The sequence below is a fragment of the Rousettus aegyptiacus genome, unplaced genomic scaffold, assembly GCF_014176215.1.
Source record: "Rousettus aegyptiacus isolate mRouAeg1 unplaced genomic scaffold, mRouAeg1.p scaffold_m13_p_11, whole genome shotgun sequence".
NCBI classification, from domain to species: domain Eukaryota; kingdom Metazoa; phylum Chordata; class Mammalia; order Chiroptera; family Pteropodidae; genus Rousettus; species Rousettus aegyptiacus.
In genome coordinates this window covers 54839084-54911172 of record NW_023416286.1, presented here as the reverse complement: position 1 = coordinate 54911172, position 72089 = coordinate 54839084, and the positions used below count along the sequence as shown (strand labels likewise).

Sequence of the window (72089 nt, the reverse complement as noted above, 5' to 3'; positions counted from 1 at the left end):
CTTTTTTTCCAAAATTACCCATTTCTATCTAGAAGCTGGGCCTGCAAGGCCTCTGAAGTTGTATTTGACACTGCCTAGGCTAGTCTTGAGTCTCAAAACTCCACTGGCCACAGTTAAACATGCACCTGCCTGACTCTGATCTATCACCTGGGAATTCAATCCTTCTGCCTTGCCTGGTACCTAGAATGTAGAAGGAACTCAACACATACTCTTTGGATAAGCGGGAAAAAAGGATTATGGTCAAATATGCAATGTTTCCAATAAAATTCTTTCATGGCTAAATACTAAACAGTGAAAAATAATAGATGTGAGAGTAATTACAACAATGTCATTTATGGCATGCTAAGCATGATGCTAAGCTTTATATTAATTTAATCCCTATAACAACTCTAGCAGGTAAGTATTATGTTTTCATTTTATAGATGAGTTTGGAGAATAGTGAGAAAGGTAATAGTATTGTTGCAGATGAGCTCACACATTGCAGATTACAGAATAATTCAATAACTATAATTCTGTTTCCTCCTTTGCCATTAGACCTTATTGATGAAGGAGCAAATGACCACAGTCACTACCCGGGCAAGCTTTTTTCTCAAAATATTGGCCATTTGGCCACTAATTTTTGGCCTTACCACTTTGGGTAACATGGCTATTTTAGGTATTTCATGATTTTAAATTACAAACCCTTAAATTAATTTCAAAATTAATTTAGTTTACCCAGAAACATTCCTGTTTCTTAACATGTTTTCTTGTTCAAATTCAACCATTTCACGCTGATTTACTGCTGAACTTGGATGAATCAACTGTTCTTTTGGAGTAAAAATTTTGCCTCTTGTTTCTTAAACGATGCCCTTGAGTGCCCTATGAGACATAAATAGCCAAAATGCATCCTGAAATCCTGGAATGGTATTTAGATGTAGGAGGCAAGACTATTCTAGAATAACTTCAATGGAGATATCTCTTTTTCTCTTATTTTCTCTCTACGTTACATATTTGGAAGCACCAATCCCATTAGGAATAAAAAAGTCAATAACACTGAGAACAGTTGTGGTCACAATAACTCTAGGGTACAATTCTTCAAGAACTTCCACTGCATGTCAAAACACAAGGCAGTAGTATATACTAAAGTATCTGAACTCACTTCATGTTTTCCAGAAATACATAAATAGAAAATCCTTTTCCTCCTAATTTTAAATTAGAAATTATTAAAGTTAAAAAAAAAACAGCTCAAGCTTACATTCTGACATTAATTTCATGTAGATTTTTAGTGCTTTATAAAAATTACCCTTAACTATGGATCTGTAAAGGAAATTCACTAACAAATGTTCTCGGTAAGGTCAGAGACATTAGGTTTCTAGAAACGTGTTTCAAATGGTTGTCTCAGGCAATGGCACACCTTTTAATTACACTGAACTTATGATAAGTCAACATTTCCAGGTTTATCTGAATTGTGTGTTCCCTTGATCACTGTCATCATGCTAAAGGCAATCATTGACCTTGAAAGAAGAGAGTTAATCAGAAAAAGCAATTCAGCAATTGACCATCTCATTAAATAAGTGAGGTGAGAGAAGAAGAGAGACAGAAAATGTGTGAGAGGCAGACAGAGAGAGAGAAAGACAGAGACAGAGAGACAGAGAGAGACAGAGAGATATCATGGTTTAAAGATGCAAAGCTAATGATTCTGCATAAGTAATTCCTGTGTTTTATGTCTCTTTAAGATGGGATGGGTGTGTACTGAGCCATCTATATTTTCTTTTTGCCCTTCCTTGGACTGTGTTTAGTAACTGTATCTGTGACCATATCTTTGTTGTGTGGAATAAAACGGCATATATGGAAATGAAACTTGCGAGCTTTGTGCCTCATGCCTATTGGACAGCAAGTGAGTGATGAATTGATTTATCCCTAATTCCATTGCGATCATGCTCCAGAGAAGTGTGTGTTGGTTGTGCCACAACTCAGAAACTCATGATATGACTTTCCCTGTTTTTTAAAATCCTTTTATTAAAACAACAACTACAACAACATTCTTCTTTAGTTTCTCTTTGATGAGAAAATCACCCTTAATGTAGAAAGAGAATTGTCTTGCTTTATTTTTTTGAGGAACAAATGATTTTTTCCCTATCTCTTCTCAATACTGAGAAGTACTCCTTGTTGTTAAAACTGAGGACTATACAAATGGGTCCTTAAATAACATTTAAAGTACTGTCTTTGGAAAGTGCATCTCCCTGCATGTACTGAGGGGACAGGCGGTGGAGGCATAGATTACCTGCACGCCACAGGTGATGTTTGCTTCCCCACATACTGTTCCCACATACTGTCCATTAAAAAGTGCCTGTGAGTCCCTCTCAGTCCTGACCTCGCTTTTCTGACAATGCATCGAGAGGAGAGACTTGTAAGAATTCTTGCCAAGTAAGCTACTGGATGAATGTAAAGTGGTATATGAATATGTAATAGCAGCCATTATTCGTTGATGCCCTGTCTTTAGAAAGAATCATTTCATTCACCGTGGAGAGAATGAGGGGCAATTTGAAATGGCCCGAGGTAAGTGGCATTTCATATATTGCCAATCAAATTAACCTTGAACCTTTCTCTGCCACTTAGAATTCTTATTCTTTTTTTTTCTTTCTCCATCACAGAAAATTAAGATGATGTGTAAAAACCACTTTTTGCTCTGCAATATTGCACTTTATCCTCCTTTCCCTCCCTAGGGAGGAGAGAGATGAACAGTTCTGTGTGTCAATCAAACTGATTGAGACTTAGAGCAGGGAAAAGTGAGACTCTATCACCAAGTCCAGAAGACAGTATAATATGCCAGCTTCAACATAGTAATTGCTTTTCTTCCCTTTCCTTCCCTCCAGAGTTTGATCTGAAAATGTAGCCTGTTCTGAGCTAGGAAGCATGATCCTAGATCAGAGCTGCTGAACATAATCATGAAATTCTACAGTACCGTGGATCTGGGGCTATTTTGTCTCCTGATTATCATACAGAAAGTTTGAATCTTTGCTGGAGACTAGATCTCTTTGGAGCTCATGGTTGATTTTCTCTTTATCTGAGCAGAAAGCAGCCATTGAGTGAATGTATGCAGTAGTAGACTATTTGATCCCCACATTTTGTAAATGAACATTTAATAATCGTGTGTATTTTCAGTAAAATTGTAGGTATGCTCACATACTCACACAATGAACATATACATTTTCCTTTCTCAAGCTGATCTCCCTAGATATAATAGTCATATCAAAAATCTACCCTTTTTAGACAGGACAAGTCTTACCTCTAAACCATTATTCTACTGGTTTGAATTACTGTTTTATCTCAATCATACACTCTAAGTTCCAACCCCTATACCTTCATTTATGCTCTTCCCACTGGACAGCCCTCTGTCTCAACATCTCTACCATTATCTAACCTCATTATATAACATCAAAACCCAATTTTAACACTATCTACTACACATTTTTTTTGTTTGTTTGTTTTGTCACTCCTCCACCCCTGGAGTGATTTTTTTCTTCTTTTGAAACTTAATAACACATTGTCTCTATCTAATAGCAGTTATTAAATCATATTCTGTACTATAACTTTATGGTTTCTGTTTTCCTTATTATTCTAAATTCTAAGATCTGTAAGACAAGAACCATCTTTGATTATTTATACATATCTCACATTGTGGCAGAGGATTTAAAAAGGATTACAAAAAGTTTACAACCTAATTTTATAAATTAGGTAGATGAGAAAAATGAGACCAAAGAATTTTCCTTCTAACTTGACAGTATCTAGCCCTTCAAACACAGGGATGGGGACTTTGTGAGCCTCCAGATGGAGCTATTCTCTGTTGCTGAAGTGCAGTGGAACTACTGGCCAACGACCAGAATTTTCTCAAGTACACTAGGGTTTGGGGCAATGTATTTTGTCACATACATTCAACCTAACATATACTATTTCTAAGCGAATCAATGTAATAAAAATGGAATAATGTACTTTTACCTCTAGGATCAGCATCTTGTGAGGTTAAATGCAGTGGGATCAGTAAAACAAAGTGAGACAATGAGTCTTGAGCTTGGTATTGGATAAAGTGATATACTGATTGGCAAATAAGAGCCAATTCTTATTTAGGGAATAGTTTGGGCAAATATGTAAAGGCAGAACAAAAAAAAGTGTGTGTGTGTGTGTGTGTGTGTGTGTGTGTGTGTGTGTGTGTGTCTTACCTGAATTAGAAGGGTCAGATTGGAGGTTGCTGAGAAACTATATACTTACTTCATACTCTGAACAATACTGAGGAATATCGGAATGAGGACGGTGGATGAGATGGTTTTAACATTATATGTGAATTTATGTCATTGTTTTTTTCCTCTTAATACTAATCTACTAAACATTAGGATGACCAAATAGTTTGTTTTCTAAATTGATGCATTTTTTTAGGGCAAAAAGTGGCACTGTTATTACTCAGGAGAGCGGGCATGCTCCCAAGCAAGCCAGGATATGGTAATTTCCAACCAATAATGACTGACCTGCATGTGCACCAATCAGTAGACCAATGTGATACAGAATTTTCTCTTATAATGAAAATATTTTAGGTTTATCTTTAATTGCTTCTGGAAAAATCTGATTTAAAAAATATAGCCTCTCAGAATCACATCTGCTCAATATCTTTCATTTCACACATCAGGCACACACGGTCACTTTCTTTAGTGTTTTCTAGATACCTGTGGGAATGTCGAATGACCTCACTGAGTTTTTGCATATTTCCTCTGTGACTTTTTTCTTTCTCTGAATAGTAGTTGTGTGATCGTTTATCTGTTGTCCTGGTTCTTCATATTTCCACTTCAGAAAAGTTGTATTATGACAAACATTTTTTTTTTTTTTAATTTATGGCCATGCTGTTGATGACTTTCTTTGGCCACTTAAAATTCAGTAAGGCTTGAGGTGAGATTGATTCAACTAACCAAGAGGCTGAATGTGAGAGAGCTTATTTTCACTGTCAATAAGGAAAATTAGTAACAGTTGCATATTAGAGTCTATTTGCTAGTTTGTATATAGAATACACTGCTGTAAGAGTGGCAATTCGAATGGCAGGTATGTCTGATGAAAAAAAAGTAAAGTTTCCCCCCAAAACTCTGTCCACACTGACAAAGAGAAATATAGAGTTATTTATCTGGAAAATCCAGGTTGAAAACTTTTACTTCTGAGGACAAGAATTATACTGTCTTGAATCACCCGTATTGATAGTGAACATTTACTAAATCCCCTGAATTATTGCCTAAATCTTTATTTCATTTATCTAGTGTAGAAAATAATGCAGATGTGCTTTATAATCTAACGTTTGGCAGTGTGAATAATGCTACTTAAAGGATTTCCAGTCTCTTAAAATTTTACCCCCATTTTAGGAGCAAAGAGTAGGAAAGGTAGTAGTCAAAAATCTAAAAATGCAGTTTGGAAACTAAGAATATGACACTATTTTTTTTTTGTCAGAAAAAATGTTTATCTTAACATTTGAGAGTCAGCTAGGAACAACCCGAGTTCAGGAACTCAGTGTTTTTTTGTTGTCACTGTTGCTTAGGAAAGGGGAGCCAGCTGAATCTATGTCTGATATGCATAATAGTCCACATGTAAATAGCATATTAGTTGTTTTACAGTATATAATAACCTGTAAATGGATACCGATTTACTATAAAAACAATTATCCTTATATGACATGTCTCAATAGGTTTATTGTGGTTGCTTCAGATCAAGGATCAAATCTGTTTGCATAAGAGATAGATATGGTTTGCCTATTTAGGCTATTACTGCCCAACTGTGAGCTTTCTTGACTGCTGAACGCTGGCTGATACTAGAGACTTTAGAAATATGTCAGAAGAAGCAGGGATATGGGTTCTGACAGTATGTCCTCTTACCAGTGGCAAAGACAAGGGCTGGCAGGAAGAATCCTTCCTTTTATGTAATTATATCTGGGGAGCTCCAACAAAGCATAATAATTTTTGTGCTCTCATTTTTAAAAGCCAAATGCTCTGAACATTTCATGCTCAGTTCATAATCAGTTTTAACATTTTCCATTACTCAGAGGAAATGGGAAGCCTGGATTTTAGATACAAACAATCTAAAATTGTTATTCATTTTTTTATATGTTGCTGTTGATTCTTAGTTAATATTGTGCAAAACAAATTGGAGGCTGTGGTAAGGAGAGTGGAAGTAGTCTAGGGGATGATGACAACTCAAAGAATATGAAAGGGAAAAGTTTCTGTCTTCAACTGGAAGAAAAATTGGTGAGGGCTTTTATTTAGGCAGGAACATAGTCACCTCTCGATTCCCATGCCACCTCGAATTTCATCCTGTGTCAGGTTTAGACAAAGACAAACATCAGAATGGTGACGATTTAATTCCACTCACCTAATCTGCTTGAAAAATTTAAATATGCTACTTATTTTTCTCTGAACAATTTTCTCTTTTGTAAAAGTTATAAAGGAATTAAGTACTTCTTATTTTGTGTCTTACTTCTTCAGTTTTACATAACTCTTTGCTAAAATCATTATAATAAAAAAATAGATTTTAAAGCAAGGAAAGAAACTTTAGAATCTGGTTTCTCATTCTCTCAATAAATATTTACCATTTTTTTTTTTTAAAATGCACCTAACTCCTGTAATGAGATAAGAGGAAAAATTTAGGACCAGTTTTTCAAGGATCTTAGCATCTAGTAAGGGAGAAAATTGTGCAAGAAATGTTTGTCATTATAATAGAGATATAAAATGCTACAAGAGAGTTACAGATCCAACCTTGTATAATTTTACATACTACTTCTACCCAGGTGGGCCAGGAGAGGTTTGAGGGGAAGGAGGCATTTCATCTGGGATATATTCAAAAAATGTATTTAAAATTTAGACACTTGGAAATGGGTCAGTTATTTAATACCTATCTATTAGTTATCAATTACCACTAGCTATTATAATTAGTTATCTATTACTGAATAACTAATTACTCCAAAAATTTAATGACTTAAAACAACAAACATTTGTTATTTCCCACAGTTTCTGTAGTTTAGGAATTGGGAATAACTTAGCTGGGAGTTCTGTTCAGGGTCTTCTTGAGGTTGCAGTTGAGCTATTGGCCAGGACCGTGTTCAACCTGAAGGCTTGACAGGGGCTGGAAGGTCTGCTTCCAAGATGGCTCATCCTCTGGCTGTTGGCAGGAAGCCTCAGTTTCTCACAGTGTTGATTTATCCATAGGATTACCTAAGGGTCCTAGAACTTGGCTTCCCCCAGAGCCAGCAATTTGAGACACACAGAGACAAAGACACAGACACACAGATACATAGACACACAGACAAGCACAGAGTGAGTGAGAGAGAGAGAGAGAGAGAGAGAGAGAGAGAGAGAGAGAGAGAGAGAGGACCTTTTTATGATCTAGTTTTGAAGATCATTATCATCACTTCTGCTTCATTCTATTTGTTAGAAGTGAGCCACTAATCCATCCCATATTCAAAGAAAGGAAAATTAGGTTCCACTTCTCAAAGGAAGGAATATAAAATACTTGGAGATATGTGCAGAGCACTTGATAATCCAGTTTGAAGAGCTTTAAATTAAGATTATAGTAGGGGAAAAAGACAAGAAATATTGAGGGAAGGGATTTAGACACTATAGGGCAGGACTGAGAATTGTGGAAAGCTTTTCAGCAGGGTAGAGGCATAATTACAGCTGCGTTTTAGGGAGATTAGTCTAGTAGTGGTGAGGATGGAAGCTGAGAATGTGGAGAGAGCAAGAGAGGGGAAGGAACAGTTAGGAGACCATTCCAGTCATTCAGGGGGATGAACCTGGGAGAGGATAGTTGGAGCATGGTTTCAAAACAAATATTGCCCTTCTTCTTTTAATTTCCACGTTGTACAAATAACTGTAAAGAATAATCCATTTTTATGTGTCTGATCCAACTGTTAATAGAATCTGCCTGTGTTTTAGATACTGTTCTTTATGGAGCTTTTACTGGGCTAGTAAATTGAACTGTAAGCTTGATGCACAGTAGCAATTCTTTCTGTGCTGACCAAGTATAGTTTGTCCTGAAGATGGCAATTGCACTTAATGCCCACAGGGCACATTCCTAATTGAGTCTATCTCTTAACTATAGGGATAGCCTGATCTTATTGCTAGACTAAACCCATCCTAAATTGAAATTCTTCATTGCAAAATTACTACCCCTTTCTCTCTGTTACCAATATCTCCATTACCAAGTATTATGTTATTCTTCCATGAGTACTTAAGTGTTCATTTACCCAACTTGTATATTCATGTGCTTCAATTTGTGAAATACAAGCTGCCTAGGCTTTTTGATGATGTCCATTCTCATCACACAGACAACCAAGGGCACTAAAAAGCCAGGGACATGGCCAGAGTCAGAATTCCAATATTAATGCTTTGAGTTACTCCATTGTTCTTTAGGAAATCCAACAATTCCAGACTATAGGAAGCTTTCTCTCTCTCTCTCTCTCTCTCTCTCTCTGGATTTATCTGAATTTATGAATCTCCAAGAATTTAGCATTTAATTATTTTCCTAATTGTGGGTCAAGCACTAATTTAATTTTTTAACTCAATTGCATGCTCACAGAATGCATAAACCAGTATTTTGTGCATTCTTTTAACTGGGAGTGGATGGTTTGGTTTGTGCTGAATACATTGTGGGTGTTTACTGAACTTAATTGAATAATACTACTTAGACGAGCAAGGTTTGTAATTCATAGCACCTGCCCAACCCTTTCTTTATCTTGGCTGTATTTTGACTCTAAGTAATAACTAGATGAAAAACTCAACTGACCTTTAATTTATTCACTGTCTGTTTACATGTATATCAATTTAAATGGCGTTAATATGCTGTTTTGCAAATATCTATAATTCTGAATATTTAATTGTTTCTCTGTATTGTTAATTACTAATGTTACCTAGGAGGTAATGCAATGTAATTTGTTGCCCATTAAGTAGAACTTCCAGTAATATCTTAGATGGTTCTTGGATGTGTATAAAGGTTTAGCAGTGGAAAAAAACCCTTTGTTCATACAGCTTTTCTGTTACTGCTCATCACTAGTGGAGTATTCCGAAGCCCTCAAAATAGCAGTAGATAGATACAAACTGGAGGAGAGGGAATTATGATCTTGGAAATTCTTTCTGCCTAGGTCATTATATAGGTAAGTCATACAATTTGTAGGAAACCACAAATAGTAGTTATGTTCTGAGGGGATCAGAGAGTCTTTTAGCACAACCTTTCATTTTACATGTGAAAAGAGATGACTTGCAGAGGTGTGGAGTAGTTTCTTGAGGGTACTATGCACTAACAGATCACCCATGACTTAAACCAACTTTTCTGGATCCTGTATTCTATCCGATAAAATAAACAAAAGAAGCCTTCATTTCTCAAAAAATCCCTCCAACTTCCTTCTCTCCAAATCTAACAATTTAATATCAACTGAATCCAAGATGAGAAAATGTTCCTTGCTAGTTTTCTGTTTTCATTTCGAAGCATTTCTTTCATCTTCCAAGGAATCAACTTGCATAGAAGTGGTAGAATAGACACGGACATACAGGTGCCCTCTTCTTCCTTCGTGCTCTGTTTTTTACTTTTTACACTTAAAGTAGTGACTATCAATGACCATTTACTAAGTAATCTTACTCAGAATGAATTGTCTGCACTAACACAGAATGGAATAATGAACACAAACACTTAAATTACAACCAGAAATATGGGAATTTCTTTCAGGTATAAACATATAAAATATATTTTCAAAATGTAAGTATTTTGGAGTGTGCTGGTGCCATAACAATGCTGGTTTTAAAAATAATTCTAGAGGTAGTGCGAATACTTTTATAGAGAATTCAGGTTTTCAGAATGTTCTCTAAGAAGGAGAAGGAGAAAGAGGGGAAAAGGGAGGAAGAGGAGGAGGAGAGGAAGGAAGGAGGAAAATAGTTGAAGGAGGAGATGGAACTGGAGAAAAGAGAAAGAAGAAGGAGGAGAAGGAGAAGGAGAGAGGAAGACAGGAGGGAGAGGTGGGGAAGGGGAAGAGAAAGGGGAAAAGGAGGAAAAAAAAGAGTGCGTGATTGGTGCAAAGGTGGCAAACAAGTGTTTTTCTGCATACTAAGCCACAAGTGGATGAGCGCATTGTTAGTGTTATTAAAGTCAATTATAAATAATAAATATGAGCCTTCAATTTATCTTAAAATAAGACATGTTATTCTACCATGAATTTTATGGAGACCACAGTGATAGAAAGCATATCTTAGAAGGTGGGCAGCAAATTTTGGACTAGAGAAGGTTAGGCATTTTAGTCCTTCTGGACCTAAATAGGCTTGGTGGATGATGACAATTTGGTGTGATGTTGATTAGATCCTGGGACAATTTCCCCAGGCACATGGAAGCTCTTTATTAGATTTCTGATATTTTAAGTCACAACACTTAGAAGTACTTTTGAGGAAGCCATGTTGTCAAATCCTATTGTCAACTGGTTATATATTTCTGGGGCAAAGCTAAAATCAATTCAACTTTCAGAGATTGGAAAAATACATACAATATTGGGAAAATATTCAACAACTAGTAAATTTCATTTTAATGTATTCAATATTTATTTATTAAGTTTAAAGGGATGACATTGACTAATAAAATTACATGTTTCAAATGTACAATTCAATAACATATCATATGTATATTGCATTGTGTGTTCACCATCCAAAGTTAAGTTTCCTTCTGTCACCATTTAAATACCATTTTTTTTTTTTTTATCATGAAAAGTATCATGTGGTTGTATGAGAAAAATTTGCAAAAGGCTTTGAAATTTAATGGGTGTCTTGATCTTCTCATCCATCTGAGTTATCTCTGCCTATATTTGCCTTTGACTATAATTCTTTATAACCTTGTGGAGCTGAAAGTTAACTTTTAAAAAACTGATAATCCAGATAAAAATTCTTTTCCAGAGAAATGCAAATTGTATTTGGTGTATGTAGTACAATTGATTATTGTCCCTGTGGATACTGTCAGTTTAGCACTACCTGTAAATTCATTGCAGAATTTCTTTTTATATATATTTATTTATTATATTGCTTATTATATATTATATATCTTTTAATTTTTTTAGTAGTATGATTTTTTTTTATAAATTCTGAATACAAGGTCTTTGTCAAAAGTATGATATGCAGGCATTTTTTCTTAGTTTGTGGCTTGTCATTTCATTTTCTTAATGGTGTTGTTTGAAGCATGAATGATTTTAATTTGGATAAAGTCCAATTTATCATTTGGTTGGTGTCACATCTGAGAATGATTTACTTATCCCAAAAGTGATAAAAGTATAAAACTTTTTTATCACTTTTATTTAGGTTTATGACCCATTTTGAGTTATTTTTTTTGCGTATGGTATGAAGTAAGGGTATAAATTTATTGTGTGTCACATGGATATGTAATTGACCCAGCACTATTTTTGAAAAACTATTCTATCCCCATTGAATTAGGTTGGAATCTTTGTCAAACATCAGGTGACCATAAATGCAAGGGTCTATTTCTTGATTCTCATTTCTGTTCCATTGATCTATCTGCACATCTTTATTTGAAATACATTTTTATGTTAACTTTTAGTCAGAATTGGGTTATTACCAATTAAGATTTGTAACACTTTTCATCTTGAATAAGCACAAACATCTTTTGTATGTTGTTTTCCTATTTAATACCCCAAAAAAAGCTTTCTAGAACTCTCCTCCCTCAGCACTCATACTCTCTAACATTTTCTCACTTTCCTGTTAAACACACACACACACACACACTCACACACACACTAAAAAAAGAAAGAGAAATGTTTTCCATTGAAAAGCATTCTGATTTGGGTTTAGCTGAATAATGAAGGGTTGATCTTGCAGTTTGGGGAATGCCCTGACCAGTTAAATTAGCTGATATCTTGTTGGGACATCTTAGGTGGTTGAAGATTGAGATTAAAACTTTTGGGGCCATTGTTAGATTTTCTTTTTACATTGCTCATACAATTTTAAAAAATGTGCTTACATTTTCGCCCAGGCTTTGAATAATTCCCTCAAAACAAATTTCCAGAAATTGAAATACCAAATCTAAGGAGAGCAAACATTTTATTGCATCAATGTGAAAATAAATATTTATTTTTCTGGCTCAAATCAGCCAGTATGTACAATATACTATAAAGGATAAAGAGATAGCTATGGATATTGAAAAGCATAATGCAATTGACATTGTACATATAAATTATATGATACACAAAATCTAATATAGGACCATAATGTAATAAAGTTGATGTAATAAACATTTTAGTGTCTTGATACTTCTTTTCACATTGCTTTCCATACCAAGGTACATTCTGATATGTGGGATGAATTTTAGCTGATAACAGTAAGGCTTGCAGTTATTTCATCCACTTTTTGTTATCCTCATTCAAGGACGTGCATACTCAACAAATATTCATTGAATGGACATTAGGTTTTGAGTATGCTTCAGAAGGTTGGAGATACAGTTGTGAATACATCCAAGCTCCTGCACTTATGGAATTAACATTCTAGCAGGGAAAAAAGATAACAGCAACAAATATATATATATAATAGTGTTAAGGGCTGTGAGGATATCCAAAGCAGGGTAAGGCATACAGAGTGATAGAATAGAGGCTACAAATGGATGTTTTAGAGAGGGTTGCCATTTGAGCATTTGAGTAAAGACTTAAGAGGGTGACTATCTGGGTGAAGAACATTGTAGTTGAGCAGCGTAGGCCAATAGTAGGATGTGAGCTTACAGAGATAGATGGTAGGTGGATCATGTATGTAGTTATAGGTCAAGAATTTAGATTTTATTTTGAGAGAAATAGCTACAGAGGATTAGGTGGGCTAAATAGTGACATAATCTTATTTGAACTTTAAAAAATTGCTCTAGGCACTGTGTATCATTTTGTCTGAAGGTGGACAAAAGTAGAAGAAGGAAATCCAGTTAGGAGGCTATTTCATGGTTTAGGTGAAAGGAGCTGGCATCTTGGACCAGGATGGTAGAAGTGATAAGAAACGTTGAATTTCAGTTAGATCTTGCAGGGAGAGTCAACAAGATTTGCTGAGGGGTTGGCTGTGAGGTATGAGAATAAAATAGGGGGTTTTGGCTTGAGCAACTGTGGGGGTGATGGCACCACTTCCTGAGATGTGAAAGATGGAGGAGGAACATACTTGGAAGCAAAGGTGAAGACGTAAGGAACTCTATTTTGAATGTGACAAGTTTGGGATCCTGATTATCTCCTGAAGAAAAAAAAAATCAAGTATAATAATGTGCATGGGGGTGTCAATGTTTTATCTATTTTGAGAATTATTCAGTGGTGGGATTTCATTCTTAAAAAATTATCCAAAATTTACTTCGTCTTAGTTTACAAGTTATTACTCTTCATCCTGTCAAATTTGACTCATTTGTTATTAGACGTTTCACTTTAATAGTATGCTAGCTGCTTGTTTAAAAAACTACAAATCTGGTTTTCTTCAGTCAGAAATTTTCATGAGGAATATGTAGACTCGAGATATGTTGACTATCCACCACAATCCTCTTTATTATCTGGGAAAACAATAATCTGGAATCAATAATAGATATTCATGGCTTTTATTGATTTTTCCTCAGGCTTTGCTTTTTTAGGTTTTAGTTTTGGACTGAACTGCATGAGCTTTACGAATATAAACCCAAAGCTATATTCAAACAGGCTAAGGAATGCTGCCAGGTGGAAATGTAAATTTTTTTTTAATGTGTGTTAAAAAAAAGATGCTTTTTGTTGTCTTTAAATTAGTTTCTTAAAGAGCATATACTACTTTGAGCGAGTTGGTTAACTTTCTTCTCCTTGAGAAGAAAAAAAGCCTTGCATGGTGTTAGCCTTTTATTATCTTGGGCTGTGAGTGCCCTGAAAAGACATGTAATGACCCTACGAACTAATTATTACTGAAAGAAGGACCACAGGTCCATATTCTAAAAGCAATGTTACTATTTTGATTACTTCTTCTCTAATATTTAATTGCTCCACAAAAAAAAAATAATCAAAAAACATTTCACATACTAGACTGTTCCCTTTATAGCTCATTTAGGTGGATGCTTTGCTTCGCCCTGAGCGAGGTGTTGCATAAGTACATTGTTGACATTTTCCTTTGAGCATGGTGAATTATATTTACATCCACCTTTAAAGTTTTCTAGGCTGAAATGTTGTGAGCATGAGTGAGGAGTAGAACTTTTTGGCTTCTGGTAAGCTCATTTGTTTTTATGATTCACAATAATACTTTAAGGAGACTCTTGGTCCTGCCTGCAGTTATGCCTTGGCTCATCTTCTCAGGGATAAGGAATGGTTTTCCCATCAAGCATAAATCCTTGTTAAGCTCCATAGTTTTCAAAAGAGCTGTCAGCTTTACCCCCAGTATGACTGGTAAGGCATATAGGTTTGGGCCTAAAGAACAACACAGATTGACTGACTGACTGTCTTGATACAGGTATCATACAATATTTTTAAGAAACTCAGTTGGGGGGATCTTTGAAAACTATGCAGTCCATCTATTCCTTCTGATATCTAAAATCCAACAGGTTAAGTCATATCAGCAGAGAGCTGGGTGTCCAGACCTCCTAGTACTAGCCATCTGCAGAATTGCTTTACTATAATTTTGGTACGATAATTTTAGCCTATAATGATGACTAAAATAAAAGAGAGCCATTTGAAACTTACAATTATGTCAACTGTAAGAATGTAGTTGAATATCTTGCTTAATATAGCACAAAGCCTTTTCCATGTCCCCTATGATCTATTCAGCTCTCCACTGCCAAAATTGTTCTCTAATTTCTCAGGAGATGGAACAGATTCCAGGCTACAATCTGCCCTCATCCAAATACCTCCAGTTCTCTAATTCTATTAACTTAAAAATTATTTTCCTCAGATATTCTCTCTTCCATTACTTATTAACATAGACTTTTCTCCTATTTTGTCACTCTACTTGGGAAGTGGAGTGGTAATTTGTTTCTTTTCTTCACTCCTAATATACACATAAGAAAGACTGTATTTTTTCAGTTATCAAAATGTCCTGGCTAAATTGGTAAATTAATTTTTTTTGTTTTAATTTTTCATGTCTGATTAATGATTGAGATAATTTTTTTCAAATATTTATACATCCATTACATGTCCTCATTTATGAATGTCATGTTTGTGGACCACTTATCTATTGGGATCTAAGTGTCTTATCATATTCATGTCATATCATATTATAATCAAATCATATATCGAGGAACTTATGCTTGGTGAAACATAATTACATATATTTTTAACTTTGTTGCTTATCATCTGATAAGCTTGTATTTTGAGAAATAGAAGGTTTACATTTTCACGCAGTCAAATCAATCTATCTTTTCCTTTGTAATTTCTTCCATTGCTTTTATGCTAGTTATCTTTTCATGCGAATTTAAAAAAATTTACTCAAGGGTTTAGACATGGTGGTATATAATTTTACGATGTTTGTTCCATAAATAAACCTAGTATATTGCTTAGAGCACAAAAAGTATGCAATAAATATTTGTTGATGTATTGATAAATTATATTTGATTAATCTATGGAGTTTACATTTCCTGCAAAGTCACACTGCAAATTTTTAATATTCCTTTGCATCAGCATTTCCTTTTGGGCAACATTAGCAAAAATCTGGTACTTTGTTTCATTCTTGGTTAAATAGAAGGAGAGCTCTTTATCATATCATTCAATTTCCTGGCTTGCCAAATATCACATCTCATTTGTGTCGAGGTTCTTGAGTCCAGTTTTACCACTGAAACACCTGGTAGGGAGATAGGAAAGGATTGAATTATAACATTCTTTCACATATTGTGAATAGATATTAATTTTTTTGTGCAGGACTGTGAGATTGTTGAGCCTAGTTAGTGTTAGAAGACTAGCTCCTGAAGAGAAGAGAAATCTTAAAGTTAAACAGAAGACTCAAGTCTTAACAGTGTATGATTCACCAGGTGGTGGTTATGGAGGCAGGGCAGGAAGGAGCCCATCACCAAGAATCCAGAAGTAGGGAAGTAGTTTGCAATGAAAAAAGATCATACCATTGTTCTTTTTTCTCACTTCCTTGTGTTAGTTAAATGTGAAGAAATGGCCATTTTACAGTAATTAGGGTCACTACTTATGACATATCTTAATAAGACATGTAGGTGGATTAAACTGATATACATATTTTGATAAATATATATAGATAACAAAATCAATACATTATTTCCCCTGCTACCAATTAGCTGATCATAATATTCTTTAAGTTTGAGAAAGGCCTCCGCTATAAACCAAGAAACGTTCCTATATCTTTCCCTCGGTTTCTCCATAGGTGTCTGATCCTGTGCCTCTAACCAGCTCCTCACTCTTGTTCAATGCTATAGCGAGAAAGGGTATTTTCTCCAGCTTAGTTTGCTGCCCCCAAAGGGGCTAATTCCCGTAAGAACCTTGTATCATGAATTTTGTCATTACTCTCTTCCTAACTTTTGAATAACTTCTTCCAGAGGCCACCCTAACTGGAACCTGGCCTTTAGTTCTCCTTTGCAGTCTTGAGGCCATTCTGCTGACTCCCAGTCCAGACCTTACCTTTTGTAAGGGAGGCAGGGTTTTCTCAATGTCTTATGGTTGTCCTGGGGCCTCAGAAACCTCTCCCTCAGGTAGCTTCTGCTCCATTGCTGTCCTGTAGCTCGGACTCACATTCACAACTGGGGGCTGGATGCAAATTTTTCAAGAGCAAAGAAGATATTCTGGATTTTTCATCTGGGTATTGGTTCGTCTGCCCTTTGCTCTAGTGTCCTATAGTGGCTAATTGCAAAAACAGTGATAGCTTCCAGTGCAGACCTGATCACGGCCCCTTCCTTGCTTATTCATTCCAAATGTCTGACCACTGTGAGGTGTCATCCACCTTCAGCTGGAGCAGCTGTTATCAATCAGAACCCAGCAAGATTTGCATTGGCAGACAGATCACAGACCCAGAGACCATATTCTCCTACATTTATTCTCTTGAAAATGAGTTTTGGGCAGTCCATATGGTGGATCAGATTTGCAGTGTGAAGAGTAGCATTTAGGGTTACTTTCTTAAACTGGAGGGATCTGGGATGTGGGCAGCTAGGGAGTGGCTGGAGCTGGAATGGAATGACTGGCTCTATTGTCCCAGTCCCAAGAATTACTCAGTGTCATTTTGTGAAATAAATGGATGTGAGCTTTTTTTTTTTTCAGTTTTAAAATTTTTACCTATTTTCTTTTCCAGCTTTCCTGAAGTATAATGGTTAAATAGAATCGTGTAAGTGTAGGTTGTGCAGTGTGATTGTTTTTAAGATACACAATGTAATGATTTGAAATACATATACTTTATGGAAAGAATACCACAGTCATATTAATTAGCACATCCATTATCTCACACAGTTACCTTTTTCTGGTAGTGAGAACACAAGATTTCCTCTCTTAACAAATTTCAAATATACAATACAGTATTATTAACTATAATCACCATGTAGAGCATTAGAGCCCCAGAACTTACTCATTGTATAACTGAAAGTTTGAGCTTCTGAATTTAAACTTTATCCCTTCCCTCAACCACTGGAAGACAGAGTTGTGGCTGTCAACACACAATTCTTAGGAGGCTTTTAATTTTCCTTTCCATTAGGCAAAGCTGGGAGGGAGGATTCGTGGTTTGTCAATCTCAGTCTGGGAATCCTAAATGTTGTAAAAATTTATCCCAAAAGGAAGCTCCACAAACAGTAGAGAATTGCTTACTGTCAAGGTTACTTATGAGATATAGAAGCAGTACAAGGACAGTTGACAATCAGTGACAGTATATCCAGACTATTGCAGTCCCAGATAGCTACAGAAAGCTGGACAACACAGTTCATAAAAAAGAGGAAACTTTCCTATTGCTTTGAGTTTCCAACCCTATGCTGAGTTAAATAGTGTTTTCCCAAAACTCAAGTCTATCTAGAACCTGTGAATGTGACCCAATTTGGAAAAAGAGTCTTTGAAGGTGTAATCAAGTTAAGATGAGGTCATCCTGGATTAAGGTGAGCACTAAAGCCAATATGACTGTTGTCCTTATAAGAAGAGGGAGATTTGGACATACAGACATAGATACACAGGGAGAATGCCAAGAATAATGCAGACAGAGACTGGAAGTGATGTATCTACAAGCCAAAGAATATCGAAGATTGTTGGGAACTGTCAGAAGCTGAAAGAAGCAGAGAATTCTTTTCTAGAAACATCAGAGGGAGTATGGTGATGCTGACAGCTTGCTTTCAGACTTTTGGTCTCTAGAACTGTGAAGAATACATTTCTGTTTTTTAAAGCCACTCGGTTTGTGGCAATTTGTTATGGCAGCCCTAGGAAATTAATACAGCCTTCCTCAGCAGATGTTCATCTGGAAAAATGTAGTTATTTAGTTAAACTGCAGATAATATAAACCATACATGCGTTTGGCACAATCAGCTCTAGGGTCGCACAGGTGGTGGCCCCTTGAGAGAAGGGCAGAATGCTGACAACGCCAGTTGAGTGATGTTTGTGATTATAACCTGGCCAGTTACTGTGGCCCATTCAAGGATATTGGGTATTCAAGGCCATGTGCAGTTATTTTGGCCTCATATTAGGGCAAATCAGGGAGGTTGCATTATACACTCCCCATGACACTTGTGTCCAAGTTAAGGGTTTCTCATGAGTAAGCCTGACTTTCTAAGCACTTCTGAAGTATTGCTAATCTGGACTTTTTCTCTGGTATCTCTCTTTTATATGCGTAGTTGAATATTAGTTCATTTTCCTTCTGTGATTGTTCCTTTTCCTCTCTCACACCCTAGCTAGAGTTTGCCTGCCTTTGTGTTTCCTGTCCCAGGAAAATTTTGTGGCAGGGCAGAAAGCAGAAACTGTCTACAGAACTTCTTGCTTTTGTTTTGTTTTGTTTTGTTTTGTTTTGTTTTGTTTTGTTTTGTTTCCAAAGGCTGAAGTACCAAAGGAAGAGAATGAGGGAATGTCTTAGAGAAAGCAGCGGAATGACTTGGGAAATATATGACCAGAGAAGAGTTTTCCCAGACTAAAAGAAGTTCCCAAAGCTGGTGGATGGGAAGGATGAGACAAGTGGTAGGCGCTTTCATGATTTCCTGGGGTAGCGCCCAGACGATGTGGTAAGTCTCCTAAGAGGAATGGCTTCCTGGTGCATCTTGGCAGAGAGAATTCATAAACACCTTCCTCAAACGTGCCACTGCCCCAGGCAGACACAGTAGCTGCAGAAGTCTATTGGAAAATCATACAGCAATAAAGGGAACATCTCAGCTGGATACCTGTGTAAGGCACCGAACTATGCATAGCCCTAGATTGGCGGGGGGGACGCTAACAATGACTGAGGTTTCCTGCAAGTATGGAAGGAGGCAGGCTCACATTTGCATTTAAATTTATTTATAAAAAGTGGCTATGTGTCATTTCTTGTACATTTGAGTTTGTGAAATGAAATCCATACCCTCTGGCCAGTATTTTTATTTTTCTAGTAGAAGTTCATACCTACCAAGAAGGCTCACTTCATTTGCAGTGTGCATAAGTTATAACAGATCCATTCTCCTATGAGCTCTTCTACATCCCTAGACTGTATCACTATGTGTCCAACAACTGACTCCGTTGCTCTCTTGATGTTGGAGGGCACTCTTTGAGGCCTTCCACACTTTTATTTATTGTTCACCACCCATCACCCACAAATCAATGGCCAAAGAGAGAACATAAAATGGGTACTTGACAAATCCCTACCATTGCTATACCTTTTAACCACTTAACTGGTTTACTTCAAAATAACATTTAAGCTGCACCTCATCCACATAGAAAACCATTTTGGCATTACACCCTAGTCTTTATCTTTATTTTATAATACTTTTGCTATCCTAGAGGACAGTCCGTCAGTGTCTCAGAAGGATTCTGAAGTCTGTAAAGGGAAGACCCAGTATACAAAGAGGTCAAGGTCATAGAATCATGTCTGGTTCTCTCCTTGGTAACTCAACTCCACCTGCCTATGCCAGTGGTTTTGGAAGTTTGTCTGAGACCCTTCAAGGTGAAAGGAGATCATATTTTTGGCCTATAAATTTCAACTACACTTTTTATTATTAGCTTTATCCTGCTTTTCCTGATACACCAAATTCTTGCCATTCATTTTGATTCTGGTGATTGGCTCGATGAGAGAGAACAAATAAGCGGTGCAAGAGGTACTGAACTCCCAATAACATAGCATGGACAGTTCAACAGGAAGAGTTGTTTTCATCGAAAGGATTAGGGGTCCTCAAGGGTCGCTCCCAAGTGGCTTACAGGAACCCAGACCGTGTTTTGCTATGTAATCATGCAGCTAGGCGGGGTGGGGGTGGTGACATTTAAACCAACACTTACTAATAGCAACTTCTTTTACTCTAGTCTTCATCGAGGGCATGCTACACAAAGACAATTTTGTTTTATTTTGTATTTTGTATTCTGAACGAATGCAATTGTTAGTATATCCAGAATCACTACATTTTGGATCTGATGCCTATTATGCACTAGATACTTTTCTAGGCCATGAAGAAGTATTAGTAAACAACATTAATGTTGCCTTAATCTCTTCCTCATGAATTATACATATTTGAACAATTTCTTACTTCCTGAGGCCACCTTATCCAGATTTGTCTTTTCCTTTTCCCTTTGTGAAGGCGAGTATAGCTCCTGAGACCCAGCCTGGGCCAGAGCCCACGGCCTTCCCCAGTTTCCAGAGGAAATGCTTAATAGACCCGAAAGTGTACTTTTTAAATGATAGTTAAAAGTATTCATAAGGCATGATTTTTGCTCTGGTTTTGGAATGAATCTAGAGTGTAAATAGTGCCGGTTAATTTATTTTTTGGAGAAGAATGCTTAAAATTGGGACAATGACTTTACAGAAGAATCCTCACTGAAAATTAACAAATGCTTCCTTCTGTTGAAGCTTGAGAGCCAAAAACTTTAATTCTGTTCTTCTCATTACGTCTGTTACCTTAGCACTTAGCTGATTTATGTAAATGCCTTTTGTTGTTTCTCATAATATCACAGAACTTTAAACCTAAAAAGAAAAAGGGAAAGAATAACAAGGGTACTTCTTGGTGAGATGGCGAGAACACCCAGCCTGCCTCCTCAACCTTCACCCAAATGAGATTTTTTTTTTCTTTTTAATAAAGGGTATGTACTTTCCCAGTCTTTCAACAGAAAAGAAAATATGGGTGCTCCCTTGGGTAAACTTTCTGTTAGGAAAGCAAATAACTGAAGGAGGCCTCCGATTCAAGAAAAGATATTGTAAATCTTTCCAAAAAGACCTGCCTTACTGGGGGAGAAAACTAAAATGTAAAATGTGAAATTTTGAGGTGAAGGAAAGCATTATTTGTCTCCTAAGTGTTCTCGCAGAAGCATCTGTCACATCTCAGTCTGTGTTTGGCAACTCTTCTCTTGTGTGTGAAACAGAGGTTCTAAATACCACTTGGGATGGTTGATAAGCTTATTTATGCCTCTTCTCCATCATTTTTAGGATCTAAATCCTGCCTGATAAGTCCATTTTACTTTTTCTCAACACCTATTTATTGAACAAATACTACGTTCCAGGCTAGTGTACTTGATAATTTCCAAGGCAAAGACTTTTCTGATTGTAATTTGTGGGCAGATGTAAAGCATATTCAAAATAATGCAGATGTTTATAACTGAATTGTTGAATCTGAGATAAGAGAGTAAGTAGTTAAGTATCAAATGAACACTTAGTTCAATTGCCTGCCAAAATCCTCAAATGAAGTATATAATAGATGTTAAGTACTAATACACACCAAAGACATAAGAGTGGATAAAATAGAGATAAAACAATTGATCATGGCATAATACACCTAACACTTTCCAAAGGAGCTAGTGGTCAATATTAATCTAGTATTGTGGTGGACATTTTCTAAAGCATCTGTTTTGTAGTGTGTGAAGAGGTCACAAATATTCTTATCTATAGTGAGTGTATCATGAGCATATAATTTGTGGGTGGTCACATGGAGACAATTTACTTTAAGATAAGTATAAAGTTTAAATATTGTTGAAAAAGTCATTTGTTGATTTCTTCATGTCTGTTCTTTAATTGTCTGAAGCCTTTAAAGGAGGAGATAGAGTGATAGATCATGGATATGAAGAAGATGAAGGTCACTGACAGCATTTATGGGCCATGGAAGCATTCCAGATTGTCTGAGGAACAATCTTTTCTTAGCCTTTTCTGCCCAGCTGTAGACTGGGCTCAGAAGATCTTGGGTCTTGAAACCATCCAATCCAGTGGGGTTCAGTCTTTATTCCTCCGCTAATGCTGATCACTGGGAAGTTCCCAATCTGCAGAAAGTCTTGAGAGGGCAGAGGTAGGTGAAGAATTTGGGAGTGTGTTCTCACTCTCCTTGTACCTCCTTACTTATCTCTGTTCTCAGAGATAAGCCTATAAAATTACTGGAAGCATCTGTTTTTTCCCTTTTCCTTATGAAATGATAGGCTGAGAGAGATTCTTACTATATGAGTCATATTGGCCATTGCTCTTTTGTTGAAAGATGATGACTTGATCAGCAGGCAACTATTGCTCAGTTTGGACTTCCTTTCTCATATTTATGATCATGTGAGTAAATTTAACCAACTAGTGTTCTTTTCTAAGAATGAATATATAATATTAAGTGCCTACGGGATGAAATGTGTGCTAAGTGACTTAAATGATGGGATCAAAATCTATGGACCAGAAACCACAACACTTACCTCTTTGTCTTCCTGCTGCTGTCTTTTCCAAGGCTTCTTGAGAGTAATAAGAGAGAGGTAGAATGATCTTGTCAGTGGAAAGTAGCTAAACTAGAAGTGACTGATGAGAAAGACCAGGGTCAGCAACTGCTTTATAGCAAGGAAATACTTTATTCAATTGAGGGTCTTCATTGAAATTTCAGAGTTTAAAAGCCCATTCCTATATTCTGTTACTCTATAGACTGCAGGATAACAACACATGGTTACATAATAAGAGAAAGATTGGTGTGGTGGAAAAACCCTAAGATTGGGAATTTAAAAATCTGGATTTTAATCTCTCTTTTGTCGCTTCCTGATTGGATATTCTTGGGCAAGTCATATTAACCAGATTTTAAGGTCAACCTAAGAATTTATTTTTACAACTCTGGATTCATTTTGAATAATGATGGTGAAAAACTCTAGACAGTCAGGAATCAAGATTAATTCTTTAAAATGCCGATGTATCTTTTATATCCATTATTTACCATCAGCTTCCCATTTTTTTTACAATCATAGAATAATATATTAATAAGAGCATGCCATGGTCTTAGAAAGAGTTAAAGTAAAACTTTTGGCATTTGACATAGATGCCTGACTAAATGATTTAATAATTTTCTTCTTTTAACACATGGAGCTAATTGTGCGTCTTCTTGAGAGAAAGTTTGTTTTCTTTAGCTAGGCTTCTGTGCTTAGCTTTAGCATTTCTGTCACCAGCAGCCCTACCACCACTATTTAGCAGAAACCCCAGCCATTGCACTCAACAAAGAAATGGCAAGCCTCCAAGAAATATATTTCCCACAAATACACAGCTGAGAACATTAAAAATTGGGTACGTCTGGTTTGTGTTTGGTTCACCTCTGAATGTCTCATGTATAACTTCCCAGTTGAATGAACCAGTGACAATTCAGCAAAATCACTCAAAAACTCCAGAGTTACCGGTCTGACATCTACCATTTCAGCCTTTGTCTCATGTGATAGCTTGAGTTTGATGACAGAGTACATCAAAGAATGGGGACCAGGTTGAGGACAGTTTGCACTGTCTTTAATCATTTGGTGAAAGCTCGGGAGGATTTGTTCAAATTCAGCTATGTAAAAATCCTCCACTTCAACACCTCATTCAGACAATATGAGAACCAGATGGGTTTCCACACGCTGCCTGATTGCTACTGTCTGATGTAGACAATTGGAATTCTGCACATCTGTGCCATGACATCAGGGAACGCTGCAGCCCCTTCATTTTGCTCAGTAGACCACACGAGAGCATTTATTTTCTAATTCATATAGGAATGAAAACCATCATTCAAAAGGCACCTTGTTCTAGCCATTTGTAAATTAATTTGTTAATGAAACATTACATCAGGGTAGCACTTTACAGTTTACAAAGTGCTTTCATTTCCTTATTTAATCCTTAAAATAACCTTGTGAAATAGGCAGGGCTGTTGAAAGAGGCTAAACAGTTGAGGAGAAAATCCAATATGCTACTATTCCTGTTTTTAAATGTTTGGTGTGAACTTATATATAGACTAACATTGAATTACAACAAAGTATAAAATATGTATGAGCCCCCTAGAACATATTTTTTTCTAAGGGGATTATTCTTCTCCATACATAATTTATGGAGCACTGGATTCTCAGACATTTCCATCGATGCATCCATAACTGTATCTTCACCACCCTGCCGCAAAGCCTGTGGCACCATTGTAGAACTAGAGCAATACTCAACTCTACGATTTGATTTAATCCCAAACTTGGTGAAACAAATACACTTTGTTTGCCTTTGCCTGACACTACTCATTTCTAATCCAATTTATTTCTTCCTCATCTCTATGGATTTTCTATTTGTCCAGCTGGAGCTCCTACTGAATGTATTTGAGATTATTCCTCTTTGTGGACTCATTTGTGGCATCAAATGACATTTTAAGTCACAATCAGCAGTGCCATCCATCCATTTATCCATTCACTCACCTACCTATCCACCATCCATTTTCTCACTTATTCAATATCCATCCATACATCTTTTCATCCTTCCATTTATCTAGTCTACATCTATTTACTCACCTCTTCATCTATCCATGCATATATCTATTTTTCCATTTACCTACTTCTGTCAGATGTAAAACATTTGGAGGAAAGGGCATGGTATACCAAGATTATGAATATATGTATATCTCCATCCATCCATATATCTATCTAGTAAAAAACACAAAATATCAGCCCTCATAAAACCTACATATCGAGAATAGGCTATGGCTCTCATTTGATTATGAAGTAATTAATAAGTTAGGCATCTTACTTCCCTGCATAGCATGATACATATATTTTCTAAAGTAGATTAGTTGTAGTGCCATTTCTACTTTCCAAGGTTTCTGTGAGGATTTAAGAGATAAAACACTGAACAGTATTGCTTAGAGTTCTCTGAAGAAAGATGCCAGTGGAGCAAAGAGCACCACAATTAATGCTCTCAGTAACTTACAATTATGGCCTTAAAGCAAAAACCAAAGCTGATAATTCAAGTCCAGAGTATTAAAATTCCATAATAATCCTCCAGAGAGAAAGAAATGGAAGCAAAGTTGTGCTCAAACTAATTTATTATAAATAAATTTTTTAAAATTATTTTTGGCTGTGATAGTTTTCCTGTGTCTATCCCTAAGAATGGAGATGGTTGGTCATTATGGGTTGACAGGAAGAAACTGAAGCAAGCTGCTGATTTACAAGTCACTTTTAAAAATAAGTTTTATAGCACAGGGAATTAGAGTAGTTTGTCTACTACTCACAGTCACTGTTGAAACTTGGATAGTTACAAATGCTGGGAAAAGGTGAGGAAATGAAGTAGCTTTTTAGGCTCAGGTTCAGGAAAGAAACCTACCCAGACTCTGGTTGTAATGTCTGATAGGAAATAGCATATTCCCTTGCTACTTGTGGAAATGTCACTTGATAATGAGTTTTGACCCAATTTCTTTCCTCATAGCAGTAGAATAATTTCAATCACTGGGGACACATTCTGAAACCTTTTAAAAAGTTATTCTCCTTGATTAAACAAAAATGGCCTCCTTAATCCGACCTAATCTTACACAGCATCCCATTCTCACTGTACATTTTATTCATGATTACAGTGGTCTTGACCCACAAAATATTAATCTTTAGATTTTCTTTTAGGGTTTTCCTGGAGTTTATTCTTGGATATGTTACATAGTCGTGAAAATTCTATTTGCATATTGTTTGTAGAACATTTATATATGTTCACTTAGATCTTGAGCTCCCCCTACCCCAAGGGTACTTACAAGTTAAAATGTGATCAATAGTATTCTTAAGGCTGTTATTTCCTGACTGAAATTTGTCGAAGTTTTTATTCACTCTTTCATTTTCATTTTTTTTTTGTCTTCTTCAAGTAGCAGAAGGGAAAATTGAACAGAAACACTGAGCATTCACACAGTAAGAACACTTAAAAATCATCACTGATTTGTGTTTTTTATAAGCTGTTTTTCGGAACGCCCAATGATGCTCATTTATGTAAAGGCTGCAAGGTCAAATTTTGAAAGCAGTCTCTAGTTTTAATTTGTATTCATTTAGAAAGAAGAATTTGAAAGGACAAAAGGATAACAAATGGGAAATATTATCAGAACCAGTGGGATAGAGTGCAAAATGATTGGATTTGAAGCAAGGTGAGAGTTTAATCCTGGTGACCTTATTACCTGTGTGGGTAGCCAAGTCTAAACCTCTGTGAGCTTCCTTTCTTATCTGTAAAATGAAAGTGACAATTAAATGGGCTGGAAAGACCACAGACATATTTCCCGGTTTACAGATAGATAAAGATGATCAATCAGATTGCTTTTACATTGGTTTGCTACCAAACCAGCAAAAAAAGCAGAGCAGAGGTTATACTTGATATTCAGGACACAAACAGTGGAACTGGATCTCCAGGGTGCCCTTCTTCCCCAGGGAAGCCTATGAAAATGAGAGGTCCCAGCTGCCTAGGTTGAGGAATGCCCCCTTTCACTTAGGCTAGTAGTGGGAGGGGGTCACTTCTGTAACGCTGGTCTTATCTCAGTTCTCTAGCTCTCTTCTCGACTGCTTTGCACTTTTTTCCCCCTACCTGCCTGGTGAATGTTGTTACCTAGAGTTTCCCCTGTGTCTTTTTTTTTTTTTTTTGCACATACCTCCCCTACCTTCCATGTGGTCTCCTCTGATCTGACATTATTTGGCAAGCGGCACTTCCATGGCTTCCACTGCCACCAACATCCAGAAAATACTTGAATTTATCTCTAGCACATACCTATAGTTTTGATGTCCTGCTAGACACCTATACTTGCCTATTTCAGAGGAAACCTGAATTCATTCAGCCCAAACTCAATTACTAAACTCAACACTCCTCAAACATAGTTTATTTTATTTATTTATTTTTATTGTTTTTTTTAGGTTCAACTGGAGAATAATCTGTATTTTTCAAATTAAAAAAAATATTTTAATTACAGTTGACATGCAATATTATATTAGTTTCAGGTATATATCACAGTGGTTAGATATTTATGTAACTTATAAAGTGATCCCCCAATAAGCCTAGTACCCACCTGGCATAGTTATTACAATATTATTGACTATATGCTCTATGTTGTACTTTAAATCCCTGTGACTATTTTGTAACTTTAAATTTGTATATCTTAATTCCTTGACCTTTTTCACTCATCCCTCTAACCTCCCTCCTGAGGGGGGTTTGTTCTCTGTATTTATGTTCTCTGTATTTATGAGTCTGTTTCTGTATGTTTATTTTGTTTTTTAGATTCCACATATGTGTGAACTCATATGGTAGTTGTCTTTGTCTGACTTATTTCACTTAGCATAATACCCTCTAGGTTCATCCGTGCTGTTACAAACAGTAAGATTTCATTCCTTTTTTTTTTTTTTTTTACCATTGAGTAATACTCCATTGCATAGAAAACATAATCTCTTTTAGTGGCTGGAACCATCTCCTTATTCTCACTGCTTTGTCCTGGTTCAGGCTACCTCTGTTTCCATACTTACTAGCTCCGACTCGAACTTTTCTTATTTTAAATGCTGCTGCCGTCATTTTGTGTACTATTCAAACGAAATTATATGCTTTTTAGTTGAAATGTTTCTATGACTCTGTACTACCCTAAGGATAAAATCCATTTTTTTTTTTTTTTTGGTAAAGTCTGTTATACCCTCCATAGTTGGATTGCTGCCTCCTGTCTTTGTCATTGCTGCCTCCTGTCTTTGTCATTGCTCCTGATGCCCTTATGTGCAACTTTATTCTGTCTCTGATCAATGAACTCAATTTAGAATTTTCTTTCTACTCCTGAGCATATCCCCTTTTCCCTGTCTTCTCTCTCTTCCTTAAGTGCTTTTCTCTCTTTTATCCCCAAGGTAAACTTCTTGTTTTCCAAACTCACTTCAGGATCTCTTTCTCATTTACTAGGCTCCATGTGACTGGAATTTGTGTTCCTGTAGCACTCTTGAAATACTTCTGTGAAAGCATTTGTGCCACTATTTTGTAAGTGCTAGTTAATTTCTCTCTCTCTCTCTTTCTCGTCCTGCAGTCTGGCACATAGTAGAAGCTAAATAATGCTTTAAAAAAGTGAATTTTTTTAATAAAATATTATTCTGAGACATTGCTTGCACTGTTTTGCAACTGTATTATTATAATATTTTTGTGTGTGTGATTAGGTTGTGTGCCCAACTACATTGAAAGTCCATATGAAAAATAATTATGGGTTGTAATACTTCATATGGTCTCATCATAAGCAAATTAGGCCCTCGAATTTTCTTTCAATTAATAAATAAGTGTTAGGTGACTGAGAAGGAAGCAAATAGATAATATCATGAGTCGACCCGAAGCTTCAGGGAGCCATTTTCAGTCTCTTCTCCCATTACTACTGCAAATGAAGTGACCTTAAAAAGAATTTTATCTCTGTTCTCCAGCCCATCTACTGCTTAAGCTGCAGTAGTAAAGACATTAGTAGATACAGTAACTAATGGGCTAAGATGGTCGACAATAAATGTAGGGGGAGGGGAAACAAAAGTACAGGCTAGTATAGGCTTTGGTTAACCCAGCATTGATTATAAAGAAAACTTTTGAAGCAATATTTCCAAAGAGGTGGTTGAGCACAAATAAAGGTCTTTCTGAGGTGTGTCAATCAGGCTTTATTGGGCTCAGTTTGACTGAGTTGTTAAGAGGACTCTGATGGTGAGAGAAAAGGCTGCCCATTGGGCTGAATTCTGCAGGAAGCTGTAGGAGCCATTACGCAGAGCACAGACAACACAGATAATTCACATGGTAGAAACTGTTTTTATAGATCTTTTCAAACACAATTAGGTGGGTCTGAAATAGAATTTTAAGCTCTCACAACACCTTGACATCGGAAAACCATGAATAAATAAAATTACAAAGTCAAAATGCAATTCAAAAGGAATCCATGTGATAATGCCTTTTTCAATAAACACTGCAGAAAGAAAACTCTATGATAAACCATATCATTTAAATTTTCTCCTCAGGGATTTTATATCCATATGCTCTTATGTGGAAAAATGGGATTTTACAAAAAGCTTTGCCACCATGACTCCTGAGTCCCTGGTAGGTGGACAATGGTGAGATGAGGCATGGAGGAGCTGCAGGGGAGGTGTGCTAGTCTGGCACTTCCTGGCACTGGCAAGGTTCTGCCACTCTCTAGTCCCTCAAGGGACTGTCAATTGCATAAGATTCTCTCTCCAGGGACTGTTCCTTTAGGTTAAGGTATATTTCTAGGAACTTCAAGTTAAATTATAAAACATTAGCAGGGCCGGGAGGAACATTAATCCAATTACAGGCATAATGACCTTAATGCAAATTTTCCTAAAATGCATTTTACGAAATATTAGTTCTGAGAAATATATGTAAACCAAGGGGTCTATGGTCAGATAAACTTGGCAAAAATTGGGTTAAACAGAAACGAATGCTGCTTTTCCTCCTCTTCTTCCTCCTCCTCCATCTCTTCATTCTTCTTCTTCTTCTTCTTTTTTTTTTTTTTTGTTCTATGAAATTCCCAAAGGCTTTAGTATATGCAGAGTAAATTTCCAAAAAGGGAATATAATCAAATTTCCAAAACTTACTTGAACTTGAAAAGCTTTTTATTTGTGTGTTCAGAGAAACACAGTTTGGAAAATTCTTTGTAAAAATTAGGTTGTCACACTAGGGACTTGAGAGAGATGTAGAAAACTAGGGTTCTGATTTTGAGTGGTGCAGGAGCTGCACACGTAGAAGCTGCAGAAGGTAGACCTGAATGTGTCTACAGCAAGAAGGCGCTGGGCATGTGGGAGGGGGCACATAGGAGAGTTTGGAGGGCAAAGAAGGTAAGCATTTTTTAGCTCCCAGTTTTACCTTCTGATGAAAGCCAGAGGAAGAGGCAGGTTGGAGGAAACAGAAGTTATATATTTGTTCTGGACTTCAGTTTCCAATGTGGTTTTAAACTCAACTCAGTAATTGCATGAGAAATCTAATCTGAGAAGACCTGTTTGAGGATGAGTTTGGACATTCTCCAAATCAACTGGCCCTCTTGGAGAGTTGATGGCGTTAAGTTTCTTGGTTTTTCTTAGGTCCAGCATGGCTTCAGCCAGTTCTCCTGCAATGGTTGGGTTCCTATCATTGCCTCTGGGATTATAGGCTGAGAAAGAGACAGGAAGGCAGCTTGACAAAGTGAAAAGTTTGTAAATTTGGGCTTTTGAGAGGAGAGGTTCTGAATCTCAGACACATGCTTAGTCTTAGCTCTGCCACTTATCTAAAAGATGACCTAAATTACTTTAACTCTCTTGCTTCAGTTCTTTTCGTTGGTGAAATGTGAACATATAAATTGAGTCTCAAGGCTTCATGTGTCAAATGAAAGCACTACATTAGATGACCTGTAAAGTTATTTATAGTTCTAATGTTCAAAGTTAGATTTTACATATTTATGTCTATATCATTGATATCTATATCTATATTTATGTATATAGCATATGCACACGTATATATGTATGTATATACATATAAATAAATAGTTCATCAAGCAATTTTTTAGTAATGAAGATATGTCTAAAATAATTTATTTGCTCTGATGAGTATAATATTTTCTTCTGCTTACATCTCAGGTATGTTTTTTGATGACTATAACAAAAACATAGACTCTCAGAAGAAAGTACTTTATATATTTGAGGTAACATCTATTAAAATGATTTAATTAGGCATGGAACTTTTAGGATTTAAATGTCTAAATTTTAAGCTTATTCTTTGACTAATGTATAGTTTGATAATAACATTCTGAGTTATGATTCCTGAAGTTCCTGATAGAAAACATTTGATTATTGTTTAGTTGTTTCACTGACCTTAACAAGTAAGGTTATATATAACAATAAAATTATATATCCATATATATATGAATACATATAATAATGGTTGTGTGCCTTGGTAATTAATTTTTATGTTAGCATGACAATATTTTTGGAGGGTTCCAATTATTTACAAATGCTATCTCATTTACAAATAAACTTACAAGGTAAAGAAGGGGATATTTGCCTATTTCTATTTTGCTAAATGTAAGAGCGGGGGGTATGTAGCAGCAGTTCTCACAGTTAGAGATAGGACTTAGAATTAAGCCAAACTCAGCATAGTTCTAGCTTCTTAATCTTTGATTGGCCAACCCATGAGTAAAGACTTAGTGCTCTATATTAATAATGAAGATGATGATTATAATAATGATAATAATAATGCTTGATTTTCTTATTTTAAGCAATTCAACCTGCTCACTCCAAGCTCTCCATCCATTCTTTTAAAAATACAAAGCTGAGAACCAAATTTAGGATTCAGGCTGACTCTTCTCTCTCTTTTATTCCCAATTACCAGATACTATTGTGTAAGTCTTAGAAATGCTTGTTAGATTCACCCTCTCCTCTCTCACTGCTATATTTCCAGTAATTACTTTCATCACACTATACATGGATTGTAGAAACAGCTTTCTCATTCGCATCTCTGCTTTCAGCTTCATTCCCTTCCATTTCCCCCACACACCATTACTAAAATAACATTCCAAAGACATCCCTTTCATTTTGTCACTCCTCTAAAGAACCTGTAGCCTCTTGCATTCAGCCTTCTGTCTGATTTTTGAGGCTTTCCATGTTTGGATCTTGTTTTAGTCAGCCTGGGATACCATAACAGAATACTATAGACTGGGCATCTAAAACAACAGAAATTTATTTCTCACAGTTCTAGAGTCTGGGAAGTCCAAGATCAAGGTGCCAGCAAGGTAGGATTTATTCTGAGATCTCTTCTTTTGGTTTGTAGGCAGTGCTATCTCTCTGAGTGCTCACATAACCTCTCTGTGAGAAGACAGCAAGCTCTACAGGGGTCTCTTCTTATGAAAGCATTTATCCTATCAGACCAGGACCCCGCCCTCATTAACTAATTAACCCTAATTACCTCCTAAAGACTCCATCTCCAAATACCACCACATTGGAACTTAGGAATTCAACGTGTGAATTTTAGGAAGACACAAACATTCGGTCCACACCAGGGCTTCTTCAGTCTCCTCATTCTCATTCCTGTTACTCCTGGGTATGTACCCTTATCTCTAGTTTTCTCACTACCAGCACCCATTGCCCATACCAGGAATTTTTACCTGTATGCTGCTGCATCTGCTGCCCACAAATCCCCTCACCCCCAAATCCTACTTCTCTCTTCCAGAACTTTCTTCTTTCCTTGTACTTCGAGGTACACTTCAAATTGCACCTGCTCCAAAGAACACTTTCTGATCTTCTCCAATTCTTACTAACACCCTCTTTCTATGAACTTGTACTATAGTCACACCATAATTTAGCAATTAATTATTTTCTAATTTTTTATAATATTTGTGAAATATTTTACTGTGATTAATACTCTACAGGGTATTTTCATATTCATAGTCTCATGCGATTCTCCCAAAAACCCCATGAAGTAGAAATTATTGTAATTTCTATTTTATACATAAGAAGATTGAAGCTCAGTGAGATAAAACGACTTACCAGCTAGTTATAGAGCTAGGAAGTCAGGATTCTCATAGCGTATTCTCATTCTAAGTTTCACAGTGCAACAACTCATTCCTTACTCCATTTTATGAATTTTTATGTGAGTTTTCTTCTTTCTCATCTATTCTAATTTAGATTATCATGTGTTTTATGTATCTTTGTAGGCTAAATTTAATTCTTGGGGGAGAAAGAAACAAATACAACAAATTTTCTTGAAGAAATTTAGTTTATTTCAATTGAGTTTCTCCGTACTAAATCATAAATTAGGCAATCCTATAATAAACAATAGTTTCTCCATCTAATAAATGAAGACACTGACAGAAACAAGGACTTAATTTCTGCATTCTATCTACTGGATTAGGCAAGTTCTCTTTATTTATTTATTTTTTTCCAAGTAAAAAGTGTTAATGAAAAGCTCTTGGCAAAGATAACATGTTTATTCAACAAAATGGCATATCATTTTTGTTTTGTTGTGATTGCAATGCATACATCTAACTTTTCCAGTCCCAATCTCAGACTATTTTGGCCCCCCACACAGAAGATGAACTCCGAGGTTACAGTCGTTAGGTGGGGTGAGGGAGCGTGAAATAATTTAATAGTGGAAACCCACCGATCACACCTGACACTAATCCGTCCAGACATAAGTGCAAAGAAACCACTTACAAATTCTTTTAGAGTGATACCAAATCAGAAACATGTAATGTGCACTGAAAAAGCCAAGTTAAGAATCAAACTCAGACATGTAGAGGTGTGATATCTACAACAAGAGCCAAGTTAGAAAAGGGTTAGCCCTTTTAATGGCCAAATTAAACAAGACACAATTGAGGGTAACTCATCCCTCTAGGCACCTATAAACCTACACGTGGGAACTTTTGAAAATGAAGTTAGCACCGATTGTGTCTTATTTTGCTTGGCAGTTTAATGGGCTAACCCTTTAGGAATTTGGCTCTGACTGGAGATATCACACTTTTATGTGTCTGACCTTCCCCCTCAACTTTTCTTTTTTTGTGTGTATGTATTGAATTTAAAAAATCAGATATGGTGTTACATTGTTAGGTTTAATAAGAGTGAAAGATAAAAACAAAATATGAAAAAGAACAGAATGTGTTGAAATAATAATGTAATTAGACTACCAAGGACACACAGCTTTCTTTCTGGTCTACTTTACTATTAAGGGCCGAGTTGCATAGTCTTGGTTAAAGTTAACTATGAAGCTACCTGGGGGAATTCTCAAACTCAACATCATTAACTTATTGCCTATACATTCAGGAGCAGGCATACTTAAAAGGGACGGCTGAGTATGTGAACAAAAGAAGGCATGTGTTGAGAGTTTCGCAGTAGACAGATAATGTAGTTAAGTCCAAAGATGGCTTCAGTCCAATTTCTTCAGTGTTGGAAGCTAATAGAGTATGTGTTGTTACTGAAGAGCTGGAAGTTCCTGGGGCTATATGCATAGGTGGGAAAGAGGTTGTTGAGAACCTGATGAAAAAATTGCTTTTAAGGGTATTTTCCTACTAAGATGTTCTGTGTCATACCTGTCAGCAAACTTCCCCTGCTTTGAAGCTGTAAATTTAAACAGCTATTTGCCAATGCAGTGCTGGCTGCATAGATTATCAGGGAAAAAATTTGTGACATTTGATTAACTCTAAATTTTTATTGCAATGCAATAAAAAAAAAAAAGCATCTCTACTGAAATTCCTTAAACACTCAGTTCTGAGCCACAATCCCAAGTGATTCCATATTGAGAAATATTTGTACAGAAAACTGTATTTTGGGGCCAATAGCCAAGTAATGATACTTCATCATTCCTTTAACAAGGCATTCAGTTGAAAAGAACATAAAATTTAATAAGTTAATATATATGTATATACACACACACATATATGTGTATATATATTTATTCCTATGTTTTCTGGATTTAGATTCTCTAAGTTTCTATTTTCCCTTTTAACATTTATATTCCTCAGCATTGCAAAGCCTATATGATAAACAGCTTCAACTACTTTTCATGATCTGATTTAAGGTATTATCCTGGGGTTGATTATGACACAAAACTGGTGAAATGATATTTTCTACTGTCAGACATTAGGCAAGATTGGATGCACTGAGCTCAGAAGAGGGCATTAAAAATACTTCAGTTTTAATCCTTGTTCAGCTCTCTGACTGTTGCGCAGCTAAGGATAATTCTCTTAAAAATTTGTTGGCACATTTTATTTGGCAGTTAGTGCTGAGGTAAATGTTGGCAAATGAACAAACAGCTTCTGTTCCAGCTTCCCTATGATTCTCTTCCAGGTCAATCCCAGGATTCTGGTGTAATTTGAAAAGTTTCTGCTGGTTGCCACCATTTCTGGTCAAGGAGACCTCTGGGAGGCCCACTTGGAACTGTAACTGCTCGATTAAACTCATGTTCATTGGATGATGATCTTGGCAATCTATTTTCCTCTGTGCAAATTTTCTGGTTACATCCATCTACACTAAATTTTTTAGACAAAGACAACATTTTATGATTTCACCAGCTGTTGCTGTTGTTGTTGTTGTTGTTGTTGTTGTTGTTGTGTGTGTGTGTGTGTGTGTGTGTGTGTGCTAAGCATCTATTCTATTAGTCTTGGTCTATATTCTTCTAGACTCACTTCTAAAAATTAAAGGCCCCTTTGAAGTGACTCATTCTATTAAATTCGTAAACCTTTCTCTTTCTACACCCCTCTCTCCCACAATTTTCCTAGTGTTACTAATGGTCTTCGTAAATTTGTAATTGATTTCTCTTCATAAAAAAACTGGTAGTGTGCACTTATAGGGAATGATAGTATATTAGAAAGACTCTGTGTAAAGAGATGAAAAATTAAAGAAAACTTTATGCATTCGTCTTATATTAATTATACAGCTGCATGGTACACAGTAGAGGCATATTTACATTTATATTTTCAAGTAATCTAGGTATTATATGAGATTGATTGGAATGCGGCTTATTTAAGTGAACATTGTGACTGAACCTATGTGTGAAAGAATTTCCTAGGAGAAATGAATCCATTGCTTGAATTTGAGAAAAACACACTCAATTTATCAGAGACTGAGTAGAAAGAACATTTTCCAAGGAGGGGCAAGATGGCAAAAAATAGTGAAGTAAAAGCTTAATAGGACTAAATCAAGTGTGCATTCACGGCTTAGAAACTGTGACTAACAGACTTGAGCTAAGATAATATATTCGATGTTTTGAAAAATGGGGAGTTAGATAATGATGTTATAAAGGTGCTCTTATGGAATACCTTTAAAGACGATGGCCAGAAAGTTAGTTTGATCATATAAAATTGTTGAGAGATTGATTTTTAAACTCTTATGCTCAAATGGATCTTCTGGAGTGGAATGTTTCGCTTTTGATTTGCTGGTCAGATTACCTTAAATAAGAACCCCAAATATGAAAGACGATCTATGACATCTTAAAGAAAGGCAGTCGATGTACTCAGTGCTTAGCACAGTGTATATGTTTGCTCAATAAATAAGTAATGTTCAGATGAATGAGAGATCCAGAGCAAGTTTACCTCCTGGGCATGAGCATTTGTTGCACACACTTATAGTTGATTGGCAATTCCTCTTTCGCTGAATAATTACTACTCTTTAGGTTTTGAAATCTCTTAATCAATTTATAGAAACTCAGAAACTTTTCTAAATAGAAACACTCCATCTGAACAGTGGTAAACAAGATGTTAAAGTCTGCATAATGGATAACAAATTATGCATAGGAACTGTGTGCAGTGACTTAGAAAGAAAAAAATTGATGATTTTTAACCCACTCCTGCTTTTTAAATTGTTTTGGCATATGAGAATCAGAGTCACTCATGCATGCAGATTTTAGCATACCAGAAGACTGCTACTTGGCTGCTCAGATCCCTTTTGGTATACCTCTATACTGCAGAAAAGACTCCAATAGCAAAACACAAGCAAATGTTGTGTTTGAAATGACTGAAAGTGGTTTTGAAATTTTTCACTGAAGTCAGTGTCATGGGTTACGGACTTTAACCAAGACTGCAATGAACCATAAAATCATCTACAGAACCCAGCAGATTGTTCATAAGTGATGTTGGATACCATCAAAGATTACAAAGTGATATTTGACAGTAAAGACTTTTGCAGTATCATTTGTTTGGGTCCTTAAAACTGAACATGTATATTATAAATGTTTCTTTTCCTTTGTTTTATTGCTTTCCCATACTTTTATGAGTTCAGAAGAAAAACTTCAGAAAATACAGTGATAAGTCAGTAAATTTTCTGCAGAGTTTGATGGGATACTTAAGCTTTCTTAAATAAAGAATTGTTTCTTGCTACAGACATGGCTATTCTTCCAATTATGAATGGAAGGAGACTGCTAACAATAGCACAACACTGATAATACCAAAAACAAAGAAAATAGCTAAAGATGATATTTTACAGATGCAGCAACTAAGACTGGTGAAAGATAAATAACAAAGTCAAGGTCACAATGCTACTGCTATTAAGTGACAAAGCCATAATCTGATTCCAGGTTGTCTAGCTCTAAACCACTATGTGGAATTTATTAAACACATTTTTAATGAGTTCCCAATTATCTCTTAGTACATGTATGAAACTGTTCATCTTGGTGGTTGAGTCATTACAATATAAGACAAAAGCCTGCCCTTAAGAAGCTTATACTCTTGTCTGGGAGATAAGAAATGTTTAAACAAAAACTAACCAAAATAAAAGGCAGAAAACAAGATGTGAAGACTTAACAGGAACTCCATATAGGAAAGTGGAAGAGAGAGTTAAAAGAATAAGTAAGAATTTTAACAAGATAAGCTCATGTTTTTGGTCAAATCACTTGCTTTTTGAAATATAAAATATTATATCATTCTACCAGGATGTGCAATCCTATTTGAGGAGAGAAAAAATAGTATTTACCTGAATGTTACAGCTCTGCAATGTTTTTGAAGAATCTGATGTGATCAGGAAGAGATACACAGAAGAGGTGGGACTTGAGTGGGACCTTGAAGGATGGGTGAAATTTGGATACGTGAAGAAATGAAAGGAAGATGTTGGAGGTTACAGAAATAGTTCCCATTAAGGTATGGAGTCAAGTATGTTTGAGGAGTGTTTGTAAAATATTAAGTGGATTAGATTCCTTGGAGAATAAGTTTTCTGGAGAAGTGATATGAGTTAAAACTAGAAATTTATAATGACTCACAGAAAGTGCCTGGCAGAAAGAGCGCGTAGGTATACAGAGGAAGAAAATACACCATTTACCTCACAGGGTGGCCTGAGGGTGGCTCTGTTCACATATTGGTATTTTTGTCTGAGTTCTTTCTTCAGAAACTCTTATTTTATTATTAAGCACCAAAGCCAAATGAATGCTGAAATAATTATCTGAAAAAACAGAGAATAAAGATTGGGGAATTATTTCCATAACAGTAGGAAATTCCCTGAGGCCAAAAAATGTGAGTTATTTCTTTCATTATTTTTAATTCTTTATTAAATGCCTGCTAGTCTTTGGAGGGTCAAAAATGAACACTTATCATCATTCTTCTTATCTTTGAAACTTATCTGATAAGAGCGTTTTCAACTTTTGAGTTGCAGGAACAAGCATCCCTAATAAAATTATATGGTAATTTCTTTGATATATGATTTCTATCTCCATTTATTGTCTTTCTTTTGACATTACTATCACTGAATGCTTTTAAGAAACAGGTTATGGAGATTTATTACTCTTAAGTATATAGAAAACCATCAAATTAAATAAATTTTTCTAGATATTTACTACTTAAGAACACATGTACCTACATATATTATTTAAGAACACATACACACACGCACACACATACATAATACATACACACACATATGCCACCATTTCAACTGGCTATAAACAGAATTAGTCAGTTTTGGCATTTCAGGAAACAATAATAAAAAAGGAAAATGTTCTGTTTCAATTCTGCTTCTTTTACTTTTTTCTTTATTTCATGGGTATTAATGCAAACACTTAGGAAGCTTTACTTATAAAGGTCCTCTTGAGTTGTATGCTTCATGTTAATCAATTGGTGTAGAATATGGGTTTTCTTTTCTTTCAGTAGCCTGTTATGTGTAGATTTTGTTCCGCTTCAAAATTTGTTTCCTTTTTATTCTTCATAGGATTAATACAAAGGTTAAATAAAGTACGTGGAGTGTTAAAGAAATACCCAGTCCTTTACATCATTGTAGTCTGTCAAGCAAAGACCTTAAGACAGTGTCCATCTTCCGGGATTATGTAAATCTTGCTGAAGAAAGAAGATGTATGTGCAAAACATAGTGAAGTGACATTACAGATTAGAGTGCCAAAATTCATTACTAGTATATAGGGAATACTATAAGAATTCAGAGAAGATGAACCACTAATGAGGAGCACAAGTCATTGTGAGACTTTTATTCATGAAGGTAATAGAGCAAATTTTGCATCTGTGAAGACGAATGGGAGGGCAGGGGAAAGGTTGCTTTTTAGAGCTGGAGAAACTTGATTCTGGCCTGCTTAGGGAAAGCTACCTAGGACAAAGGGGGAGTTTGGAGTGAGTGAACAAATGTTGGAGTTTAACTGTAGACAGATTTGAAGTCTAAGTTGAGACACATTGGGACAGAAGTGACTATTACAAACTAAATATTTAAGATACATTATGGTAACATATTCATTCACTTATTCATTCATCTATTGAACTAATAGTACTTGATTCCTAATATTTGTTGGATATGCTGTTAAGTGTTGTGTGTACAGGATTTTGGAGGGAACATAAACTGGAGGAAAGGAAACCAAGAGGCTGATATAGCTGTACAGATATGAGAAAATGAAGTTTAGTATTGGAATATGGTGGTGGAAACAAAGACAGAAGGTTTGATCTAAGAGGCTTTTTGAGTTAATCATAAAGTGGTAATTTTAACTGGTTGACTATAAGGAGTAAAGAAAAGGGAAGAGTAGGAAGTTGCTTCAGATTTTCAAGCTGGGCTGACTTGGAGAATGTTATTGATAGAAAGAATGGATAGGTAAATGGATAAAACTTGGATATAAAGAGGATAGATAATACTTTATATTATTGTCCTATGTGTAATGAGAGGTGTAGGACTAGAGCTTAAATGATAGATCAGGGTTGAAAATATGGATAATTAGAGTCATTAACAGTGTAAAGTTAAAGCCATTGAATCTAATTTAGTGAGACAAATTACTTGTTTACTGTAGTTGTAGGTCATAGAGCCAAGAAATAAATACTGGAGATGGTCACAGTTGCTATAAGGGATCATAGAAATATAAGACTTATAAAGAGCAAAGTAATTGGAGAAAAACAAGAGAAACAAAATGTTTCATGTGTTGATATATTCAACAATATATTTTTCATAGACTTTTATTTAACAAATTTTTGAGCACCTATTATGAGCTAGGCACTATTTTAGGTGCTGAGGACATAGGATTGAATATAAAAGTTCCTGGCCTTATGGAGTATTGGTTGGGGGAAATGCAAGAGAGGTTTAAATAGTCTACTGTCATGTGATATAACACAGACATTTTAATGAATGAATATTCAATATGTTATGAAGATTCAAAATATGGGTATAACCTCCAAATAGTATAAAAGATATTTTTAAATGGAATTATTTCTCTTAACTTTATGATTCAGCAATCCCAATGACAATAAAATAGAGTCATAAAAAGAGATAAGCTGGAGTGTGGAATGAACAGAACTTTAGGTGTATGACTGATGTCATCACCATCATCATCAGATATAATACAGTTTCTTTACAAGTCTATAAAATGCTCAAGTCCTTGAAAAAGGGAGTTGTGTAAGGGGTGGGGCAGGGACGAGGTACTTAAGACAGATTGTTATTGGAAATGAAGCTGCTGAGTAGATTTAACTACTAGACATGGCATTTTCTGAATTGTCAGAAATGAGAGTAAGAAACAAAGGGAAGCAGGTGTCAGTGAGATGGACCACTCATACTAAAGTCATAATTAAAAGCTCTCTCCTTTGCAAATATGCAGTTTGCTTTTGCAAAGATAGTGTTGTGTCTAATGGATGCTCACATGCATGCACACACACAAGTAATCATATAATTTGCCTTTTGGTAACTGCCATCATTACTTGAGGTCTCTCTAAGGATTTTATAAGCCCTAGATAAATACTTGTTTGCTTCTCCAAGAAACTATGGTATGAATAAGAAGGTAAAACTGTAAGTGGACTGTTGGTACTGATGTGTGGATCCAATGTATATTTTGTGAGTTAAGAAATAATATGTTGTAGAACTAATGAATTTTTGAAACACAGGAATAAGAAACTTTTGGCCAGATGGCATGGAAAAGGAATAAAGACACCAAGCCTTTTAAAGATCTATAATATAGTACAGTCATGTGCTGTTCAACAAAGGTGATATGTTCTGAGAAATGTGTCCTCAGGAGATTTTGCCATTGTATGAATATCAGAGTGCACTTCACAAACCTAGATGGTATAGCTTACTACACACCTAGGCTATATGGGGTAGCCTATCGCTCCTAGGCTAAAAGCTGTTCAACATGTTACTGTACTGAATACTTTAGGCGTCTGTAACATTTTGATAAGAATTTGTATATCTAAACATATCTAAATATAGAAAAGGTACAATAAAAATACTTTATTTAAGATAAAAAATGGTTCACTTATATAGTGCTATTATCATGAATGGCACTTGTAGGACTAGGAGTTGCTCTGTGTGAGTCAGTAAGAGAGTGTTGAGTGAATGTGAAGACTTTGAACATTCCTGTACACTGCTATAGACTTTATAAACACTGTATACTTAGGCTACACAAAATAATCAAACAGTACGAGATTAAATCAAGCAAAAGAGAAAATGGTAGAATTAAACATGATAAACACAAGATATATAAGGCTGCTGCTGGTATAACATGGCATACTATTTTACAGCAAACTTTTTTATATCTAGAAAGAGTAGCCTCTAAAATAATGATAGCTAGTATAGTAAATACATTAACCAATAATGTAGTTATTTATTATCATTATCAAATATTATGTACGATACCTAATTGTGTGTGCTATGCATTTATATGACTTGCAACCTAGTAGGTTGATTTATACCACAATCACCACAAACAAATGAGTAATGCATGGTGCTATGAGATTATGACAGCTACAATGTCACTAGGCAATAGGAATTTTTCAGCTCTTTAAATCTTACGGGACCACTGTCATTCCGTTACTTACTGGAACTCACTATGCGGTGCATATATCCATTATTGAACAAATATTCATCAAACTCTAACTACATGAGAGTTGGAGAAAGAAAAAGAAAACTAACCAAATAAGCCTTTGGGAAGTGCCAAATGGTAGTGAGGATAATAAAAACTATGGGAGTTGTGAATGATAAGGAGATAACCAAATCTGAAAACTAAATAATCTTCAGCATCTTGGTCAACGTGGTGTGAGTTATGTAAGATCAAATGATTTCTTAGAGGTACCAATTTATGTTGGGCAAGTTGATTTTATGCTCATCTCCCCTGGCTCTAAATACATGGAGGATTTTCCAAAGGGGGGCTGGATTTAGGACTAGCTTCAAGCAGTGGACCTTGTTCAGTGGCCTGGGGGAAGACATCAGTGCTTGGTTTGAGAAAATTTCTCAGGTTCAACAGTAGAAGTTCAAGATGAAGAAGAAATAGATCAAGTTTCTAATATGAATGCAGAGGTGGTGGCTGGAAGTATGGGATAATAACATGTGGAAAGTTTAGACACCAAGGGTAGCAAAACTCTTTATAATGTTGATTACTCATTCATGGCACTTTATGTTATGAGAATTAATACTTGGCTTATAAAGTTAATTATATATATATAGATAGATAAATAGATATAGATATAGATATAGATATATATCACTTTGGCATTTTGGAGAACATCATTGACGCAGTACATTAAAAATTCCTGGCTTATGAATTTATTACTTTGGGATTCTAGTGAGGTCTAATGAATAAATATGACATTCAAGCACATTCCGAAGAACCTAGTCTGGATTCACTTGATAAACCAGATAAACTCACTGTTAATGGGTTTGTTCTGTGTGGCTGAGTTAATAATGAGTGCTTAAGATCATACCTAATGCGTATTTACTCAGTAGTCCCAGAATAGCCTGAGTGATAACTCTATGTGTAGTCGGAAACTCAATGTAACACATATGTATTGGAAAGCTTTAAGAACTATTATTACATATTAGAATTATATAATTTTAATTTTTATTTTCTGTCCTTCTAATCCCACCTAATCACTATATGGCAGGACTTGTTTTCATTATAGCAAATAAATCATGTAATTATCTTTTAAAGAAATTTGCATGGTCTGGTGAGAATTAATAAAAATTATAAACATGCTGTGTACAAAGTGAAATATTCCAACACATAGTTTGGCAGTAACTTTTCGGAAATAAAAAAAAAAATCCTATTCCCTATATATGTAACTTCTGTGTTTATTAGTTTTAATCGTAAGTCTATGGAAAATATTCTTTTGGCTTGAAAATGAGCAACATTTTTCATAATCTGACTCAGGGCCAACATGTTCAATTCCACAAGTACGTACTGAGCTTCTTTTGTGATAGGAGATATGGCAAACTAAATGTTATAGTCACTTATTGCCTTTACAAAACTTGCCATTTTTTTGTACCCTGAGCAAAATTGCTTACAGAGAAACAGTCTTGACAGTTCCCCATAGAACTTTCAGCTTCCTCTTGTCTACCATCAATGCTTCTTTAAATGTTTTTATGGGAAACTTAACCCAAGGCAACTCCACTGATAGTAATCACCAGGTCTATAAGTTAGGAATGTTGCTAATAATAACATATTTGGGTAAAAACAGTTAAGGTAAGTAGGTGTTTTTCTCAGATTTCACTGAGTCCAGAGGCAGGCAGCTGTTGGCACTGGTTTAGAGGGTCAGCAGTTCTAGAGCTGGTGTCTGTGCAGGTCTATGTTCATTTGCTCACAGTCACTACTGCAGCAGGCACCCATGTGTCTTTAAGACATAGGATGTGGAGGAAGGAGCAATATTGGATGCATCTCAACCATGATAGCAACATTAACAGAAAATTACCAAAGGTTTTACTAAAATCTCCCTGGCAATCTCTGTTCATGTGCAATGTCTAGAACTGTGGCATATGGCCAGCTAGCTGTATGTGAAGGTGTGAACATGAGACTTTAATTGAGATGAGAATGGAAGAAAGGAATTGAAAATGTGTGTTGGGTTAACCAGACAATAGTGTTTGCCACATCAGGGGAGTTTGTGCTTTACTGGTTAGGAACAGAGACTCATAGGGACCAGTTGAAAAGAGAAAAGTCATGGGTGGCAAAAGCTATTGGAAGGAATAGAGGACATATTTCTTCCTTTCCAGCCATACTCACCGAGATTTGCATATTGACGTGAGGGGACCCATGTTATCTCTCAAGAATATTCTTAATATTTCCTTCTTCTCTTGATTTTATTTAGTTCTCACATATCACATAGTGGTAAAAAAAATATTGAAAAATTATCCCACAGTCCCACTTCTTTAAAGTGTTCTCATATTTCCATTTCTCTTTTGATCCTTATCATTTGCATGCATTTCAGTGTAAAGATTATAAGTATTTATTTTTTCACTAAACATTATTTCATAATGCTTTCCCCCTTGCTGTTCCATTTTGTCCTTAATTAATGTCTGCATTGTCTTCACCAATTCCTTAAAAGGGTTGATGTTAGGGATATTAGCTTTGTAACCATAGCCATTATATTGTTTCTTAGTTCAAAGAGATTACCTGTGAAAGAGTCATTATATCCACAGTAACAGAAAGACAGAATCAAATCTGCCGGTTTTTAAAACAACTATTCTATTTTAAACCCTCCTAGTTTGAGAATGATGTAACCATGATGACTGAAGAACTTATCATAATGTATGGATCAGCAATTCAGCTGCAAACTCTACTGTTTCAACGTGTTAGTAATCTTTGTGTTTAAACATCTCAACCTACTATTTTAATTTTGAGTAATGATACTATTTCTCATTACTTCAGCACTGTATACAATTATATGTGTGTATTTGTGTGTGTATGTATTTAATTTTCAGAGAAAGCGATCATTCATTAGTTTCCCCTACCATCTTTGTAACACTGACTAGCCTTTTAAATGCAATACTTAGCAAGTTAATAAAAGGTTAGAATTAGTAAAAGAAATTAGGTTGCATACCTCACCAAATAATTTTTAAAATGTAAAAATACCTTGTATATTTTTAGGTGATATTTGCCATTTGTCATAATATTAAATGATAAGTTCAATTTCTGACAATAGTTGCAAATACAATTTTATAAACAGTGGAACTTTAAAATTAAATTGTTACATCACTTTTAAATGTATCCAAAGTTATCTGCATACCTCATAGATATGATACTTATTGTTGATTGAAAAAAGATGGAAAAGTTTTGCTTTCATATTTGGGAAATTCACATTTTTTTTTCTACTTGAATTTATATTTTAATTCCATTTACACTGCCAAATTTATTCTAATGTAATGCATTCATGAAAATTTTAAAATTCCATATATCTGTGTACTGTGGATATTATGTAGTTTAGGACTGTGGTCAACAGTACAGAATGCAGTGCCAGATTTCTTGAGTTCAAATCAAGTTTTGCCACTTGCTAACTACATAACATTGAGAAAGTTACTCAACTGTGTCCTGTTTCCTCATCAATAAAAGATAGGGGTGGGGGATAGAATTGTTGTGAGGATTAAATGAGTTCATATTTGCACAGAGGTTAAAGAGAGCCTGGAAGGCAGTAAGCACTATGTAACAGTTTGCTGTTATTGTTAGACTAAGGGGCTTCAACATCTACATTGTTCCTCTTTTTTGTGTGTGTTTATAGATTTCAGTGCTGATCAACCTTGTTTCACACAAAGAGGAAATAACAATGCAAGAACTTTTGGAATATATTGTCCCTCAAACCAAATGTCTTCTAGGTTAACTTGCTAAAGAAACCAGTGGTCTATCATAAAAACTTTTTTTTTTTTTTTTAATTCAAGGGTTGACAACTTTCAGTTTTGTTGAAAACAAAGAATTGCAAATACCTGTTTTTCAAAATGTTTCTGGAACTTGAGCTTTAACTTTTTGTTTCTAGAAAGTACATGACAAAAGACTTTATTAAACTTCATAAATAGCGCTTAGAGCCTATTGCTCTTTTAGTTGGAGGCTCCAAATTTAACTCGGTATTCTCAGAGAGATTTGGGAAAAATGGAATAAATTTCCTTACCAACAAAATTTTTAATCAGCTTTATTAACAGTATAACTTACAAAGAACAAAGTTCACCAATTTTAAGCATACAGTTCTATGCATTTTGACAAATGCTTCAAGTTACAGAACATTTCCATCATCTCAGAAAGTTCCTTTATGCCCCTTGTAATCAATTCCTTCTGCAAGTTACTGGCTCCTGTTCTTTGTGTTACTATATTTCACTTCTGCCTAGGAGTGAGATTGTTGGTTTATATGGCTAGTGTGTGTTTTTTATTGTAAACTGCAGACTGTTTTTTGAAAGTAATGATAGTACCTGTAATCTATGAGAGTTATGGTTTACGGTCTCATCAACACTTGCTATCATGAATAATTTTATTTTAGCTATTTTATTGTGCATGTAGAGGTACCTCATTGTGGTTTTAATTTGTAATTATCTAATTATAAATGGTGTTGAGCATCTTTTCATTTATTTATTTGCTATTACTATGGGTTCATTGGTTTTAGTAGCCATTCTTTGCTGAAGTTTATTCAAATTGGTATGCTCATTTTAAAATTTAGTTACCTTCTTATTGAATTGTAAGAGTCTTTATATATTCTAGATCAATTATTTTATAATGTAATTTTGTTATTATCATGTTTTTAATATATTTTTAAAATCTTGGAGGTGCAGATTTATCTCATTTAACTTATGGAAAATGTCTTTCATATTTCCTAATTGGCAAAGCAAGCACCCCTTTCAAACCAATCAGCCAAATCAGACTTTTTCTCTGATGGAAAAAAAATTTATGTTTCAATCCTAACTAATTCATCAATGCAAGTCCCTGTGTCAATTCCCTCACATCTGAATTGTAATTCCAAGATAGATAAGATACAGATATTTGCCATAAATTTATCAAACTTTGGGTGGAAAAAAGGTTTTCTCTTTCAATGTTTCTAACCAATGCTCCTTTGCTTGCTCTCACAAAATTAGCCTCAAGAATGATGTGTTTTGGGTAAATAGTTGGAGATGAAATTGCTAGCATGAGTGTTAATGGAAAATTGTCTTTGTTTCCACTCCACTTTATAGTATTTCTATATTCAAAATATTCCAACATGGGTCAAAATATCCCATTTCTAAATTCTTGAATAAGAATGTATACAACTGAGAAAGATGAGAAGCCTTCCTCAGGCACCAGTATTTTGAATTGTTCCTTTAGTTGATGTTCAAAAGTCTTCTACCCTGGGCAATGAAACCATACATAATAAGCCTAGGGATGATGAGAGTAAGGTCTTCCTTTCTTTGGGAGTGAGGGGGAGGGTGGAATCCTGCCAAGAAGAGGAGGTTGGAAAGGAGAACTAAGGGCAACTCAAGCATTTCAAGCAGGGCAGTTTTGGGAAAGTATACATATGAAAATTGAAGAAATGGAAATTGATTCCATATCTGTGCCTGCATACCCCTTAGATAATTTCAGGAACTCCCAGGAGTATCCATATCATACTTTGAAGACACTTGTTCTAAACTAATGTGGTTTTTGAAGTGTATTTACATATGTATGTGCCTGTATGTACATATATACACACATACATATATATACATATATGTATATATGTGTGTGTGTGTGTGTGTGTATATATATATACATACACATACATATGTAAATATATAGTAGAAGGTAGTGGTAGTTTTATTTATAAGTACACATAATACTTTTATTATTAATTTTAGATTAACTATCATCATCATACCATTTTTAAGAGTCTTTGATTAGTGTTACACTAGTATGGTTTTCTTATGGACAACCTCAATCTGTATCAGTGGGAGACCTTATTATTAGAGTGTTTAATTAAGAGTTTCAGACATGTTTTAAAGAACAATTTAATATTTGAGAAACTTTACCTTATTTATATCTCTAGAATTAAATAGTGAAAATATCTTGACAGTTGTCACAAAGACTCAAATAGGCCAAACATTGCAAAAATTATTTTCATTTATTCAAGCCTTTCGAATAAAATATTCATTTAATATGATACTCACAGAAGCAGTAAAATACATAATTTATTTGTCTTTTCAAAGTCATTTAAAAATAGAGAGCTATCAATTTAAAAACTCAGCTATTTTTCTTCCCTCTAGCATAGCAGAAAAAAATCCACAACTCACAAGATACCACATTATGTAAGAAAGCCAAGTTCTGTCTCACTCTCATATCTTTATCAACAGGGAGGAAAAATCTGCTTGCTGCAACTGCTGGCATCCAGGCCCTTGAATTCGGGTATGTTGAAATTATGATGTGAATTCACAGTGTGTCTTTAGTACAGCTGCCTGTTGTCTATTTGATGAAAGTATAGGAGGTGCTTTACAGACAGACCGAAAGTCTCCCTTTTGCACTGTTGGAAAGCATATTCTTTGACACTCCCTAATAAGAAAATCTGTACCACCTCTCACCTACTATTCTTTAATAAAAGTCCCTAGTCCCTTTTAATGTATTTGTCTAATGATAGAAAAATATAAGATCCCTATTCAATTGTAAATGTGAACCTTTTATAAAAAGATATAAATATTACAACATTGAAAAGCAGAATCCCTCATCCCTCTATTCAAAGAGCTGATGTTCATATTCCTGTAATGCTGAGGTACACCAGCAGGATCTAACTCACATTATTCAAATGCAAAAGGCCTTTTGGAGCCAAAACTTTTGAAAGGGAGTCTATGAGGCAGCAAAAATGTCCAAACAGAAAAATGGAACTAAATCACTATGAAATGAGTTAAGAACGTGCCTGCATCTTGCTGTGGAATGTGGGAGAGGAAATTAAACTAGACATTAAAATCGAGAACCCAACATTCAGCTAGTTAGTTTCCTCTTGCCGTAAAACCCTGCTGTCATTGATCAAATCCTTCTTGCTTCCTCTCATTACACCTGCTTATAGCATTCAAGGAACTTGTGTGGCAATGCCCTTTCTACTTTTGGGCCCTGGGCATGTGCTCTTCTTTCTCAAATACTGTTCATTACTTACTTCCCCTATAGATGCCTGACTTCATTTTCCTCCTCGCTTCTTACTTCTGCACATCTACTTGGTGCTAGTCATGCATTTCAAATGGGATTCTGTTATTTGTGCCTTTTCATGTAATTGCCATTATCTCCCATTGAATCGAATTCATCCACTAGAGTGGTGGTGTTTCTTCCAATACTTCTACTGTCTTTGTACCTCTTCACATCTCCCCACTTAATGATGCCTACTCTGGGACTCCATATAAACTGAGTAGCTGTCATATTAGCCAACGTGGGCCTGCCTCATTCAGGCAAACCTTGAGGAAGTCCCTCTCCAGGGTTTAAAGAGTGCTTTGCTAAATACAAGCCATTTCCTAAAAAGTCTAGTGGGTGTCATTGGACTCCTAAGATAGAGCAACCAATGTAGAAAATTATTAATTTGGTTATTGAAATCTATTTAGAAACTCTTTTCTCTTATTTTTGCTTTTGGGTTATCACTTAGAGAAGGCTAGTATTTTTAAATACAGGAAGTCAGATATTTGCCCATCTTACACTACAAAGTTACATAAATAGGTTGCAACATTAATTAATATGTTAATGGAAGATGTTCATTTCAATCTTTTTACAATAATAAATACTAGAGAAAATCTTGATCACTTTATAATAATAATTTAGTGGAGCTATTTTAACATAAAAAGTCAGGTGCTCATCGCTGAGTTATGAAATTCTGGGTAAGAATTCGGTTCGGGAATAAGAGGCTCTCAGTGTTACCTATGTCAGCTTCAGTCTGAGATCAGAGGATGTTTTGGGGGGATAGTTCAAAGACATAGAAATATTTCTATATGTATAAATATTTGCTACATTAAAGCTTTGGACTATCAGTGACTTGGTACCAAAACCAATATATGGATTCAACTAGAATTTAAGTTTTTGCTTTAACCTTTTCCTGCCAAATATCCCATCAAAACAGGTAATTAAACATTGTTATAGCTGAAGCACGGCCTGTAGAATTCTTCTGTCTTGTCCGCTTGGTGTCTACTTTTCTTGTGGTTGAAATCCTTCATTCACCTTATAGGGCGATGACTCGGGGACTGTTTTGTTGTCTTTGCTCTCTGGAAATTCCTCATTGTTTTTTCCGTGATATTTCTTATATATAAAATAAACTAAAAAACAATATAGGAGAAGTTAAACAACTTCCATAATAATTAGCTGCAAACTTACTTTGGACAGTGATTATAAGCTATGGCTCGAAAATCAGTTCGCAGATTTTGTAGACTAGAGGCCACTTAGGATAATCACCATTCCTAGTTCCACGGTAACTCATGGTAAGAGAAATGACTGCAATTTAGGAAGATCTAGTATACAGCTGTATAGGATACTTGCTCCCATGACTTCTGCAGGTGATACTCACCAACCATTTATTCTGTACATATCATCTCCCAGTTAATGTGCTAGTCCTCAATAAATATGCTACGTTAAGGGGCAATGTCCAGGACCTTGATCTAATGGTCTGTGTAGGAGGACCTGAGCTATAATAACACTCCCATCTCTTCCAGCCTTTATTCATTCTTTGCCACAAGGAGGGGGCCTTGGCTGATTGGCGATTAGCCTTTTCTCTTCTATGGAGCTGCCACTCTGGTGGCAGCCATTTCTCAGCATATTTTTGAGGTCAGCTCACCTGTACAGACTGCCCTTCAAGGGGACTCTTGCAATTTATGTGTGTATATGTGTGTGTTATGTGCACATGTGTGATTCAGTGGAAGGGTGAGGTATTAACAAGCCTGCTTGGTAGCAGTTTTGAGCCATATTTCTTAATTGTTTTATCTGTAATAAAAGTGTATTATCTACATATCTGATTTTTATTCTACCTCTTAATTGGATCCAAAGTCCTTAGGGGAAGAGAAGGTATTATTTACCCTCAAATTACAATACCTTACACTTAAATTTGGTATAATACTACTATCTACTACAAAGGCAATTGTGAATATTAAATAAGATAAAGTACTAAAGTGCCTAGCATGGCCCTGGGAGAACAGTAAGAGCTTGGTAAATGTTAACTATCATAACACACGGGTGAGAGAGACAATGTCCTGCTTCAAAGATATTAATATATCAAGATCAATATCTCCTTGGATTGGTCCCTGCACTTCTAGTAATATAGTAGATCTGAAGCCCCGAGCTATTGAACTGATTGAATTGAGCTTGTGGTTAGTTAAAATAGTCCAACACTTTTATTATAAACTCTTTTGAGCTGGGATTGCTTCAACTTATACTTAGACCCCTAATTTTATTTAACCAACCTGTTTATTCCTTTTCTTTCTCCCCTGCCTGCCTGCCCTCCTTCCTTCTTTCCTTCTTTCCTTCCTTTCTTCTTTCCTTCTTTCCTTCCTTCCTTCCTTCCTTCCTTCCTTCCTTCCTTCCTTCCTTCCTTCCTTCCTTCCTTTCTTCCTTTTCTTTCCTATTCTTGTTCCAAAAAATATTTAAACTTCTAATCCTTTCACTGGAATATGCTTCTAAGCATTGCATATACTTAATAAAGATCTCTTTTTTGTTTTCAAAACCGATATATGGAATTCAATTGGAATTTCAATTTTACTGATAAAACTGTTGGAAAGTTTAAGATCAATACTAGTGCCCTCCCATCACTCCTTCAGCTTATCTGTTAATTCCTTTTGAGTTAGTTATTTAACTAGTAAATCTATTTAATTGCTCTATCAACCAGTCTTTCTTTGGCTTGTCTAGTAGACATCATTAATTATTTGTAAAAATATTGAGGTGCACCAATTGGATATATTGGTATCAACAAGAAAACAAAATAATTAGGCCACGGACCCCTGTCTTCTGCATCAATGATAAATTAGGGGAAGGTTTACCAGTGGTTTCAGATAGTCCTGTCATAGAAAGCAAAACTCTGCTTTGAGAATAACATTCAAGACAATAATGCAGAAAATGATTAGCACCTACAGCCAAGATGAATACCTATTGGAGCTAAGTGAAAAAGTAAAACCGAATTTAAACAAAACTACCTCCAAGCATTTTATAACTTAACATTCACATCATTTGCGTTATTCACCTTCACTATACAATCCCCATTAAAATGCCATGAAGCGTAAAACAGCAGATTCTTATTTAAAAAAAAAAAACAGAATTTAAAAATAGAGGTTAGAGTTTTGGTAAAGATGGTGGAGCAGGTAGTGCTGTGCTCATCTCATCCCACTACCACATCAAAATTACAAATAAACTACAGAACAACCATCATTGAGAATCTCCTGAAGTCTAGCTGAACAGAAGCCCTATAACTGAGGATATACAGAAGAAGCTGCATTGAGGCTAGTAGGAGAGGTGGAGACCCAGACTAAGTTCATTTTACACCCAAGTGTGGTGCTTAAAAATTGGGAGGAACATCTCAGCTGTGGAGGTCCCTCCTGAGTAGCAAAGGTCCCAGCCCCACACTAGGCTCCCTAGCCCAGGTTTCCAGTGCCAGGGTGAGAAGTCCCCCTAACATCTGGCTATGTAAACCAGCAGAGATTGTGGCTAAGTGAAATGGAGGATGGCCGAAGTCCCAGGTGGTCCTCTTAAAAGGCCCATGTATAGATGTACTTGCTGACGGACTTACTATGAGCTCCAGCTCTAGGGAAGCAGCTCAAAAGGTGCCAGGGATGTATGGAAAAGAACCAAATTGTCTGGCTTCAGGGAAAGGATTGGAGGAGCAGCTTTCTCTCACACAGAAGTGCTGGCAGAAGCCATTGTTCCTTTTTGGCCTCCTTCCGCACTCAGTCTGCACACACAGGCAAGCATCATGTCTAGCTTGCCACATCCTACTGATTTTCTGAGACCCTGCCCCATGCAACTTGTGGGACCACTCAAGCTGCTTCCAGTGGCTTTTCCATGCAAACAACTTGTCTTGGCTCATGCTGGAGACTTTCCTAAAATCTCTCAAAGGTTCACAAACCCCAAACAATTAGCATCTAGCCTTGATGTATCCTCATACTTCTTGCTAAGCAGCCTCAAGTCCGAAACTAGTGGCAGCTGGCCTCAGATCTCAGCTTAGCCTCTCCCAGCACTTCCAAAACCAGCACAAATGGCAGCCATCTGCAGATCACTTTGTAGCTCATACCAAATAGCCCCATGCAGGGCATAGGCAGTGGGTAAACTTGGACTGCACCACAGCCCCTCCCAAGAGGCCCAAGATTCAACACAACTGGTGGCCAGCTTCAGACCACACCAGAGAACCACTGAACCATCTCCACAAATACACAGCAAAGACGAGATTCAGCAGGCACCAGAGCCCCAATAAGTAAATCCTGTACTAACATTCTCATCATAAGGATACCAGAAAGAGAAGAAAGAGAGCGTGGAATTGAAAATCTATTTAAAAAAAAATGACAGAAAACTTCCTTAACCTGGTAAATGAAATAGACACACAAGTCCAGGAAGTTCAAAGAGTCCCAAAGAAAATGAACTCAAAGAGGCCCACACCAAGACACATCACAATTAAAATGCCAAAGGTTAAAGACAAAGAGGGAATCTTAAAAGCAGCAAGAGAAAAGCAATTAGGTACCTACAAGGAAGCTCCCATAAGATTTCCAGCTTATTTCTCAACAGAAACTTTATAGGCCAGAAGGGATTGGCAATAAATATTCAAAGTCATGAAAAGAAAAGATCTACAACTGAATTACTCTGCCCAGCAAAGCTATCATTTAGAATCAAAGGACAGATAAAGAGCTTCTCAGACAAGGAAAAACTAAGGGAGTTCATCACAAGCAAACTAGTATTCAAAAAATGTAACTAATGAAATTGCAATAATGACATATCTATCAGCAACTACTTTGAATATAAATAGATTAAATACTTCAATCAAAAGATGTAGCATGGCTGAATAGATAAGAAAACAAGACCCTTACATATGTTGCCTATTAGAGACTCACTTCATATCAAAAGACATATACAGACTGAAAGTAAAAAGACAGAAAAATAATTTTATAAAAATGGAAACAAAAAAAAAATCGGGTTAGCAATACTTATACCAGACAAAATAGACTTTAAAACAAAGGCTATAACAAAAGACAAAAAAGGACCTAGTAATTCCACTTCTGGGTATTTATCCAAAGAAACCCCAAACACTACTTCAAAGATATATGTCTCTGTATGTTCGTTGTAGCATTATTTATAATAGCCAAGATATGGAAACAACCTATGTGTCCATCAATAGATGAATGGATAAAGAAGAAGTGGTACATATATACAATGGAACATTACACAGCCATAAAAAAAAAAAAAGAAAGAAATCTTGCCATGAACAACGACATAGATGAACCTGGAGGATACTATACTATGCTGAATGAAATTAGTCAGACAGAGAAAGACAAATGCCATATGATTTCACTTATATGTGAAATCTGAAAAACAAACTTAATGAACAAACAAAACACAAACAAACTCATAGAGAAAAATTTGGTAGTTGCCAGATGGGAGGGGAGTTGAGGGGATGGGTAAAAAGGGGAGGGATTAAGAAGTATAAATTGGTAGTTACAAAATAGTCATGAGGCTGTAAAGTATAGCATAAGGAATATAGCCATAATAACTATGTATGGTGTCAGATGGGTACTAGATTTATTGGAGTAATTACTTCATAAGTTATGTAAATTTCTAATCATTATGTTATACACCTGAAAGTAATATATATTGTATGTCAACTGTAATTGAAAAATAAAAAAAAATTATTTAAAAAAATAGAGGTTAACCATCATCTGTCCTTGGAAAATAAAATGTAGAGGAAGTTTCAACTAGTTGAAGGCCAGCAGGTGGCAGGGGCTAATGGGTCAAAGCTATATGCTACATCAGAATAAAATTGAAAATCAGGTTAGCTATACCTATACTTGAAATAAAGAACATGTTTGCTTCAACTGTTTTGATTATATGGGTATTTAAAAAATATACAGATATATACATGCACACATGGGAACACATATATCTGTGTAACTTAGCTTGATAAATATATTCAGTATACCATTTTTCTGATAAATATCCTATATTTGCAAAGCATATCAAAACAATGTTTTGAAAAAAATTACCAGTTCAAGGTTCCAGGAAGCATGTAGGAATGCACACGATAAAATGGTTTTAACAGGTTAATATGCCTCCCTAATTACTGAGGAAAAGAGAGTCAGTAGAGAGGATTGATTGCCATTATTTTTTACTTACATATAATCTTTACCAGAATCTTTGGTAAAATTATAATCTTTTCTTCAGTAGTTGGGAAATCATGGTAATATTATGGGTGGCTTTTTCTACCCATTTATTTCACTACCAGAAAAAAGGCATTTAATTTAATTTAATTTATGTAATTCATTACCAGAAAAAGGTTATTAAAAATGCCTTATTAATAACTCCAAGATTCCTTAAAGAAGAACATCATAATAAAATGTGATTAGCATATTCCTTACTTCCTAAGAATATTGCTGCGAAGGTGAGCTGGAAAATGCTGTAGATGAGCGGGAAGGTAAACACCTGATTCAGCTGCTCCTGGGTGAAGGAGAGCTGGACCACGGTGGAACACAGCTGAGTGTTCTGCATCCCTGTTTCCAGGGCAATTGTTCGACACCTAAAAGAAATGTTAAGAGAATACACGTTTTTATTGTTTTGTTTTTGTTTTACTTTGTTATGATACAACAGTAAAAGTAGATATGAGAACAAGTACATATATAGTATATATATATAGGTCTGCTTTTAATGTATCTGTATATGTATAAAATAATATATTTTATTCAATATTTAATTTTATTTATATGGAATACATATGTATTCCATATAAATACTTATTTATATATTCCATATAAAAACTTATTTATATATTATTATATAATATGAATAAATATTCTCTCTATATATGTATATACACATAGATACAATCTTGCCTTTGTCATCTTTTGATTCTTATGATAAGGAGAAAATGGATATAAAATGCTCTAAAAGTTAAAAAGGTATATGTAAACAAAAGACACTGTCATCATTGTTTTCTTCATTTTGCATTAAAAAAAAAATCCAGAGATTATAACATCTTTTGTCCAGAGAAACGAAGAACACCAATTAGCTTATTTTACCACCTGAGCAGTGAAATATGTCTATGTCATTTATATCTGTATGTGTAAATATATATATTTACATAGAGGATATTTGTTTTATTTAATATAATATTTATTAATAACTAATATATATATGTTTGTTAATAAATAAAGGTATTGATTGAATAAATAGATATAATAAAGAGAAATATACATATAAATTAAAAATATATATAAAATGCAGGCTCATTTATGGACCATTTATTAGTTAGTGGTGCACAAATGGCAAAGGGGGCTCATTTCACTCTTTTCAATTATGTACATCTTAACAGTGCAGAGCACAGAGCAGGGGCTGCGAAAACACTCAAGATAGAGTATGTGTTATAGTTGTTTTATTGTTAAATTGGTTTCGTTTTTCTGATTAAATTTTGATCAAAAATCTGCAAGGTAGGCATTATTGCGTCCCTTCTACAGATGAGAAATGACAGAGAAAAAGTGCCTGGCGCAAGGTCCCACAGTTGGTAGGTATATGGCCTGTCAGAGTGCAGGCCCAGGTCAACCTGCCTCACGTATCCAACTCTTTCCACTGTCCAGGACTGCTCATCTTTTTCCAAACTTCATAGAGGCACCAGCTCTTACACCTGCTTTTCCCTCTGCCTGTTGATTCAGATGGTCTAATAGAGGAGGAAATGCTTTTACTCAGTGCCAAACCCATACATGCTAAACCTAGTTCTAGTATTTAGCACCTTTGGGTGATGAGGTCTTACCTTTGCTGGCTGGAGGAACCCTCATATATTATAAGGCCAACCTAATTGCTTTTGTTAAAGTTACTCTGCTTGGAGAATAAGGATGCAAAACAATGGAAGAGATCAACCTGTGTAGTGTAGAATAATTGGTCCAGAATAATTTGAGCAAAAGAGAGGCAGTCAATATTTTCTTTCTGGGGGGACTTGTGTAATTTAGAAATGAATGAGTCTATTTAGAATGACGTATTCAGAAATAGTTGTTACAGGTGAAAGAGTTTGAATTTGTCATCAGTATTTATGGGTTGTTATGGGTTGAAATGTGTCCTCTTAAATGCATATGCTGAAGCCCTAAGGCTCCATATGTCAGAATGTGACCTTTTTTGGGAATAGGACTATTGCAGATATAATAAGTTAAGATAAGGTGATTGGATGCTAATCTAATATGACTAGCTAGCATCCTTACGACAAGGGAAAATTTGAATATACAGAAATGTAAGAAGAAGACAATGTGAAGAGAAATAGAGAGAAGATGACCATCTACAAGCCAAGGAGAAAGGCCTGGGACAGAATCCCCCTCATATCCCTCAGAAGGAACCAATCCTGCTACACACTGATATAGGACTTGCAGCCTCCAGAACTGTAAGACAATAAATTTCTGTTGTTTTAGCCACCCCTTTTGGAGGACTTCGTGAAAGCAGCCCTAGCAAACTAATACAACAGCTGTTACAGAAGAAAATTCCCAATCTGATTTATGAAAACACCCTACCTGTGCCAGGGCTGACCAGCTATTCTAGCCAGCAAAAACCCTAGAGAATAACCGGCTACAGGATATATTGTTCCTACAATCCACAGTTTGGGAGCGATGATCCAGGCACTTTGGTACAGTATTCCTCCAACCACAGCTATGAGCACAATAAGGATTGCACCTGTGATGGACCCAACCTGGAAGAAAGACACAAGGCGAACCAATAATTGTGATAATGAAGTGACTTCTCTGTGTATTCCTTGCTTGGTGGCTGTGGCCAGAAATGCTGGTGCTTGTCCCAAGTTTTAATTTTTAAGAAAATAGCAGGACATGTAGCATCCATGTTCAATTACCCTGAAGTTGTTCTAGCTTGCAAATTATCCTTGTCAGAGAGGAAGAAAACCCACTCAATAAGAAGTAGAAGATTTGGCTTCTGATTCCATTCCTATTGCTCTCCCTCCTTTGGTAAATTATGAAATTTCTCTGAGTATTAAGTTTCTTCATCTGTAATTATGGATAAAATCTTGCCCTAGTCACTTTTTATGATTATTACGGTAATGAGAAAACAGATATAAAACCCTATAAAAGTTAAAATACACATGTAAACAAAAGCTAATGTTCTTGTTTTCTCCCTTTCACATTAAAAAAATAATTGGATTTTATATCTTTTTTTTTTTGTCCAGAGAAACAAAGAATACCAACAAGCTTAATTTGCTCCCTGGTCAGTGGAATATGTCTACGTCTCTATATCTATGTCCATATATCTATATAATCCATGTCTATATATCCATATCATTTAGCTAGAATATAGTTAGTGAAGGAAATGAATGATTACTAATTATATATATGTATAAATATATATAATCATCTACCAATATACATATATAATTATCTACCAATTGCCAGGCACTAAACTGGCCATATGGATACAGAGATAAGAAAGATAGGCTCTGCTTTCCAAGACAGCTGTGTAGATATATTTTATAGTACAAAGCCACATAATAGAGATAAGAACAAAGTGCTATGGGAATACAGAGTAGAATAAAACCAAGAGGTGATGTTTGAATTGCGTATCTCAAAGGGTGGATAGAAATTTGCCCTGTGGATACAACAAGGAAAGTCTTTCTAGAAGAGTCAACTGCATGTTAATAACTTTAAGGCCCACCCCCACCCCACCTCCAGAATAGGATTTATACTATAATGAGAAAACCAGTGTAGTAGCTGGAAAGAGCTATCATTTCAACTCACGCTGTGGAGCATTTGACTTTGCATTCTATAACATGGACCACTTACCTTAAGTATCATCTTGGCTTTCTGGGGCCATTTGTGATTAACAAACATTCCAATAGAAATAGGAACAACAAGAGCGACCAAAGATGTACCTAAAGATGACAGAAGAGCAATTTGATCAACAGAACACAGCATAAGAGAAGAGAAGAACAGAAAAGCAAACAGCCTTAAAAAACTTAGGGAATATATCAGTATTCTTCTTGAATACACAGAACAGAATTAAAAAACAAAAACAAAAAACCCACTTCAGTAAATAATATAAATCCTTTCCTTAAATTTGGGGGTAAAATTTTTAGAGTTCTTATACTGACGATTGATATTTTTTAGTTTCATTTGGTATTTGGATCTTTATATCCTAGGAAAAATTCCTTTTCAGTATGTGTGTGTATGTGTGTGTGTGTGTGTGTGTGTGTGCGTGTTCTTAAGAAGTACATAGATGATATTTTATATCTGCTACTTCTTGGTAGAGAAATAAAAGAAAAAGTTCAAACTTCTCCAAGCTTTCTGTAGACTAATGACTTCTAGTTAAGAATGATTTCAGTTATTCAAATCTATAGCAGAGAGATGAGAGAATAGGTTGAAAAGTATGCTTTAAATTTACTGTGAGATAATATATTTGACGACCTCTTAAGTAAGTATAATTCTTTGCAGGAGCGTGCTCACCTAGCCAGGTAAGAGTCATACTTCAAATTCACCATGTTAAATTTACTGCTGTTCTCATGACATGTGGTTTATTTCTTTAAATTATTTAACACTCATTTGTCCAATAGCTGTTTTTATATAATATAGTACCCACAACTTGTAACTTCTCATGGGCTGTTTCTTTTTCAAACATTCTTTTTAAAGCATTGAGAGAAAGTGGAATTGAAAAATAAAATTCTGACAGCAGACGTTCCTTATTATTGGAGTAGGTTGAACCAGGACTGGCAAACAGATTCTCGATTCCAGGCCTGTAAATAAGAATTTAAAATGAATACTATAATGATGAAAACATAATTTCTTTGTAGCCTCTGGTAGCTAAGGATGCCAAGAGCAGGACAAAAACAAACAAACAAACAAAAAACAAAAAAACAAAAACAAAAACAAAAACAAAAACTGATGGTGAGGAGAAAGTAAGGAGAAAATGGTGGAACAATAGACCTAAAAAAGGGTTATTTATAGATTTACTGGTAAGAGCCCTCAGGAAAATCCCCTTTGGGGATCCTTACATCCTACTACTTTGAGAAGAGTTTTCCTCCGCTGGGTCTCTAGCCTATTCTCTAAATTGTTCGAATTTTATAGAACTTACATGAAAACCATCTTGGTATGGATTGTACTCTGGTAGCTTAAATCTAGGTGCAAATGCTGTGCTTGGAATGTGTGTGGTTAGGTTTTGGTAATATATGTTTAATGTGTGGGATCTATGAAAAGGCAGCCCACTCCCATGTTTGGCCCCTCTTGCTAAGAGACCTTATCTCTTTTGGGGCAGCCCAAGGCTACTCTGCTTGAATCCATTGCATATTCGCTTTACTCTCCTGACCAAATGAGGCCAGATAAAGGTTTTTCGGGACTTGAAATTGATTGAAAAAGACACACTCTTTGTCTTTCTTCATGCTCAGAGTATGTGACTCCTGCCTGGAGGGTGGGTTGTTCTAACTCTTTACTCTTCAGTGGTCTAGAGAGCTTGCTCTTTTCTTCTCCCAGGCTCTGTTTGTTTTCCTTAGTCCTCACATTCCTGTGCTTTCTGTCCAACATTCGCCTATTTAGATGAGAAAGCATCTGGTTACAGTTACACCATTTGAACCATAACTCGGTCTTTAAAAAAGGAAAAAGAGAATGAAAGAGAGCGGTGCTTGGAGTCATGTGGTGGAACTTGGAATGAGATAGTTTCAGAGCTGAACCTTATTCACAAACTGTGAAAACTGTACAAATTATTTAACCCCTCTGAGCAATAGTAGGGGTGGAGAGGGAGAATATTTGAAAATATTGCAATACAGATTGCTCCCAATTAGTGTCCCTAAAGCATATTCTAAGTCATTTGTGTAGAACTCAAATCATGTTTTATCACGACTTTTCTTAGAAATGGAAGGGATATTAGGTGCCATCCAGTCCAGCTTTCTGTTGCAACAGAAATTCCTTTTACAAATAACCTGCTGAGTCACCATTTAGCTTTAGCTTACATGCTCTCTTTAGTGGGACACCCACACCTTTTTGACACAGCTGAAAACAGACTATTTAGCATGCAATGTACCTAGTGACTGGTACTGGTGTACTATTTCACCTAAATTTAATCTTTTATGGTGATAATTCTATGGAATATGCCTGGTTTGGGTACATCAGGGGCCATTCTATTCTTCCTTTGACCCCGTTTTATGCCAACAACTTAATCTTCCACCATCATTTATTCTCTCAGAAATAGGGAAAAAAATTCCACTGGGATGGCGGGGAACATCTGGGAGTTGAAATGAGTGGAGACGGAGTCATAACTAGCAAATATGACTCTCAGGCACGACACACAGGCTGTGCCAGTAAATCAACTTTTAAATCAAGATGTGGCTCACAGTCAAATGTTATAAACAATATGTTTTATCTGATAGTTTTCATTCGCCACACTCATGATTGCTTACTGGGGGGTACTATTTTTAAATCATTAGTGGAATGTTTTTTGTAGTTCTTCAGTTTGAGTGTCTGGGAGCAAACTCTTATTCCCATGAACTAGTTGGACTGTGGGTTAAGGAAAGGACAGAGACTCTGGTACACGAGCAACTTCAGCCTCCTCAAGTCCAGACAGCTGTGCAGGGGAACCCTGAAGTTGGTCCCTCTCCCTGGTGATGTCAATGGAGGGAAAAAACAGCTTCTCCCATGGTGTCTAGGTTTGGCATTTAGATGTTGCCAACTCTAATTCAAACACAGGGGTGACTTGTAATGAAATCCTAATTGGGCATAAACTGCTGCTGGTGCAAGAGGTAAGTAAATACTGGCTGGGTCCGAGCCTGGCTTGAGAACCTAGCTGGGGATAAGCAGAGAGTAGGAGAATAATGCTTGGAAATCTCACAGAGGAATGACTTACCTATGTTATCATAGGGAATTATGATCGTCCCAGAGTCGACCCACATTTTGGTATAGATTAAGAGGCACAGAGGCATCATTCCCAGGGCCAGCAGCGTGGAGCATGTGGTCATGCTGATGCTGAAAGGAAATGCGCAGGTTGATACATTCACCTGAGTTGTCTAGGGGAGAGGTTTCATTTTTCAATTCATGATTAGAAAGTCTTAAAAAAGACTATTTCAATCAGTAGCACCATCTGGTCTGCTGGACAGAAATATACATGTGCCCCCATGTACGCAGGGTCTGGTCCTGGGCAAAATGATGAGATCCATATATGGAGTCTTCCTACTTTGTTCTGGGCCATCCCTTCCTCCCCATTGGTTTTCAAGAATCAGAGAAGATATTTAATGACAATTTAAAATCATTACATGGCATTCTTTGAAACTCCAATCAGAAAATAACAAACACATTTATGTCAGGAAAGATATTAGGGGCTTTGCCATATCCGTCCGTGTTGGGATGAGATAGATGGGCCTCCCTGGGCCTTTGGAGGAGAATGCATGTCCAAGAGAGGAAGCTTCATTGCATTTCCTTAAAGGAGACAAATTATGGCCCCAAATGCTATAGCTTGAGAAAAGAAGAGGAAACTGACTTAAAAAAACAAAAACAAAAACAAAAAAACAAACCAAGAAAGAAAACACACAAGCAGGCAGGGTAGGACTAACTTCTATTTCTACTAAGAAATTTACCAAATGTGTATTCAGAAGAACCAGGATCTGGTACATTCCTTCTGCAAGTATTTGTATTGTAAAGAGTTGATTTAGCTAAGTAAGTGGACTTTGGCTTTTGACATGGAGGGGTTAATATGGACTGATGCAATTTTTAGCACTGTCACAGTGTATGGAAAAGAGGTTTTTGGATAGTGGGTCTTCCTGTTCTCATTTAATGTCCTGTATACAGTGGCAGATTCTCTGCCCCGGAGAACAGATCCTTAAATGGTTGGGCCAGGCACCAAAGCCAAAAACTGCCTGGGTTGGAAGCAGGCCACTTACTATGTGACTTTGGGTAATTTACTTGACTTTTTTTGTGTGTGTTTCCTTATCTGTAATATGAAGTCATAATAATAACCATCTCATAGACTGTGAGAACTGACTGAGACAGGGAGTTCAGTACTTAGAATAAAGCAAGGTGCTCACTAAAATCTAGTTACTGTTAATATATATTTAGTCATAGTGTGTGCTGTATTCCAGCATAATTCCAAATCAGGAAACTAGAGAAATTTTTCTGAAAGGTTTTTTCTCCGATAGTTGTAGCATTGAGACGATCAGAGTAGTAATTTCTTGAAGGTGTTATATACCGACTTGGAGAAAGATGCTAAGTTATTTAAAACACCTGTCTCTCCCCACAGCCTCCAACCCTGCAAAAAAAAAAAAAAAAAAAAAAAAAAGACACCAAAAATCCAAAAAACAAAAAAACACAACAGAAATGAGAACCTTATACAATACTAAAAAAAACAGCTGCAGGAAGGAATTTTGTTTCAAGGCATCTAATTTAGCACTGACTTGACAAAATAAAAAGCGGGAACAATGTTTATCAGGAGGCTCATCTTTCCTAATAAACATTTATTTAAAAAACCAGGAATGACCTCACTTAAAATGAGCTGAAAAGATTTAGAAAAAAAATACTTAGTAGAGCTAACTAGTATAACAATAATCAATGTTAGAGTTGTATGTAAACCATTTCCAAAAGTTCAATCGAGTATGGTAACAGGTTAACTTAATTTATATACAAAATAGAGTATTAAGCAAAGTCCTACAGCACAATAAGTTAATTTGTTATAAATTAACTTAAAGTACTTAAATTAACTTAAATTTAAAGTACTGGGGTTTGTCAATGATTTCTCCCTCTTTTCCTATGCCATTCTATTTTTTTATCTTTTATTTTTAAAAACAAATTAGAATGGACTTAAAGTTATCCCATAATGAAGTTACTTTTATTCCACTGCATCTTATGTGCTTTCCAGAGTGCAGGAGATGAGAGTGATGGTGGAGGGGAGCAGTGTTCATTACCTGGATCATAGTGAAGAGAAGTCTGAGAATTTTTTGTGTTAAACTATGAGAACATATGCAATGCATGTCATCATCTTACATAGCGACAAAATTTAACCTCCTTGCAGTGATTATGGGTCATTGTGGAAAACATTATTATTTACTCTACTAAAATACAACGATGTCTTTCTGGGTGATTGTGATTGTCCCCAAAATAAACAATGTAAAGGCTACTGTGTTTTGTAAGCTGAACTCTTTGCTCTGGAGGCATTTTGGTCTTCTCTCTCAAGGTCAGGCTTTTAGGGCCACATGCTACCGTGGGGCTCAGGCCTGCCTCTCTAGCACCCCTGTCCACTTTTTATTTCTTATTCTCTGGTCTGAGAAAAAGCACAAAAGAACTTTGGAATTAGGAGAACGACTAGATCTTGTGTGAGGAAACTTTATGGGATTAAATGAGATTTATTTTGGGTGTGCACAATGCTTTTATTGAATCTCCTTTGAGTTCTGGATAGGTGGAATTGCTAGAGAAGTGACTATTGGACTGGAAAGGTGTTGGTATTTTTAAGACAAGGAGGATCTATGGAGTGCACATTTTCTAGAATGAAAATTAAAATTTTCAAAGCCATCCCTTCCATTACAGGACTTATTCTGACTTGCCGAAGGAATTCTATACACTGATTCAACTGGATTTTTCCACCAAGGTTTCAAATACTGCTTTTGGTTCTTATTTCTTAACATTATTATTTCCTATAGGAATTATTATGCAATATAGACAAGATTACATAATCCTCTCCTGTTTCAAGAGTAATAAAATTTCCCTAAAAGCACATAAAAGTATAGCTTGGCCTTTTAGATAAAGGTTTTTCAATTTTAGCTCATAGAAGGGCATCTGTTTCAAGAACAAACAAACCAACATCACACATACTTTTCTATCTTATCAAATGATTACACATGTGGCATTATGCCGAACTATAAGACTCTTCCATTTTGTTAAAAAGTTACAAATATAGTTGACTCTTGAACAATCGTTAGGGTTAGGGGCACTGACCCCCTCCCACTCATAGCAGAAAATCCACAAATAACTTTTGACTCTCAAAAATCTTTACTAATAGCCTGCTATGTAACAGAAACTTTACTGATTACATATATATAATTTGATTGACCTGGAATGGTTTTACATTTTGCAGTGGTTACATTTCTATACTTTGAGCTTCTCTCTTCTGAGTATAGTAGCTGGTGATTAACAGAGCAGATTGCCTAGAGTACAGTGTTTAAAAAGCATACGTTACATTAACACCTGGCTGGTTTGCAGAAATGCATACCTTTCACAGGAAATGAGGAATTGTGAGGTAAGGAAAAAGACATTTGTCTATTTGACTTGCAGCATTAAAATTCCCAGTCTTGTCACATTAATGCTTTGCCTTATTTCTATTAGCTTTTTTTTTTTCTACTGCTAGTTCAGACTGGCACAGGATGAATTGGGAAATCATTGCAATTTAGATTACTCTGTGGGAAGCAGAGAAACCATTTTCTGTTTATTTTATAGTAAGGTAAGCATAATTTTTTTTTTTAAAGAAGCTGTTGTAAGTGTTTTTCTTTTAATTTGAAACAAATGTACAAATTCCTCCTTTGCTTTATACCAAGAAAAGGCTTGTCTAAAGAACTCGCTATGTTTGGTAGAGTTGACTATTATCTCATCAAAGGTTCTAATGTTGAATGAACAATTTGATTTCACGATTACAGGCAAAGCTCCTCATCACCACAAAGTTTTGTTTTTCTGTTTGTTTATTTTTTTTTTTCTGATAGAAGAAAACTTTCTCAGCTGCAGCCTGTGAGGCTTGAAAAAGATTTTTGTTTTAAAAAACTTTGACCCTTTTCCCAAAGATAAATAGTAATTATCCAACTCCCTACTAACTGAGTTAGATTAACTGGCCCCAAAAAAGCATACGTTACATTAACACCTGGCTGGTTTGCAGAAATGCATACCTTTCACAGGAAATGAGGAATTGTGAGGCAAACAGCTACACAGGAAGGCAAGTAAAAAAGTAAAATCATCTATTCCTTTCTGTTTACTTCCTCAGTTGTACCCTAATTCAGTGGCAGATCCGACGGATATTCAAAATGCCACAGATTCTGAAAGATTAATTCAATGCAATAATAGTATATGGAGGTTTAGATAGATATCTTACCTTAGGTCCATGTCGCCATCGACCCAATAGGCCAAAACATTGGAGGCAGTTCCTCCGGGACAGCATCCCATGATCAGCACCACTACAGCCTGGATGGGCAGGACATCAAAGGCCACTGACAAGATGAATCCGACGAGGGGCATGATTCCAAACTGACAGAGGAAGCCAATACATATGCCCCACGGCTGCCTAATGTGCCCCAGGAATTTCTTGACCTCCACATTGCATCCCATGGAGAACATCACCATAGCCAGCAAGATGGTCAAGACGGTACTCAGGACCACACTTAAAATGTTATTGAAATTGCTGGCAGGTACCACACAGGATGCACCATCACAAACTGTTGCAGTGGCCAAACAGCCTGTGGAATTATTCATTGCTGGTTTTGAGGCTCAAATGATCACAGAAATCCACAGAAGCACCAATCCTCCACTCCTCGCTAGATAAGTAATTCCTACTCCGACCACGTCAAACTTTTAAACCCTTCTTAAACATGTGTCACTTGGTGTCTCTTTCAAAAGCGACCTCAGAGAGGCAATAAAGAACAATAAATGCTGGTATGTCAGTTTCGAATGGTAACATTCCAACACAGCACAAATTATGAATCATAAAAGTCCTGCCAAATTATTGGTCCAGACGGAGAATTATAATTAATCATTTATTGGCATGGTAATGAACCGTGCCATATAAAAAGAGCTATGTTAATGTTTAATGCTGGAAAGGTTTGCTAAATGAGGCTGAGTTAAGCAAGGCTGAGAATATTACAGAACATGGGAGAGGTTAAGCCTAGGAAAGCATGTTGTTCACTCATCTCTTTTAAATAGGGGAGATGATGGGAGGCTACGTGTGGGTCCTGAAAAGTTTAGTTAGACTCTGAACTGAAACTGAGACCTTCAATTTCCTCCCCCAGTACTTTTCCTACTGTATCTATCCTTCTGCTCCAATTGGTCTATAGTATTGATAAAATACATGTAAAGTGGAGAAATCCATAGGGTCTTGATGCAAATCTATGGGTGGGTAACATGCAGGAGAACAGAATATTTTCTGTATTGTCTGGTGGGAGGGCCCCTGGTCAGGGGAGCCACTCTCAATTACTCACACATCCAATTATGAATGCATTGCCATAGTAACAAAGTGCTTTACAGATAGTGACAATACAATTATTTAGAGGGATGAACCTCAGAGAATTAGGTCAAAGTGACAGGAGCTCTTTATGCTTGGAGTCAGAAATTGAAATTAGAATTTTTTGGGGGGGGTCAGGGAGACAGTTGGAAATTCCAAGGGAGGTTGATTTTTGTAAATGTCAAATAGTCAACCTCATTATGGGCAGAACACTACACTCAGTGTATAGGGAGGATAGAAAAGAGGTGAAGAGAAAATTGTTCCTGCTTTTAGGAGTTTACGATACAATCATTCAGTCAGGATACAACATAAGAATAAAGTTGAATATTTTTATCATTCACAATTTATAGGACAAATTCTAATTATTATTCAATTTAACTAACTTTAAGTAGGATCACCATCCCCATTTTACAGATGAGGACTTGAGGGTTGAAGGAAAAAAGTGCCTTATTCAAGGTTACCCAGCTGATAGTTGGAAATAATGAAACTCAGTTTGGCTTACAGAGATTTAGAGAAATATCTTAGAACAGTTTCTCAAAACTTGGTGTGCACATGAATCCCTTGTGGGTCTTGTTAAATGCAGAGTCTGATTCTGGAAGTCTGCAGTGGGCCCCAGATGTCTGAATTTCTGACATACTCAGAGTTGAGGATGATAATGCAAATTCAGGGACCACACTTTGAGTATCAGGACCTTAGGATGCTAATATCAGTGTGATGACAACTACTCAAACTGGTGAAAATTGAATTTGCCGGTCACAGTGAAAACAGCATTTACAGAACAAGTCATTATGAGAAATTAATCTTTTGCATAACTTGAGCAAACATGAGCTGTGGGCAGCAGAGTGGGCCACCAAGCAGAGGAGTGACTGGAGGCCGAGGGCCTAGAGATGACGCCCCTTTAATCTGGGATTGAGCTGGTGGGAAAACCCTGAGTCAACCTCTTAGAGGTAACAGTGATTCACACTCACTGTTGGTGCAGCTCCTGTCCCAGAGTGCTCTTTCTCAGCTATCAGGATCCACTGCTTGCCTTATCTTGCGTGGGTGGGCTGCCATGAGCTCTGCCTGGCTGCTTGCCAGTTCCTGGAAGATCCTCCTATCTCTCCCATCACTCTTTCCATTCCACGGCTATATGATTAACTAGGTAATTTCCAGAAGGGCTCCCCTCCAACTCCTGGGTGTGGAATGACTTGACCTTGCCCTGCTGGCCTCCTCCCAGCATCTCCAGGGACTGACCTCTGACATACTTCTGGCTCGGGCACCAGTCTGCTTTGGGCTAATGTGCCAGATGCGCCCCCTACTGCTGCACCTGGGTACCTGTCAGTGCTGGCTCTTCTCGGAAGAATGAATGGTGAAGCCGCAGAACTGCAGAATCCTGAGCCTGACATGTCTGCACTATTGATCAGCTTTCAAAACAGCTGCCATGCTTTAACATCAAACTTTACCGAGATTCAGAAAGCTAGCCCAGGATCTACCCATAAACAGATCAGGTCCAGTCTGCAAAGGGAAATTTGAGACCTTTGGGTTGGAGGGAGTGATTTGGAATTTTCCCTGGGTGGGCTTCAGGTTCTGGCCATGCTTGGGGTTGCCAGGTGAAATGTGTACTTAGCTTTTTGTCCGCGCTGCTGGAAGCAGAGAGGAGAAAGTGAAAAGAGCAGATAGCAGATTCAGAACAAAGCTCTTCTCAAATTTCAGATGACTTGCTAAGGAGATTTGAGGCTCCCAGGGGCAGAATGCTTTGCATATAGACAACTTGCAAATGAGCAGTCTGTTTGACTAGACAGAGTGCTACAGTTCTGGTTTAAAAAAAAATGTGCCAATGCATTTCTAATTTTCACATTGTTTTTACATAAATTTGCACATTAGGCTCGAGAGGCCTTATATTCAAGTATTGGAGTGATTCACAATTAATTAGTACTCTTAACTTGAACTGCATTTAAATTCAGGCATCAGACCAGGATAAATGGAAAATATCTTAATATCTAAAAACCATTTCTCTTTAATTACAACACAGAATTAGGGAACAGATGTACACCTGAGTGGGCCATCGGGGGTTGGGGCTTGATTTCCACTGTCATCTTTCTCAATTTTTTTCTACTGCTTCTTCATTCGCTGGCCTCAGGTATAGGCCATCTTCAAGAAACCAGCAGCAAATGCCTGCTGCTGGTTTCCTGGGTGGAAATTTGGCTGGTTGTGGGTCAATTAAACCACTGAGGCTTCCTTTTGGTTCCAATGTATCGCTTTGGAGAAGCAAGGGTTTAATAAGTCTCCAAAGTGTTTGCCCTGACATTCACAGGATAAAAAACAAGCATTCTATTTCCTATCGTGTTTCATCAGGATGGCTTTATTCAGATAAATAGTCATTTGGGATTTGAGTGATTCTTTTGAATACTTAGTTCCCTGTGACTGAAAAAATCTCCCTCTCTCCTTTTCCCCCGTTTCTTCTTATGGACCGAACTTTAATGGGACCCGAAAGTCTCAAAATTAGAACTAGCATTTGAAGTCTCCACTGACCTTCTTTAAGGCAAAAATATTCTGGGGAGAAGAGCCCATAAACAATTTGCTGTCTATTCAATTGAGTAGCATTAAAGGAAGAAGGTGGCAAAGTTTTGGTGAGGGGAAAGTAGTGTAGAAGAGTTTAGAATTTACTCAATGTAAAAAGCCCTGGACTTGGAGTCAGAAGGCTTGGATTCTGGGTCTGCCTCTCTGTACCAACTGTTAAGGCTTTTTAAAATAAATGTGAAACCTTAAAGTTTGGAGGATGGTACAACCACTTTCAAAAACTGTTAAAGCTAAATATGCACATGGCCTATGACCCAGTCATTCTAGTTATAGCTAAAGATCCAAATAAATACATAAATTGCATTTCCAAAAAAACATGAACTAGAATGTTCATAGTAGCCCTATTCTTATAGCACCAACCTGAAAATAATCCAAATATCCACCAAAAGTAGAATGGGTAAAAATATTTTGATTCAGTCACAAGATGTAATTCTATACATAATTAGGATGAATGATCTACGTGATGATTTTTTTCTCATAAAGCTGATGTTGAGTGAAAGAAGCCAAACACACAAGAGCACATACAAAACCAGGCAAAGCTAATCTATGGTGTTGGAAGTCAGGTTAGTTTCCATTCTTGGAGTGTGGGAGAGCGTAGACCGAAAGGGACACAAGGGTGCCTTACTTCAAAATAAAGTTACAAAAACCCACTTCTCTTTTGGTAAGAACAAACTGGGAGAAGATATATGTTCTGGTCTAGAGAAGGCAAGAGACAGAAAGATAACACTCAATGAGAAGACGTCATGGGAGAATAAAGCAGGGAGTCATGGGGGTGGGGTGGGAGACAAACATTAGAAGGGAGGGTGAGAGATGAATATTGCGACTTCAGTATTTTTGTTGTTGTCAAATGCCTTTTAAACGACTAAAATCACTCCTCTCTGTGAACTTTAAATTCGGTACTTTTTGGTTACTCATTTCTAGATAAACTTTCAAGCAAGTCCTCCTGATAGAAGGCAATATTTATGCCCTTTTGGTTCATTAGTAACCTATAAACTTAAAGTGGAGAATTGATTCTTGTATTTTGCTAGCATCTCCTGCTTTCTGTTGCGAGCTTGATAAAATTTCTGTTACCTTTTTGAGTTTACATTTTCTTTAAGAACAGTGAATTTCTAGGAATCCTTGGCATGCCTTGTGGTACATTGTATTATTGCTCTCAGTTTAGTTGCTTCCTAGTACCCTATGCTGGGATTACATAGCTACACCTGTTGAAACTGAGTTGCAGTGCCTTTTGCTTCTCTGTTGAAGGAGCATACCTTAAGCTTGGATGTCAAAGTCATGCGAATTGCTCTAGCCAAGTAAATGGGTTAGTGAAAGTGATAACTGTGCCACTTCTGAGCAGAAACTTTTAAGAGTCACTGTCTGTTTGCACCACATTTCCCACCACCTCTCTTTTCCTTTTGCCATGGGAATGGCAAGTCCTAAATAGGAGATAGTCCTTCATCTGTTCCTGGAATGACAAGACACATTGAGCAGAGTGACAGCTGCTCTCAATCAGTATGAGCAACAAGTAAACGTTCATGTCAAAAGCCACTGATATCTGGGGGTGCTTTTGTTATATAATACAACCTCATGAAAACTGTAAATTTCTGCCATAATTTTCAAGTCCATCAGATGTTTCCTATGAACTTGTAGAAAGTATCCTTTTTATGGGCTTAATCTCATCTGCTCCCTCCCCAATTAATATGTTAGAGTCTTAACCCCTAGTATTTCAGAACGTAACCATATTTGGTGAGCGGAATCATAAGGTTTTTAAAGAGGTGATTAAGTTAACATGAGGTCATTTGGGTTAGTACTAATCCAACTCTACTGGGGCTCTTATGAGACAGGGACATTTGAACACAGTGAGAGTTACTGGAGGTTCTTATACACAGAGAAATGGCTATATTAGGACACAGAAAGAGGATGTCCACCTGCAAGCCAAGGAGAGAAACCTCAGAAGAAACCAAATCTACCAAAACCTTGACCTTGGACTTCTAACCTCTAGAACTATGAAAAAATAAATTTATGTCGGTTAAGCCACTCAGTCTGTAATATTTTGTTATGGCAGTCCTAGCAAATTACACAACTTCTTGATGAATTAAATAGTCTCAATATGGTACTAAATTTGAAAGATGGCATACTTAAAAAAAAAAAAAAGAACTTCTGGTCTTATCTGACCCTTTTCATTGTTTGTCAGAATCTCTCTCCGAATCTTCAATCATGTGCTCACATCATCAAGAACTGGTTTAAACATAAATAAACATAAATAGTTTCAAAAATGATAGCAAGACCTCAGAGCCTTAG

At 36.2% G+C, this 72089-nt stretch overlaps 1 protein-coding gene across 2 annotated transcripts; it reads right to left on the bottom strand.

The window, feature by feature from the left end:
* Positions 1 to 37962: 37962 nt before the first annotated feature.
* Positions 37963 to 66663, bottom strand: SLC10A2 (solute carrier family 10 member 2). 2 transcript variants are annotated; one of them, XM_016123207.2, is made up of 6 exons: positions 66126 to 66663; positions 61911 to 62029; positions 58865 to 58953; positions 57593 to 57768; positions 55463 to 55620; positions 37963 to 38173 (listed from the first exon to the last, which is right to left on the bottom strand). In XM_016123207.2, the coding sequence occupies exons 1-6, from the start codon at positions 66500 to 66502 to the stop codon at positions 38055 to 38057; spliced, it is 1038 nt and encodes a 345-aa protein (XP_015978693.2). In that variant the 5' UTR covers positions 66503 to 66663; the 3' UTR covers positions 37963 to 38054. The 2 variants fall into 2 exon arrangements, with proteins under 2 accessions (XP_015978693.2, XP_015978691.2); XM_016123205.2 differs by lacking the exon at positions 37963 to 38173 and adding an exon at positions 48086 to 50179.
* Positions 66664 to 72089: the final 5426 nt, after the last annotated feature.

What these genes read in the sequence shown, in the direction of transcription:
- SLC10A2 (XM_016123205.2), bottom strand. Translation starts at nt 66,502, where the DNA reads ATGAATAATTCCACAGGCTGTTTGGCCACTGCAACAGTTTGTGATGGT. An exon ending in AAGCCAAGATGATACTTAAG is followed by an intron (nt 57,769 to 58,864) that starts GTAAGTGGTCCA and finishes TCTTTCTTCCAG; the next exon opens with GTTGGGTCCATCACAGGTGC. An exon ending in CGCAGCAATATTCTTAGGAA is followed by an intron (nt 50,180 to 55,462) that starts GTAAGGAATATG and finishes ATTGTTTTTTAG; the next exon opens with TTTATTTTATATATAAGAAA.